Source organism: Schistocerca serialis, chromosome 5 (genome assembly GCF_023864345.2).
Source record: "Schistocerca serialis cubense isolate TAMUIC-IGC-003099 chromosome 5, iqSchSeri2.2, whole genome shotgun sequence".
Classification (NCBI taxonomy): domain Eukaryota; kingdom Metazoa; phylum Arthropoda; class Insecta; order Orthoptera; family Acrididae; genus Schistocerca; species Schistocerca serialis.
This window is the reverse complement of record NC_064642.1, coordinates 657,621,811-657,693,899: the sequence shown is the minus strand read 5'-3', so window position 1 is coordinate 657,693,899 and position 72,089 is coordinate 657,621,811.

The following is a 72,089-nucleotide window of genomic DNA, read 5'->3' as shown; positions in this document are numbered from 1 at the left end:
AGACAGAATTGCTGGACTCTGTCATTTCTTGGTGGCGATGATAGATACAAATTCCAGAATAGTTCCTGTTATTTATCCATCCACCCGAGGCATTGGAAAGTAGCAGGAAAAGCCTCTCTCGGAACCAGCACAATATGCATCTTTTACATGGCAGTGCACGGACTCGTAGTAGCTCGTCTCCGACTCGTAGCTCGTCTCCGACTCGTAGCTCGTCCCCGACTGACTATCAGTTCCACCTTTCCTACCTAGGCCAACCACAATTTGCGCGCGCTACACAGTTCCGTTCCCGAGGGGAACCACTACACCATTTACGTGCAAACTAACTAAGAACCCTAAGTGAGGATCAGCAATTTACATAACAGCAACCAAATGCATCAAATAAATCGAAACATCTACACATATTGACATCTCTACAAAAAATTATCCATACAAAATTACAAATATATATAGTAAGTTTTGTTCCCTCCAAATGGGACAAAGCATTTAAACGACTGCATAGGACCAAACCATGACATCAAAGTTTGTGCAAAGAAAGAAGTATACAATCTTGTGTTATCGATTCAATCACACACATTTACAGAAGCACAGCAATGTAACATTAAATGAAACAAAAGCAAAATAAATCAATACAGCATTAGAGCTATGGTGTTACAACTCGACCCGTCAGTTCACCGACACTTAAGCTTTTGCCAACTGGTAAGTCCCTCTGCGCCTCCAGGCCGCCCGTGGCAACCATATTTAGATTCCTCCCCATTCCTACTTCGTAGGTAGGGATGCTACTGGATTTTACATTAACAAACTCCAATTCCGGTATCAACAGCATTCAGCTGAAGGCGAAACTTCGCTGGCACTCCCGTTATGGCCAGCAACGACAGTGTTTTACGTCACTTGGCTCTGCTCTTCGTCTTTCTGTGGGTCTGGGATACTATAGTATCACTAACTCGTGTAAACCCACTGACGTTGCAGTTCTGAGGAGCAAATATCAAGCTTGCTGTCTCTGCTAAGACATGTCTTTTCGTGTCATCTTCTATTGTGACGCCTTATAACAGCGTCTAGGCGCCAGGTGGAGTTAGCAGTTAATTCCTTGAAGTGAATTCCCCTCCCCCCCTCCACCACGCCGCCAGGACATATACCATTTTTGCCTGCCCTCTGCATTGTGTCTCTGATTTCGTGAGTTGGAGTGCCCTTGATGGCTCCCAGTAGCCTTAAGTGCAACATACACGTCATTATGTCGTCGATATATGACTGCTTCAATGCTACCTACTTCATATGTCAAGAGAAGAAATTTTGTAATTCTATTACAAAGGGTGAAGATTACTGGGGTAGTACAAGAGAAAATCGTAAAGAGTCATTGGCAGACTGATTTTTCGAGCCCATCGAGTATACTGACTGCAGGTTTTCTCACAACGCTAATGCTTACTGTAGAAGAGACTCTAGGGATAAACTTTCTAAATCAGTTTCTGCGTGGTGCTGAGCTGAAGAAAATATCAGTGTCATTCAGTGTGAATGATCATACGATTGGGATTCATCTTTAAAGACTGTTTAGAAGGAGTTTGTTCAAGTAGTGTGCCTGAAGAGTGATTTTAGGGAGCGGGAGGGAAGTGTGCGTGAATCACAATATTAGTGAATTAAACCGATGTAAGAGCATGTCAGAGAAGAGAAACGTGTGTGAAGAAATTAGTGAAGGTACTTGTGACATACAGACAGTAGATGAGACGGAGAAATTAGAAGCTTCATTAGAATACTTTCGGTGGAGGACGGGGGCTGTCAAATCATTTGTGAGGATGTTCCGTTTTAAAGAAAACAAGGCATTGTTTGTTAAACAATAAAGGATACTATGAACCTGACCAGAGGAGATACAGGCTAAAATTCACAGTATGTTGTAACAAGGTGTTACTAAGGTGACGATGAGATACTACAGGAATTTCATGACGTCGCAGTGTTAACATCTATAGACTTCAGAAATGGCACCGGATTTAAATTTTCTTAAACTCTGTTGCGCGCGCGAGCGCGCGTGAAAGAGATAGAGAGCGTGTGTGTGTGTTATTGTGTGTATGTGTATGTGCATGCAAAAGGCAACAGCAGAAGTAAAAGAGGGCCTCTGCAGAGGCACACTATTTAACCTATTAAAGAAACTTTGCAGAAAAGACAACATGTGCAGAAAAGAAGCACACACATACACACACACACACACACACACACACACACACACACACAAACACACACACACACACAAGCACACAGAAGGGGAGAGAGAGACAGAAACCAGAAGAAATTCAAATTCGGCACAAAACCCACCGGAGAATAAGAAAACTCCGACGGAGATGGGGCACACAATAACAGAATTGACACTGTGTTTTGGCTAAGTGGGGAGTTTTCATTACAAACAAAACTCTGAAAAATATGTGTACTATTTATGTACGGTTTTGCATAACTCATGAGAAGGATCTATCAAAGCAAAACGTCATAGCGAAAATACAGAATAAAATTAAGTTGAAACACAGTGAAGTGTTAACTCACCACCGAAACTCACATTAATATCGTTTGGTTGCACATGACACGCTTTTAGTACATGGTATTGTACAAATAGTCACGTATAAACCTAAAATGTAAAATTAAGGCAATGGCAAAAGCAAACGGGATTTAATCTTATTTTGATACATTATTCATCACTTAAGATTGTTCAAATTTCACAGATTCTGAAGAAATAATACCCACTGATGATGGCGCAGAGTTGCTGAAATATTTTTGGGTCACATGAGAAAACAGTATTTTGCGTAACTGTTTGACCTTATATCCGATGATTTTAACTACAAACACCGCAAATTCAAGAGCAACGTATCCAAATGATGTCTATTCAGATGTTAACGTTATGAATTACGCACAAGTTATGAATATCTGTCAGTCCGTAACATAACTAATGACAAATGTTCAAATGCGTGTGAAATCTTATGGGACTGAACTGTTAAGGTCATCAGTCCCTAAACTTACACACTACTTAACCTAAATTATCCTAATGACAAACACACACACCCATGCCCAAGGGAGGACTCGAACTAAAGACATAGTAACTATCATGTATCACTGGTGTAGCCTATCATTATACTGTATTTATTGACTGGATTATACTACAGGCAGAGACATCTGCTGGTAATCAGAAGCTCGTAGCCAGACCAAACGCTGAACGTTATCATTATGTGCTATTCATTGTAATACCTACCTTCTCCAGGTAGTGTTAATATCACAGAAAACCTCGTACTCAGTATTGACCAACAGATGCCTAAAAAAAAATTGACACAAAGAATTTATATACCTTTGATTTCATGTTTAAATGTATGTGTAACTGAAGCTGTTTCGAGACGTATTTTGTAAGCACCTAGCGACGAGTGCTGTGTTATGCCTATCTTGTTGTCGACTGGGCTGAAAATAGAGGGAGTGAAATCTGATGACTCTACTGTACTCGTCTCCGGTATCGTCAAGGCGGTCGTCTTGTTTAACTGTTTGTACCCTAGATAAGTTAGCGTAAACAACAGCTCCCGTTAACACTGCATAACTAACTGCACAAGAGCTCGTATATCACCCAAAAAATATGAATCATAAAGTTGAATTTATTACTTGTTTAGCATCATCGATATTCCACTTCCACATTTTGTATCGTATACATATTAAAATTTCTGAAGATTTATATCAGAGGTACTTCATGTGAGCGAAGCATAAACTGAACATTTATGAATGACTATCCAAGCAACATTACGCGTGTACTGTTAAAACCGGCTGGGAAATGAATACTAAAATCGTTTTGGTGAATGTATGTTATTCTCTACGATGCTCGAACCACTACTCATTTTTCGTGTGGTTTTCGTTTGTAAATGATGATCGTGGTGAGCTATTCCAAAAGTTCGCATTTGGATCAATATATTTACAATGCTCTTTCTAATCTGTTATTAACAAAACGCATAAAAAAATAATAACCCCTAGGAGTCACTGCGCAAATGCCTCTAGCCTTAAAAATGGCGTCAGTTCGGTGAGGCAGAGTCAATTTTTTTTCCGGTACGCCCTAATCTGCCGAAGACACTCAATCATAAATAAATGTTGTAAAGTTACGTTTCACCACTTCTTCCAGACAGTCCCAAAAATTTTGTGTGAGCGCAAGATAGGATGATTTGGGTGTCAGTCGAAGTGAGATAAGGAACCCACCTGTTTGTGAAAAACGAATGTGCTTTGTAAGACAAAAGAAAGGTACATCACGAAAGGATTATCCGAATGGGACGGATATTGATAGATGTGATTTACACGTACAGACAAACAAATCACTACAATTTCTGAAAAACTGGATGATTTATTGAAGGCAACGAGCTTCTTCAAACAGAGCAAGTCAGTAACGTGTGGGTCCACCTCCGGCCCTTTTCAAGCAATTAGTCGTCTTGTCAGTGATTGATAGAGTTATTGGGTGTCCTCCCTGAACCATCGTGCCAATATTATCCAGTTGTCGCCTTAGATCGTCAAAATCCTCCATTGGTTGGAGTGCCCTGCCCATAGTGCTACAAACTTTCTTAACTGGGGAGGGATACGACAACCTTTCTGGCCAAGAGTGAATTTGGCAAGCATGAAGACAAGGAGCAGAGACTCTCGCCATGAGCGGTCGAGCATTATCTTGCTGAAATGTAAGCCCAGGATAGACTGCCATGAAGGGAAACAAATCTGGGCGTAGAATACCGTCGAAATACTGCTGTGCTGGAAGGGTGCCGCAGATGACAAGCAAAGGGATCCTGCTATGAAATGGCACCGCAAGTAGTTGATTGATATCAGGCATTAGTTTGTATCCTACTGCTGTCCAGGTTGTCTCCAGACATGTCTTCTCTTGTCGTCGGGGCTCAGTTCGAAGTAGGACTCATGACTGCAGACAGTCCTACTCTAGTCAGGAGGATTCCGAAGACGTGTCTGGAGACGCTTTGGACAGCTTTGGGATACCAACTTTACTGTCATCCGTCATAATATAATGATTATGTTAACAGGGGGTATTCAAAGAGTGATACCTACGTTTACGCAATGTTTCGCAATATGTTGCCACTGGATTGTAAGAGAGCGAGAGAGCTTAAACAATCTGTGGGACAGAGAATGTCCTTCACAGTGTCCCTGGTGATGTGGCATTACATCAGCTACATAAAAAGATGGCCATTGGTCGACCCAAGAAAGCAACATATATACAGACAACAAAAGAGAGGGCTCTGATTGCTCCAAAACAAAGGTATCACTTTCCTGCAGTCATGTGTCAGGTATAGATCCCGCCGATAGCGGTACAGTATGCGTTACCTGTTAAAATGTGGCACTGTTCAGAGTTTGCTAAATGTAAATGTCATTGTTTCGGTGCGATATGCGAGTATGAGATCATTGAAATATGCATACAGCGTAGATGGATGGTAAGTGATTGTATACACATGTTTTGTAAACCACTACAAAGCAAATTATCTGAATCAAAAACTGCATCCCTTCAAAAACAATGCTCATTATTATTCAACAGGAGTAACCCGTCCAAATCCAGCAACTTTCACATGCTACGTCAAGTAGCATGTCAAGGTTGCTGGATTTGGACGGGTTACTCCTGTAACTGAAATATCAGATCTGAAGATGGTTCTGAATGAACCGAAACCGGTCATATGAATAATAAAAAAATTTACAATCAAGACGGGTTTTAAGTAACATCATTCTACACTGTTGCAGCGATTCCCCTAGATCCTGAGTCCAACGAATCCAAGACCAGCGCTTCTGCTCTGCAGAGGGGACATCATCATCTCAACGACGAAGGTCAGTATATTTCAGATACCTACAGCGAGAACGACGGACATGCGTGTCTCCACCAACAACCTCTCTGACGATCTGTCACCAACAGGTTTGGTGACTTGTCTTGCTATCGCAAGAGTAGTGTTGAAATACGGCCCGAAAACCAGGATTGATGGTCTGGGGCTCCATTTCATTTCTTAGGAGGGCCCTTTTGGTTGTCATATGCGACACCCTTGCAGCACAACACCATGACGACGATATTCCACGCCCCGTTCGGTTGGCCTAATGGTGAGCCATCCTGGGGTTATGTTTCAGCAACACAACGCCCGAACGCACATGGCGAGAGTTTAACTGCTTTTGTTCGTGCTTGTCAAACCCTGCCTTTGCGAGCAAGGACGCTGGATCTATTCCCAATTGAAGACGTTTGAAGCATTACATACAAGGCCCTCCAACCAACTTGGGATTTTGACGATCTAACGCGCCTGTCGGACAGAATCTGCCATGATTTCCCTTGAGAGGACATCCAAAAAATCTGTCACCCAAAGCCAAACCGAATAACTGCTTGCATAACAGCCAGAGATGGACTAATGCGTTATTATCTTGTTTGTGCAGTAATCATTTGTTTGTCTGCGCATGTACATCACATCTACCAATTTCCGTCCTATTCGGATAATACTTCATTGTGCGTCCTTTTTTTTCTTAGAGTGTATATGAGCAAACTTGTGAACACACCTGCTCTCAACATATAAACGATATCATGAAGATATACAAAAAGGTCAATATTTGGTCACTGGGAATGCTGAAATAAATGCCTTTACTCGTTTCAACAGATACTTGAATGAGTAGATTCATGTCAGGGTACGAAAAACATTGTAAAAACATCATAGAACGACCTCTGGCCTGAACTGCACCTTATGCTGACGGGGAACGGGGGGTGGGGGGGAGGATTAACTCATTGGGAGGTCGGTACGCTTGACACCTTGGATCATTGAGTCAAAATCACCAAAATAACAATACGTCGGTCAACATTACATGTCTCCAGTCTACAACTGTTTAGTGTCCCTGTTGTTGGGCTCGCTGAAGTGCAGTTTGCTGAGCAATGACCGACCTCAAATATCCATTGTATGTCTCCCCTTAGCTATGAACGCTCGGGAATTAGTGGAGATGGACCTTGAATCACCAGTGGCAGTAATTTCTGTTGGGCTTGAAACCGTCATTGACAGACCAAGACGTCTCGGGTCCGTGTCGTTTACGACGTTTTGCTACCAATTACACCATGTTACTTGGCTATGTTACTCCACTGACTGCAGGCATGTTGGATAGCAGATGTTGGAGAGCATATGTTGATACACCAGCGAAGAGGTCAACTTAATACACTGTGTGGGTATGGGCAGGTCCAATACTGATAGCTCGTTTGCGCCATTCCATCACTTCTTCAAGTGAACTCATCTTACTGTACTGATTCCATAGCGAGTGGCACGTATTCACCACATCAGTCGTGGAATTTTGTAAAATTATCAACTGTAGCTTTTTTATATGATACTTCAAGCCATGGTGCTCAAAATTATCTTAGGCTTTTTCCTGGTCCAGTTAATAATTTCACAGATGATATTTCAATGGCACCCTGACAAACGGTGGTTCAAAATAACCATGAAATCACAAATTATTTACCTCATGCATTTGATTATCGATTGCTGAATTGTTAGCATGAATTACACTGTAACTCAGGTAAAGGACGCGGCATTGCTACATTTTCGTTCTGCAAAAATAGTCACTTTTGCTCTATTGCCTTTCAGCTGTTGTTTTGATCATTATTACTCTCTTCATCAGTATCACTGTCTTACTCTTCTTCATATATAAGAAAAGAATGCCAATCATTGGGATCCCAACTTTTACCTCTTCACTTTTTTTCCTTTACAACACCTATTCTTCACTTTAGCTGCAGACCTATTCTGATTTTATTCCTCATCTTCTAAGATACTATGAAACGATTCATTTTCTTGCTCTTTCTATTCATCCAGAATCTTCAGCTCTTTCTTACTTCACTAATATCTGGATACCTTCCTCAGCCTATGGCTCTGAGTCCGTTTCTCCCTCTCATGCAATTATAATGCCAATGATCCCTCTAACTTAGCATTCTATTTTTGCAGTTAAATCCTTTTCCTACTTCATTATCTGTTCAGTCAGTCCAGATTAAGAGATTCGTCACAGTTTTCAGAACTTCATATTTTATAGACCTGTTTGATGATAATTAGTAATTTTCTGTATAACATTTCAGCTATCTCCTCATCATCATTTGGGTTGTTCAGGTACTCTAATTTTTTTCAACAAGCTCTCGAAATGTTCTCTCACTGACTTTCCACCTGTTCTTTAACTGGGTGCCTTCTTGAGATCAGTCTTGATCTTTATTTGTTTCAATTTGGACCAATATTCTTCTAAAAGCATTTTTACAAAACTCCTTAAAAGTTTTGCACCTTTCTCTAACTTCACACCACCATGATATACTGTCTCTACTTTAGATGTTTTCTACAAATTAATTTTATTCCTTCCTGGCCATCTTTATGGGCTATCATCCTGCACATATCTCAAAACAACAGGTGGTGTAGCTCTCTATTGGGTGCAAATTTATTTTTAACAGATGGTTTAAAATACAAGTACCATTGCTGTACACAGCTAAGAAGCTTCCAGGACATATACTCCGAATACCTCTCTTTACTGCATTCACTACTACATTCCGTTCAATCATATTGAACTCCTTCTCGCTAGTCAATTTCTTCTTCCCTCACGCACTAGTCTGCTCCACCAGTCCATCAGTCAGCCGCACGGAGTGGCCGCACGGTTTAAGGCGCCATGTTCCCTGGCTTTAGCTTTTCCTCTGCCTCCATCTTCACATTCTCTGTTAATCATCTTTTCTTCCAAATTCTGTTCTGTATCTTTTGTAAATGCTCTACTCCCTCGATAATTACATTCTCAGTCTTCTTTATACTCACTGTGTCTTGTATTTTGTCCAGTAATTCATTGTGATCATACCTTGTACCATTTCCCTTCATCTGGCATTTCACTGGATTCTCACTGTCTCAGAAATCTTTCTGCATAATAAATTACTTTCCCGTAACTAAATATCAAAAATAGTAGGTCCAGACCGTGGACTAAGGTCAGTAAACACCTAGTCCTACGGAACAGCCACGATATAATCGAATACTTTGTCTTTGTTGGTGACAAGGCAATATGAATTAGGTTCAAATGCTGTTTTATGTCCATTGGTTGATACTACTTTTTTGAAATACTTAACTTTTTCATGATTTCAGTGTTGTCTGAGAGGCACTTCATTGCTCTGTTAATAAGCGAACAAAAGCAATACTGCTTGTCCTGCTACAGCTAAGATGATTTCTGACTTTTGGTAATATCTCCACACTGAGGTTTTCGGTAGATTAGAAAGAAGCGTAATATCTTGCATTTGTTACGGTTAGATTCAGAAATATATTCAGTTTTTATCGTCGTGTTTCGCCTTTGATGTTGTATTAGGATTGTAGAATGAAGTGCGCTCTTTTTACATGGAATTTTCTCGATGAATTCTCAATCAATACTGTCTTGTTCGATATTCCTTCTTTATGTAATCATTGTTTTAAACACTTACTACAGGATTTCTTTGATCGAATTTTGTGGCTAACGTATTGTTGGTACCTAATTTGCCATTCAGGCACACTTCAAACGATTGTATTCATTTAAACATATATGTAGCTTGATTAATTCTGCATATTGGAATTTTTATCTTGATTCAAAGATGGCCCGCAATGGATGGAAAGGGTAATCGCCTATACGATATTGCAACCATCACTGAAATGAGTCGACAATTCTAACAGTCAGTTGCTGGATTCCTCTACAGACATTAGGTCAGCCATTAAAAGTGCATTTATTTGTATATCACGAAGGCTTGCCATTTGTTGTTGGTGCCTTTTCGCCTTGTCCTCATTGTTCTCCAATGCTTGGAAACTCATAAAAACTAATCATCCATACAGGAGTAGCTTCATCTACAACAATACATGGAAGTACATCCTGACTTCTTCTTGTGTAGTGTATCTGTATTACAACAGTTTTCAATGGGAGGCTGTCTATTGGGTCCTGTTTTCAGTATCTTTCTTCATACATTTGTATGCTCGTCCTCCTCTAATGTCTTCCAACAATCCAATTCTCTTTCCGTCTCCTCCTTTCAATTCTTCTACTTATCACTCCATCATTGTTGGTTACAGACGATTCCTACGCAGTGTATGTTCAAGCAAAGACTTCTAACAATCTTCTTTCTCCCCTATTTTTTCATTACTTCTTCATTCTTATGTCTGTCATTCCATTTCGCCTTAAGAATTGTTCTCCATAGCCACATTTCAAAACTTTCTAGATGTCTTTCTTCATCCTTTTTAACTGTCCATGGTTCACTGCTATTGGTAACTGAATGTTATACTGTGGACATAACATTCATCACATCTTTTCACTAGCTACAATGGAAATCATTTAGTTTTTAGTATCTGCTTCAAATTTGAAATATTCTCTTCCCCACAGACATCCTCCTCCTTAACTCTTCTGTACGGCTTCTGTTCCACGTTATTAAACTTCCCTCGTACAAAAACTATTTTATTTGTTCTAGCTCTTTTCCGTCTAAAATTACGTTAACTGAAGTGACCGTCTCGCTTATTCCCATCACTTTTGTCTTTCTTACATTAATTTTCATTTCATACTCTTCACTCCTTCTTGCGACGCTCTTCAAAATCTGTAGCTCCTCTTCTGGTTCGAGCACTGCTTGATTATCGACGTATTTTATAGTCTTTGTCCATTCTCCTCCAATTACAGTGCTTCTTTCACCTGCTATCAGTTCTTCTTCATAATGTTGAATAACTTCGGTGACAGTGAGCATCGTTGCCTTACAATCCTTCCAACGCTCACCTCTTCCATCTCCTCATTCCCTATTTGTTACTTTCAGATTTACTAACGTTCTATCTCACCAATATGTTGAAAACCAATATATTTGAAAACTCGCGGCAATAAACTAAATTTTGATCCATCGTAAATCTTCTCCCAGCCGATAAAACAAATATACACTTCCGTGTTCATTTGTATCACTCTTTCTCCAATCATACTCAGACAACCTATAATAGCGTCTGCTGTTCCCTTAGCATTTCTGAAACCGAAATGGTAATCTTCAGCATTTTCTTAAATTTTGTTTTTAAATTTCCTTACTACTACTCTCGTTACTACCTTAATAACATGTCTAATGAAACTAATTGACGTACAGTGTTGACGTTCTTTCACGTTTAACCCTTAGGTAAATGTACTCGAATGCTATTTAGTAGCCAGCCGGTGCGGCCGAGCGGTTCTAGGCGCATCAGTCTGTAACCTCGCGACCAATAAGGTCGCAGGTTCGAATCCTGCCTCGGGCATGGATGTGTGTGATGTCCTTAGTTTAGTTAGGTTTAAGTAGTTCGAAGTTCTAGGGGAATGATGACCTCAGATGTTAAGTCCCATAGTGCTCAGAGCCATTTGAACCATTTTTGCTATTTAGTAGATCCTGAGGTCAAATTATTGTGCCATGAACTAGCTCAGTCAGCTTTCTTATTGAACTGGACCCAAATAATTTTAGTGTCATAGATGGTATTCCACCACAGCCCAATGCTTTCTTATCCCTGAACTGCTGACTAAGAACGACAAAAAATTTATAAATCAGGTTGAAACGATGTCTTTATGCAACATGTTATTATGTCAGGCTTGCTTAATGGTTAGTGTCTTCACATCACAAGTTTCGGCAATTTACTGCCGTCTCCTGATGTGATTAATCCACTAACAGCTACGTCGTGATACTTAACAGTTCCAGTTAAGCACTTCAAACATCATAAAGTTGCACGAAATTGGTCAATGAATTATGCACCATGTCGCCACACAGTAAAACGGATTGAAAATAAATATTGTCATATACTATTCCATTACGAATCAAGGAAGAAAGAGGTACAGGAAGTGGGGGAACGGGACCAAAAAATGGCTATGGACGAAGCGGGGTAGATAACAGCACACTCTGTATCCATTTATGGTTGCTAAATGCTTTTTTTAAAAGGAATACCTTAAAGGTGCAAAGAAAGTTTATAAGAGTTTAAAATTTTAAAACTTTTTGAAAATGCCCATGGCCTTTATTCATCCCCCTCCCGGCAACATTTTAACTTGTCTCTTGTAATGATTAACGACATGATATATAATTCATAGACATATTTCATATCACTTCATGACGTTCGAAGTTCCTAACTTGAATTTTTATATAACATGACGAAGCTGTCACTCCTGAAGACGAAAATCAGCTTCCGAAACTGGTACTGTGAACACTGTAATTATTATATAAATTATTATATAAGGATTTATAAGATTGCCATCTTCCATTCGGTAACGTGTCAATCCTTTTTTCACATGTGTAAAACAATACAACTTCCTAAATCAAAAACACAACAGTATTATACAATGATATAATTCCAATTCCAAAGAAAGCAGATGCTGGCAAATGTGAATATCACTGAATTCTCAATTTAATAAGTCATGGGTGCAAAATAGTAACACGAATTCTTTACAGAAGAACGGAAAAACTGGTGGATGCCCACCTCGGGGAACATCAGCTTGGATTCCGGAGAAAGAGGGGAACACGCGATTCAATACTGACCTTATGACTTATCTTAAAAAGATAGGTTAAGGAAAGGCAAAGCTACGTTTATAGCATTTGTAGACTTATAGAAAGGTTTTGACAATATTGACTGGAATATTCTCTTTGAAATTCTGAAGGTAGCGAGAGTAAAACACAGGGAGCGAAAGACTATTTACAACTTGTACAGAAGTCAGACTGCAGAGTCGAGGTGTATGAAGTGGAAGCAGTGCTGAGAAGGGAGTGAGACAGGGTTATAGCCTTTCCTCGATGTTATTCAATCTGTACATTGAACAAGCTGTAAAGGAAGCCAAATGGAAATTTAGAGCAGGAACTAAAGTTCACAGAGATGAAATGAAATGTCGTGTAACGAGGGCCTCCCGTCGGGTAGACCGTTCGCCTGGTGCAAGTCTTTCGATTGGACGCCACTTCGGCGACTTGCGCGTCGATGGGGATGAAATGATGATGATTAGGACAACACAACACCCAGAGATGAAATAAAAGTTCTGATGTCAGCCGAAGATACTGTAATTCCGTCAGAGACATCAAAGAACTTGGAAGAGCAGTTGAACGGAGAGGACAGTGTCTTGAATGGAGAATATAAGATGAACATCAACAAAAGAAAAACAAGGATAATGAGACACTTTAAGTAGTAGACGAGTTTTGCTATTTGGACAGCAAAATTACTGATGATGGCCGAAATAGGTAGGATATAACATGTAGACTGGGAACGGCAAGAAAGTATTTCTGAAGACGAGAAATTTGTTGAAAGTGTTAGGAAATCTTTTCTGAGAGTATTTGTCTGGAATGTAGCCATGTATGGAAGTGAACATTTGAGATAAATAGAGAACAGAAATTTAAAAATCTGGTGCTACAGAAGAATGCTGAAGATTAGATGTGTAGATCATGTAACTAATGAGGTACTGAACAGAATTGGGGAGATAAGAAATTTCTTAAACATCCTGACTAGAAGAAGGAATCGATTGATAGGACACAACATTCTTAGACATGAAGGGATCACCAGTTTAGTATTAGAGGGGTGTGTGTGTGTGGGGGGGGGGGGGGGGGGGAAGGGACGTAAAAATAGTAGAGGGAGGCCAAGAGATGAATACAGCAAGCAGATTCAGACAGACGTAAGTTGCAGAAGTTATTCTGAGATGGAGGGTTTTGCACAGTACGGAGTAGCATGAAGATCGGCATCAGATCAGACATCAGATTTAAGGCCAAAAAAACAACATTATAAGAGAAGATCTTAAACATGGAAATGTTAAACAGTTCCAAATCAAATAGGAATATGGCTGGCTAAGAAACGGATGATCTCAGTGACGACGGAACAGACTCCATACAGCGAAGATGCGCAACGTCGATACGTTCTTCTGCTGCCTGTGTATCCACAATGCCTGAGCGCCAGGTAGGGATGTGGTGCAGCACCACACATTCCGACCGCACGGCTTGCGTGGCCAACAGCGTTGAGCCGGGATGCCACGGAGTGCGTCATAATTCACACAGCCGGAGGAGACTATGGCGGTGATCCGTTACGTCAGCGCCGCGCTATGGCTTGTCACATTCGGGCGTGATTGGTGGACCGGCTTAATGCGGCTGTCGATCTGATAATCTGCCGATCGGCGTTGATATAGTGAGCGGCGGTAATTGTTCACCCCAGTGGTGAAAGTGCTTCCGGCGGGAAAAAAAGAGAGAAAGAGTGAAACTGACAGATTCGTTTTTTGCTACTCGCGATAGAGTCACAGTAGAGAAGAGGCTGTTGGTTTTTGTATCCTCACTTGTCTTGTGAGACAAGAAGTTACATTCCGGCCATGTTTCGCACATGTAGTTCCACCAAAACATTACAGACTGGTATAAGATGCAATTAAGTGATTGTCAGACCAATAAAAGGAGTTCGGGAATTTACTGTGGAGTAACATGAGATGAAAATGAGACCCAGAGGGATATATACATGTCTGAACCCGCTTAATATTATCGGACAACCCCTTCTGCAGATCTGATCATGAGCTTCTTCTCACGTATACAATTATTTCAGTTTTAAGGCACAAAGTGTGCGTGGGCAATTGCGATACACTACAGATCGCAGATTACGCTCCGGTCCTGCTAACGAAATGGGACGGTAGGGAGGGGGAGAGTGCGTGAGCGGGACAAAGGCTTTTTTTTTGTTCAAAATGTTCAAATGTCTGTGAAATCTTATGGGACTTAACTGCTAAGGTCATCAGTCCCTAATATTACACACTACTCAACCTAAATTATCGTAAGGGCCAACACACACACCCATGCCCTAGGGAGGATTCGAACCTCCGCCGGGACCAGCCGCACAGTCCATGACTGCAGCGCCCTAGACCGCTCGGCTAATCCCGCACGGCAGGTTTTTTTTTTTTTCAGATGACTCGCTTCCCAAAGTGTTGTTAGCTATGTGCGCAGTAGTGCCATTTTATTGAAACAGCAAATAATTCATTTGTCTTCCTTAGCCAATGAAATCGCGCAGGATTAACAACAATGATCACTCTTCACGGGTTCTTAAAAAAAATAAAGATCCATTAATGTGCCGGCTAAATATTCCTATCCAGACTCCAATTTACCAATCAACAGTGTCGTTTCAAGGACAGCACGTGGGTTCTACGATGACCATAATCGACTGTGTTAACATGATCAGAGAGGTGGAACCAGGCATCGACTGTGTAGAAGGTGACACCAATAATGTCAATGGTATTCTTCTCAATCAAAGATGTAAATCGTTTGTGGAAACGGATTCGCTTTACATGATCCGCACCTTTCAGTTCTTCAGTTACGGTCACTTTGTACAGGAACCACAAACGATTTAGAAAATCTGAGCAACAGTCTCCGGTTGTTTGCATAAGATGCTGTGATTTATCGTCTAGTAAAGTCATCAGAAGATCAAAACAAATTGCAAAACGATTTATAAAAGATATCTGTACTGTGCGATAATTGGCAACTGAGCCCAAATAATGAAAAGTGTGAGGTCATCCATATGAGTGCTATAAACAATCCGTTAAACGTCGGTTACACGATAAATCTATCAAATCTAAAACCCGCAAATTCAACTAAATACCTCGGAATTACAGTAACGAACAACTTAAATTGGAAAGAACACGTAGATAATGTTGCGGTTAAGGCAAACCAAAGACGACTTTTATTGGCAGAACACTTAGAAAAAACAGATCTACTAAAGGGACTGCCTACACTACGCTTCACCGTCCTCTTTCGGAGTACTGTTGCGGTCTGGAAACGTTACCAGATAGGGTTGACAGAGTACATCGAGAAAGTTCGAAGAAGAACAGCACGTTTTGTGTTATCGCGAAATACGGGGGAGAGTTTCACTGTCATGATACAGAATATGAGGTGGACATAATTAAAACAAAGGTGTTCGTTGCGGCGGAATCTTCTCATTAAATTTCAATTATCAGCTTTCTGCTCCAAACGCAAAAATATTTTGTTGACACCGACATACATAGGGAGAAACTATCATCAACCCTTATTTTAATGAGGGAAATCAAAGCTCGCACGGAAAGATACAGGCATTCGCTTTTTCCGCACGCTGTTCGAGACTGGAATAACAGAGATTTATTGTGAAGGTGGTTCGGTGAACCCTCTACCAAGCACTTAAGTGTGATATGCAGAATATCCATTTAGATATAGATGTAGCCCATTTAAATGTTTGCCTAACCGTTTTATGTGCGGTTGCAAGCCCGATATCTTTCCTTACGCCAGCTTGCGCAATGATTCTGCCGGCATCGGCTGCATAGGACCAGAATTGTTCAATGATATCTGTTCGTTTACTCCATTCCGTTCAGCATCCGGCACTCAGCCTCTCGAAACGCCTCGGTAAGTCGACGAACATTTACGACGCGGTTCAACTGTTTCCGAAAATTAATCAACAAATGCCTTTGGCACTGAATCCGTGTCTTTACCTCCTTGTAAAAATACATGTTCAACAAGAAAATATATTCCTCAGTTGAAAGCACCGTAATTTAAAAGCAAATTCTACATGTAAACACTATACATCACATTTAATTACCTTCGTCAACTGAACTAAACAGTAATGCCTTCCACAACAGTAGAACAAACTTTTTAAAAAAAATTAAATACGCGTATGTTTGAATAAATAGTTCTGTCAACTTTCCTTGGCGCTTCCTACGCAATCTACATATTTGTCGCTAGTACAGTGCACAGTGACTTCCCGAGCGCATTTCAGTTAAGCTTAATAAGAAGCAGTTATTGTTGACACTTCCCAGAAGTATTCCCATTAGCTCTCTCAGGAAAGCAACAAACAGTCAAATCGCTTACGCAAAAGTTATTTGAATAGATTGTTTAGCACAACAGTAACTCGTAAATCAGGAGGAAAATACTCCCCGATTTGATTAGTCGGCTTCGCATCTTCTTCCATGCACCTCAACGCCTACCTTTAATCTCTCACGACGGTCTCTCCGCCTGACATTAAAAGTAGCGCACGTCTCAAGGACTATTTCCACCGACTGTGCATCTATGGCTAGGAGAAATAAATGAATAAAATATGATAGCTAGATTAATTTTACTCCACAATTCCTCTAAGAAAGTAACACGCCATATTAATGGAAATTAGATGCACAAAAATTATCTGAAACAAATGGTACAGATTCAATTCTTCTTGCCGGATTAGACACCTGTATTGAGTCCGCAGGTCGTTTCCACAGTTGCAGAATGGTTGGGGATAGCAACGCAGAGTCAGTTACGTGGACTTTCATGTTAAATAATTTATGAACAGAGGAATCCTGGTGGAAATTGCACATACATGGATGAGCCGAAAAGTAATTACCACGACGGATAAGCTTCAGGGTGTTTTGGCGAGTTGCTGTTTCCATTTTCTGCACAGTTTTTTGACAACAGACCCAGCCGCCTGCTTCGGGTGTTGCGAGTCTTTCTGTTATGTGTACTCCCTACCTGGACTTCTACCAGACTGTGAACTACTATTGGTCTCACGCCTCTATAGTTCGATCCCCAGTGCCCACTACATACTTTGATGCTCTTTTTTTTTTCACAGCTCGCATTGATATTCCGTGACATGCAAATTTTCTCTCAACATTTTCTACCTCTGGTGGATGCGACGGACGGCGAGATCTTAATTAATTGTGTTATTTAAGTTGCAACCACCGTCCCGTTTGATAAGTGTTCTGAGGTCTTCATTTAAACAGACTCCTTAATTACGCTGTCGTAGGGACTTCGCATTTGCACAAGATACTGGTCCCGTTCTATTTCCATTTCGTGACTACATTCGAGGTAGTGCTGCGCAATAGCTGATTTGCTTAGTTGTTTTCGTCGGGTATGCACCAGTTGTTCCCTGCATCTCTCCTCGACTGTTCTGAAAGTCTGTTCCTCGAAGAGAATTTGCGTTTCGGGGAATGTCAATGCGAGCTCTGAAAAACTAATGAGCATCAATAAGCGAAGTGGGTGTCTGGTATTAAACACGGCTATAAATAGTGTAAGGTGTCAGACAAATCCAACACCTTCCATGAAAACCCTGACATGATAAGCAAATCCAGTAGCATGTCACATAGCTCCGAATAAATCGTGACATTAAATTAACCAAAGTAATACGAGTAACGAGTGAGCAAATGGAAAACCACAGACTAACACAAGAATGCCTAAATGCATGTCATACCTTCCCACCGTGAGACAGACGCAGTTCCGAGGGCAGAAACGAGAACAGAAGAGGAGAGCAGAACCGTGTCAAGCTGGAAGGCCCTACGATAAGGGACGGACGGACACCCACGTCGCCAGCTAACTGCTAGGACTACACCACCCGCAAGTTTTAGCGTGAGACTTTTTCGCGTCTCTGTTACGTCAAGACCACCCCCCAGCCCATGTAAAAAGATAGAGCCCTCCAGAAGAACAGTATAGATCTTATGATAACACAAAAAGGGCTACACCACCAACTAGTTTTTAGTGTGAGATTTTTTCGCGTCTCTGTTACGTTAGGACCACCCCACAGCCCATGTTAAAAGTTAGAGCCCTCCAGAAGAACAGTACAGATCTTACGATAACGCTAAAAGGACCACACCAGCTGCAAGTTTTAGCGTGAGACTTTTTCGCGTCTCTGTTACGTTGCAAACTTTAAAAACATTGCCCCGCCACGAAAAGTATAACGTTTCTCATTGGATAGACAGAATTTTTGTAGTAGGCGAAGCTTAAGGTTAACATTGACACCCTGATTGGTCAGATGAAAATACAGCCGGAAAGTTTTTTTTAAACCAACTTCAGTAAATTGTAGTAATGAGAAGTTAGGAAATAGTTGCTTCAGAGTTGCTTCCGAGAGGGCGAGCTGGACGGAGCTGCGCCGACCGCCGCCCCCTGACGAACACCGACCAGGTAATGAACGCACGCGATGCCGCATAACAGCGCATAAAGCTTCTCTCAGAACTGCAGAAGTCTCATCTGTTACATCCCCTTTTTGCGTAATACTAGTGTCGATCGTCAATTAAAGCTCATGGTGTTCAAAAAAATGGTTCAAATGGCTCTGAGCACTATGGTACTCAACTGCTGAGGTCATTAGTCCCCTAGAACTTAGAACTAGTTAAACCTAACTAACCTAAGGACATCACACACACCCATGCCCGAGGCAGGATTCGAACCTGCGACCGTAGCGGTCTCGCGGTTCCAGACTGCAGCGCCAGAACCGCGCGGCCACTTCGGCTGGCCATGGTGTTCACATTTGCCACTTGAAGTAAAGATCTGAAACGCGATGATTTGTCTGTTATATAATTTTTGAGAAGCCACATCAGCCACTGTAATTTACGACAAGTTAGATAAGTAATTAAAGATAATTGAGGGTCACTGTAGACCATTTTGATAGTTTTCTCTCTTCTGAAACTTAATTTAATCCTAGATTATAGATGTGATATGGCATAGTTCATCCTTCGATCCATTGTAGAACTTGGAAACCCATTCAGGGAATATTCGTTCACATTTTTGTTGAACGCAGTCGGTTTTTACCATCCTGTATTAAAACATTTCCTTTTATCAATGGTGCAATTTATAAACAATGTTTTGTGAGTAGAATAAAATTTCCAATGGTAAACTTAACTGCTTTTCTGACGTTATTTTACCAGCTAACTAAAAATAGGAAAGCCTTGAACCCCTTCCACTAAGTTTAGTTAGTATTAAGATTCTTTTACAGGGAGTGCAGTGGAGCTGACGCTGAAATCATTAAGTATTTGGTTATATCATCGCTAGTCTCACTGACCTCTTCTGAATTCTACATGTCATGTGTGGTCTGGTGCCTCCTTACCAGCAACAGGTCCCAGGTTCAAACTAGTCAATTCCCTAAAAAACACGCTCGGAGCGTCGTTGCGCGAAGGTGGTAGGGAGACACGATATAGAACAAACAGACACCACGCAGAATGTTTAGAATAGTAGCGTGAGACCAACAGTAATACACTGAAACACCAAAGAAACTCGTATAGGCATTCCTAATCAAATACCGAGATATGTAACCAGGCACAATACGGCCCTGCGTTCGGCAACGCCTATGTAAGGCAACAAGTGTCTGGCGCAGTTGTTAGATCGGTTCCTGTGGAAAATGGCCGGTTATCAAGATTTAAGTAAGTTTAAACGTGGTGTTACCGTCGGTGCTCGAGCGATGGGAGCCAACATCTCCGAGGCAGCGATGAAGTGGGGATTTTCTCGTACGATCATTTCACGAGTGTTCCGTGAGTATCAGGAATCCGATAAAACATCAAATCTCCTTCATCGGTGCGGCTGGAAAGAGATCCTGCAAGAACGGGACCAATGATGACCGAAGAGAATCGTTCATTGTGAGAGAAGTGCTACCCTTCCGCAGTCTGCTGCAGATTTCAGTGCTGGGCCATCAACAAGTGTCAGCGTGCGAATCACTCAACGAAACATCATCGATATGGGCTTTCGCAGCCGAAGGCCCAGTCGCCTGTCCTTGACGAGTGGACGACATAAAACTTTCGCCTCGCCTGGGCCCGTCAACACCGACATTAGACTGTTGGTGACTGGAAACATGTTGCCTGGTCGGACGAGTCATTTCAAATTGTATCGATCGGACGGACGTGTACGGATATGGAGACAACCTTACGAATCCTTGGACCCTGTATGTCTGCAGGTGGAGCATGCCAGCATGGTGGAGGCTCTGTGATGGTGTGGGGCGTGTGCGGTTGGAGTGATACGGGATGCCTGATAGTTCTAGATACGACTCTGACAGGAGGCACGCACGAAAGCCTCATGTCTCATCACCTGCATCCATTCGTGTCCATTGAGCATTCTGACGGACTTGGGATATTCCAGGAGGACAATGCGACACTTCACACGTTCAGAATTGCTACAGAGTGGCTCCAGGAACACTCTTTTGAGTATACACTCTTCCGCTCGCCTCCAGATTCCCCAGATTTGAAGGTTATTGAGCGTATCTGGGACGCTTCGCAACGTGCTGTTCAAAAGAAGTCTCCACCCCCTTACGTATTTATGGACAGCCCTGCAGGATTGATGGTGTTAGTCTCCTCCAGCACTACTTCAGACATTACTCAAGTCCATGTCACATCGTGTTGAGGCACTTCTGCATGCTCATGGGGGCCCTACACGATATTAGGCAGGTGTACCAGTTTCTCTCCAGTGTAGTTCACAATCTGAAGTCCACGCGGCGTATAGACGTTACAGCAAAACTCGCAGAACCCGAAGAAGATTGCTGGATCTGTTGTCGAAGTATGCTGTTCTTTGCAAACTGGAAACTAACCGAGCGTGTGAGCGCTGTGGTAAGCAGAATGGATTCGCATTCGGGAGGACGACAGTTCTATCCAGCATTCCTGATTAAGTTTATTTAGAGCTTTTGCGAAAACATTGTAATAAAAGGAGTGCAACCTAACTCTATTGGGCTTTCCCCTACCGCACTCTTTGCAAAATTGCTGAAAACTACAATAAATTGGTATGTGATCATGCTCATCAAACATCTCGATCATTTTCACGTGGCACCTACCTCTACCTTGTTTCTCCAGTAAGTTTATAATAGCCAATTTCTTTTACCTTGTTATCCTTCTTTACTTCCAAAAATGAATAATTTACGTTATAGACATTAATCCCGTTTAAATCCTAGTATTTTTAGGATGATAAGATATGATTAGTTAAAATTAATAATTACGCTTATATTCAAATTTATTTATCATTACTTACAGGAGAAAAATCCAATTACAAAAAATTAATTTGTATCTGTCAACAAGAGCCTTGTCATCCCAACGAATGAAACAAAGTGATATTGTTGGAATTTCGGCATTCTTGTAACTCGGCTATTTTTCAACCGATTGCAACACGAGTACGATCTTTAGCAGCAAAAGTGAGATAGAACATTGACATTGCAACAACTCATTTTCTTCGATTATCTGAGGTGGAACATTTCATTCCACATCGTCACTTTTACCATCCTGTGAATATGTCTCGATTTTTCTTCGACTTCGTCAGTTGGAAACTTGTTACACCAAAGGGTCGCTTTCTCCGTCCTATGAATACGTCTTGACTTTTCTTCAGTCATGCTTCCATTATCAAGCGGAACGTCAGGACTCCATCTCTGGTGCCTCTACCGTTGCAAAAGAGAAACTGATCGTCATATAATAGACACTCAATTTTCTTTTTCATTCATCTGCATATTATTCGTGTCAGCAGCTTGGATACATGAGCTGTTAAGCTGACTGTGTGATGGATCCCACACTTGCTGTGTTTGGAATTGTGTGGATGGTGTTTTTTCCGAAAGTCTAATGTTATGGTTGAAGTCTCATAGACACCGTGTTACGAGGCTGTGTGTGGCACACAATTCCTTGCACACACTTCGGAGGGTTCGCGTTGATACACCAACAAGTAGGGTAATTCACTGACAAAGAGGCATCGGGTATGTCTAAACACGATACCTCCTCTTTTGCATTCTCTCGTCTCTCAAAGTGCACCTATTTTACTGCGCTGACTCCATCCAGTTGAAATCTACAATACACATCATTTCACTGTCGTGACCTACGTCAAAGTTGGAGGGTCTCATCACCGCCTGGTGCCATTTCTACCCCCTTATAACATTCCAGAGAGACGACTGTGCTGTTTTGTCTAATGAACCTACATGTCGATTGCAAACTTTTTTCTGCTGTGTCGTTCGCTTGGTTTCGCAAACACTATTTACTGAAAGAGCGCCAGGCCGCTGTTACAAATCTGTTTGCTTCTTTTAATCCAGCCACTGTGTTTAGTTGACCTAAATATGTCATCCAGCTGGTCATATGACCACATTGTTAAATTGTGGTCATGGTGCAGCAATATGGGCTTGTTTTAGTTTGCACCTCCGATTCCAAAGTGGTGGAAGTCTTTCAGTTTTCTAAGCTAAAATCACCTCTGGAAGTGAACAATAAACGACTAATTGAATTACTGCGGCCCGCCAGGAGAGTTTCCGCCGCAGCTCGTGACTGCCAACAGTTCCCACGAGTCCGCTGAGAAAGTGCGCAGCTGCAACTGTGACTCACGGCTATCTCCGTGATTCATGGCTGCAGTTCGCTTCACTTGCTCTGTCGCACCCAACCAATCTCTCCCCGCTTGTTGTGGCCAACATCTGCATACGCCACATCAGCGTTCCATTCCATTAGCCTACTTGCCTTAAAGGGTCATTGTGATTCATGCCGGTGTCATTGTGTACCCACTTAACTTAACCAGTTGTTTAAGATTACTATTGGATTTTATGTAAAGCGTAATATTTATTTCTTTTCGTTTAACTTAATAATTTAAAGGTGTGCAGCCTGTATACTAATTTCTCTTGCTCTGATTAGCCTACAACTTGCGTTGACCGTTGTATGTACTGCCACCTTCAGCTATACTGAACAACGTTAAAGACACTTCATTCACAAACAAATTTTCACTTTTGTTCGGCTACAATAACACAGGCCTGCATGCACGACCTACATCAAAAGGGTATGAACCGATATCTAAATCAATTTCTTCAAAATTGGTTACTTTGTTTCAACTATAACTGAATATTTGTTTATACGAATATCATGATTATGTGCGCTTATGACATCTCATATAGTTCCAAAGACGACATGTCGCCATGTCTCCGTAACATTTCACTATCATTTTGTTTACATACTTTAATTCCCTCCAAATTTTAATATGCATCTACATATATTTCTACATTATAATCGGCAAGCCACGTCCTAGTGTGTAGCTGAGAGTGGTTCTGATACAACTAACTGATACCACCCACCCTGTTTCACTGCTGAATGGACTGTGCGGCTGGTCCCGGCGGACGTTCGAGTCTTCCCTCGGGCACGGGTGTGTGTGTGTGTGTTTGTCCTTAGGATAATTTAGGTTAAGTAGTGTGTAAGCTTAGAGACTGATGACTTTAGCAGTTAAGTACCATAAGATTTCACACACATTTGAACATTGCTGAATGGCACGTTGGAAGACACATTGGCGGTAAGCCTTTGTACTGGCTCTAATTTACCGAATTTACGCTCCGTGGTCATTACGCGTGATGTATGTGGAAGGAAGTTGTAAGTTCCCGTCTCATCTTGGAAAGTGGTTTCTCGAAATTTGTGTAGTAAATCTCTCTGTGGTGCACAACGCCTCTCTTGTAACGTCCGTCAATAGAGTTTGTTGAGCATTTCGAGAACGCTCTCGCATCAATCAAACAATACCGTGACGAAACGCGCCGCTCTTCGTTGGATCTTCTATATTTCTTCTATCAAAAAATGGCTCAAATGGCTCTGAGCACTACGGGACTTAACATCTTAGGTCATCAGTCCGCTAGAACTTAGAACTACTTAAACCTAACTAACCTAAGGACATCACAGACACCCATGCCCGAGGCAGGATTCGACCTGCGACCGTAGCGGTCGCGCGGTTCCAGACTGAAGCGCCTAGAACCGCTCGGCCACACCGGCCGGCTTCTATCAGTCGTACCTGGTAAGGATCCCATATTGATGAAGAATACTGAAGAATAGGTTGAACAGACACATTACAAGCCACTTATTTCGTGGACGAGTTAAATTTCATTACAGTTCTTCCCAAGAATCTCAGTCTCCTGTTTGTTTTATGTGGTCGTTTCACTTAAGGTCGTTCTGGATAGCTACTCCTAGATATTTCAAGGAAGATACCGTTGCCAGCAATTTCTCATCAATAGAGTAGCCATACAGCAGTGGCTCTCTTTTCCTGTGTGTGCGAAATATGTTACATTTACTTACTTTCAGAGGCTGCAATATTTGTCAGTGCTCGGCAGGTCATTCAGTAAATCGACACTGTCTTCTGCAGGTGCTGCTCTGTTATAGAGAACTACATTATCTGTGAACTGTGTTAAAGAGCATCCAACGCTTTCTACTAGATAATTCACATACACTATAAACAATAACGGTCCTATCTCACTTCCTTCGTTTACTCCGGAAATTATCTTTACATCTATCGGATTTGTTCAGGTAAGAACATTAAGGAATTCTGGTAACAAAGCAGCAAAGACATCCATAACGGCTAATTTAAAAGTGGTCAATCACAGGTGTTGGCGGAAACCATCTTTGTTAAAGAATGCAAAATGACATTTCTAACAAGCAGGTATAAATAACTGTTAAAACTATATTCGACGAGAACTCGTTGTCACTTAGTGTGAGCGCTCTTGCGCAAGAATGCTGCCTTGTTTATTTATGAACAAACAATTACTTTCATTCTAGAATGAAGGCTTTCACGTCAGGTATTGTCATCACTTAACACTTCCTGGCTGAGATATCGTGCGGAAGGCGAAACGTCAGGGGAGAGTTTTATGTATGGACCACGGCATCTCAGCCCGGAAGCGTTATGTGATAATTACTTTCATATATTGTAAATGGTCCGAATCCAACAGAATGTTTATAACACTTATTTTATTTAAATATTGTATTAATACATTAATTTAGTGCGGGAAAGTTGACAAGTGATTCAAGTCATGTCTGAAGAGATTGAGAACGATGTAATTTTGGTGACGATCGCCTTCAGCCAATCAGAGATGGACAGTGGCGGAACACTGCAGGAGTCAAATGGAGACTGGAACTTTTTGAGCGAAGAGCTCAAGGCAGCGAGTTTGGACACTTTATTATCGAGTGCTGGGAGAAGGCATATCTTCAGTGCAGTGGTATGTGCCCTTGTCAGCAATAGCCCTTTGCGACCTACCCAACTCTAAATGTCAATTGTATGCAGCTTTCTTCGCAACGGTCGCTTGGAAGCCGGTTGAGATGGACTTTTTTTTTCAAACTTCTTTCCTGTACCATGCCTTTTCATCTCAGATTAGCACTTGGGCCAAACAACACGAAAACTGAACAGTTACAATTTACTGTCACGTAGTGTGGTCCGACGAGTCGCTCTTTTCCGCCTTTTTAGATCATGTAAGACATCGAGAATACCTGTATGTCACTGTGTGTGGAAGGTATAATGTTAAAAACAACCACCAAAATTATATTAAAGTACACTGATTATATAGAGGGTGTAGATGAGGCTGTAGGTTCCATGATGCTTTACTGTTGTTCCTCGTACCATGCACTGGATGCACTCATGCGAGCTACCGTGAATCAGGATGTTAATTGCAACATTCTCGGTGAGAAATCATTGATCGTTCTTCTACATCTTCTTGATAAGTATGTTTTAGAGACGCCCGTCTTCCACAGGGCAGAGGCCGAGATCACAGGCCTACACTATATCGCACCTCGATTGTCCCGAGAAATCGTCTCCTGCTTACCTTGAGAAGTTATCGTACCTGGAAGAAATGAAGTTTAAAACCAGAGCACACTCCTCCGCACAGAGAAAACTGCACATATTTCTCATTTTAGTCCACCCCTTAACGGTTCCATCACAAAGTTCCGAATAGGGAACTTATCGGAAATCTTTCGCAGATGGTCAAATTATTATTTTTTTTGACAGTTATGAACCAAATGTCCATTGGATACATAATATGTGCCATTATTGTAAGAGGTTTCCATAGTCTTCTGCATCCTACGCCGTTGTTCTTTGTAGATACTTCAGGCGTTAGTAACGCCTCTCAATTTTGCTCATTATCTATGTAAAAAATGTTTATCCATTTGTAGCAAAAGATGCATAATTTTTATAAATTTTTTATGTACACACTATGTAGGAAACTTAAAGTAAATTAGTTACAACAAATGGAATATTCTTTTCACAGAACTTCTCTGTATACAGTGTACTTTGCGCGTGTTATTTGTTTTTTGACCTGTTGAGTATTTGAGATCAGTGCTCCAGACAATGAGTTTTTCGGCTCTGCTCCATCGGAGGGGCCGTTATCGCATGTTGTCTAGTGTGGACAACACTCCTCTGTCAACCCGACCTGGTACGGATCCCACACTGATGCGCAATACTCATGTGTAGGTCGAACGAGAGTTTTGTAAGCCACCTCCTTTGTTGATGGACTACATTTTCTAAGGACTCTCCCAATGAATCTCAACCTGGCACCCGCTTTACCAACAATTAATTTTATGCGATTATTCCACTTCAAATCGTTCCGTACGCATACTCCCAGATATTTTACAGAAGTAACTGCTACCAGTGTTTGTTCCGCTATCATATAATCATACAATAAAGGATCTGTCTTTCTATGTATTCGCAATACATTACATTTGTCTATGTTAAGGGCCAGTTGCCACTCCCTGCACCAAGTGTCTATCCGCTGCTGATCTTCCTACATATCGCTGCAATTTTCTAATGCTGCAACTTCTCTGTATGCTAGAGCATCATCCGCGAAAAACCGCATGGGACTTCCGACACTATCTACTAGGTCATTCATATATATTGTGAAAAGCAATGGTCCCATAACGGTCCCCTGTGGCACGCCAGAGGTTACTTTAACGTCTGTAGACGTCTCTCCATTGAGAACAACATGCTGCGTTCTGTTTGCTTCAGTCCAGCCACACAGCTGGTCTGATATTCCGTAGGCTTTTACTTTGTTTATCAGGTGAGGGTCTTTCGGATTATCGTAGTTTTATAAGGTTCATGTCTTGTTCTGAGCAAGTAGAAAGAGGACCGACGATGAACACTAGGCGACGTGTTTCTTAAAACGACAGTGACTGAATTTTATTAGTGCAGCGGTTGTAAGAAAGATTGACAGTGGAAGGTAAAAATCGTAATGAATTCAATTGGTGAACATTGGTTAACTAGGTATATGGCTTAGGAAGATTACGCCTTTCAAAATGTAAAAGAACTGCAGGATGTCGTCAGTCGGAGACAACTGTTGCGACTGTAATAATTATTTTTTTTTACTTTGTACCTAATCCCTCATCGTTCACCACTTACGGGTCTCGTTGCAAATTAGATCTTTAAGCTGCTCTTCCCACCTATATAACTACGTATGAATTCGTCGCTCCAGTCTAACAATTCAGCTTCCCCCCCCCCTCCCGTACCCCCCTTCCCCCACGTCCACGTAATACGGTTTGTCAAAATCACCGCACGCGTTGTTGATTCAATATTTTAATACGTGTGCAATAAATGCTTCATTTACTTCGCATTGCAGAGCGGTATATGTAATCTGGCTGCTCCTGCATAAACAGCGCCCGCGATTTCAAAGAGCCAGCATATCAATAAACACTGACAGTGTGTATTTGTTATGATAACACGTTGTTGCCAATGTAAATAGCCAGAGAAGAGATTAAAAACGGAATTTGTCCGTGTGACGCGGGGATATTCATTCACGTATCGACATTTTGCCGCGGTCGGCTTCGAAAATACGACTCAGGCGCAGCGAAATGCGGTTTCCGTTTATACTGCGATGAGCTACTGTAGCTCTCCCACAGGGGTGATTTCAGTGCATGGTTTTGTGCAGCAAAATGTCGAGCTGACTAAATGCCCTATTTATCTGTTAAGGCATATTCTCTGAATTGGTCTTTCATTAACGACTTATTGGAGAACACCTGACGTAAGGAAAAGCTGTAATCACTCTATGATAAAACGGATAATTTTTGAGAATATAACTTTTGAAGACCACACAATCTTTTTCGTTATAATTAAAGTGCAGCTGCTCATGGAGGTCCACTGTGGGCTACAATTGTCTTATGGCTGCGAAACTTGGTGGATATGCTAATGTGTTAGTCGGGAACTGATCTACACTTGTACAAAATTAGTTCCAATTTTGCCCTCTAGCTGCAAATTTGTAGCTGTACGGCAACTTGTCGAAGTTTCTGGTGCTCGTACTGAACAAACAGTATAAGTAGCTGCTAATGATGAAACCATAATTATGTGTTTCTCACTTGTTTGACATTTTCTGCTCACTTTCTGTTCCTAATCCATTATACTGTATGTGAAATCATTTCTATACGTCTTTCTTGAATTAATAGCGCCAGATTTGCTCCTGGTGGCCACAACTGGAAGTAATTTTTTTTCCCCAGCGTAAATTTATTCTGTCTTAACACATTAGAATGTCTACCACGTTCCCTGCCATACTATAATTACAGCGCACTCTGGACTTCTGTGAGTAGCTACAATTTAATTATAACCACTCTGAATGTCTATATCATTCCCATGTAAATGAATCTGCTACGACGTACAATGATACTGAGATTAGCATTTTCTCCTGAAAAAATTTTCGCTGTGCAACGGAGTGTGTGGCGATCTGAAACTTCCTAGCAGATTACGACTTTGTGCCGGACTCTAACTAAGTGCCTTGGCCTTCTATGTTAGCGACTTAGCTACCCAAGCAGGGCTCAGGACGCACCCTTACTGCATCACCTTCGCCAGGTATTCGTCTCTTAACTTTCGAACATCACGGTTGTTCTTCCACATACCTTGCGAGACTAGTGCTCGTGGAAGAAACAACATTGCGGAAAAATGGCTTAGCCACTGTTTAGGTGATTGTTTCCGGAATGAGTTTACTCTCCGCAGCACTGTGTGCCCCGATTATAAATTTCCTGGAGGATCAAAATTGTGTGCCAGAACAGGACATGAAACAGAGATCTTGGTCTCACAAGCTGCCTCAAGTTCACAAATGAAACAGTGACCCGAATATAGAACAAATTTCCTTTACTTTACGTCTGTGATCACAAATTTTTTCTCATTAGACTATCGGTTTCGGTCTATAATAACCACCTTCATATCTGCATCAAAATATGGGAAAACATAAATACACTAGCAGATTGTCTACAGCTTAAACCAATAAATTAGAACATAATGAAAAGTACCCTGCCATACACGTACATTTGTGCGTCTTAAGTATGAAGAGGCATACCAATTCTCACATACTTATAGCGCACAAATGTACATGTATTGCAGTGTACTTTTCATTATGGTCTATTTTATTGTTTTAAGCTGTAGACAACCTGCTAGTGTATTCATGTTTTCCCATATTTTGCTGCAGATCTGAATATGGTCATTATAGACCGAAACCGGTAGTCTAATGACAAAAAAATTGTGACCACAGATGTACAGTAAAGGAAATTAGGAGATCTTTGTCTTTCGCCTGCCAGAGCTGTACCGACTGAACAGTGCAAACACAATTCACGACCCCTTGGAGTAACGCAACAAAATAAAAAAAAAATTTGAAATGCCTAAAGTTGGCTCCTCTTTTTTCTCAGACTAGATTCTGAAGTACATTTTTCCCCTCACTGTAGTTTCATTACATTCTAATCGTTTCTCGCAAAAATGCACCTAACATTTGCTGTTGCACTGTCCTATATGGAGTTTTCATTTTCCATAATACTGGCTTCTGGTATGTGATATGAACACGTATATGCCATTTAAATATTTTTCGCAAAGTAATCGGCTGGGTTCTTGGATTGTTACTAGATGGCGAGACCAGTTTCGTCTTCACATTGTGGGAACTTCAGAATGTGAGTTTCGTAGTCTGATGCCACCTCCAGCGAATGTTATCTTTCACAGGCCTTAGCGGCGTGTACTGTGCTACGCCATGTAGCTATACTTGCAGTTTCACAGGCAGTTACCAGCTTAGGTCAGTTATAGTGCTTCCAACATTTCGTGGTTTTAATGTGAATTTCAAAATGAAGTATTTTATGTGACGAGAGCGTTATTGCTCTTACATTTGCTCGTCAGTTATTCCTTGTGGATACAAGCCACGGATAAAGCTGTTTGGAAAAAAACTGTTTATTTCTTAGTTTATCTCTATGTTAATGTATATTTATAATCTTTTTAGATAACTGTGGAATTTCTGATGAAGACAGCCATAGTTGGTGTCGAGACCTGGTAAAACTAAAATTTTGTAAACGTGGGCTTCCGCAGCCGTTATAACTGTAAATAAAGTTCTCCTGGGCTATTGACCGCATTGTAAATATATAAAATTGTCTGACTTTTAAGACTATATTACAAGTGGCCTTCCTCGGGGCTTTGTGCTGAGCTGACAACCTAAAGTGTTGTTAACTTCTTTTTAGTGCTGCAGTTCTGCTACTGCTGAGTCGTAGCAGCTGAGGAGAGCTCCGCCTACCATCCTAAGGGAGCCATGGGTCTGATGATGGTTATGTAAAAATAACCGAAACCGGTTACCTATGTCATTGAAACATAAATGGTGTGATCAAGACTGAACTTTAGTCAAAATATAATAACCTGTTCCAAAAATGTTTACCAAAATAGGTTCACTGCATTTATACTTCCATGATTCACCGAGGTGTTACTTTCCCGTGATGTCACTGTGATGTGTCCGTGTCCAGTTTCGACAACTGGTGATATCTATCGCCTTTCACGGTCGTATCCTAAATAGCACCTGGTGCTTCTACTGTGCGGAGACATAATTGTTTTATCAAACATGTTAGCTTGCGTCGGTTACGGGTTTACTAATCGATCCAATCGTAATCTGAAGTTTAACAGAATCATATTTCATTCATATGTGGAGCCATTCAAGCAATATGTTCTTTGAGGTACGTGTATTATGAATGCCCTGGTTACTTTCATTTTTTCCTGTGTTTCTCATTGTCTTCCAGGCAGCAAATGCCCCGCCATCCGAGCCACACTGAATGAACGGTCTCGTCCCCGCACTACGCACGGCTACGTGATCGCGTAATTGTTGATGCAGCGTGTTACGCCCTCCCGCTCATAATTGTTGATTTTTCCTTTAAATAAAAAATATCCTGATTAGAACAGCCGGAGGCAGCTACCTTGGGTGTGAGAGTTCTGTGTGTATGATTGTATCAATGTGTGTGTATGCTTTGCTACCTTTGCTGCTCAGTGTGTGAATAGCAATCTATCCGCTTCACAGTACAGTTATTCCCTCACGAAGTTTGTTGTAAATAATCAACTGCATTTCAACAGGAACAATGACGTAAAGAATTACAAGACCAGAAAGAAAAAGAAACATTATCACATTAAGATAGTGGGTGGCACAAACAGGGGTTCGGAAAGCTGCAGTCAAAAGCTTTGCTCACTTAGCCAGTGATCTGAAATGTGATCTAAAATGCCTGAAAGACAGCAAAGTAAAATTTGAGCCTAAATTGAAAAGGTTTCTCTTTGACCACTCGTCCGATTACGCAAAAGCCTGTCTACGACTGTAATGTGTAAATGGTGATGAGTGGGAATTACTAATATCTGTCTCTCTTTAATTAAGAAAACAAAAACCTAATAATGATCAATATGGAGGCATATTTAAAATAATTGATGCTAATATAAATTGACTCATTCCACATTTTTATGATCTATCTTGCAAATGATACACAGAGCATAAACTAACTACCTATTGGTACATGATAAAGCATGGTATAGACCTACATTATTTGGAAACCTCAAAACGAAAATCAAATGTAAAGGGAAACAGATGATCAAAGTAGACGTACATTCCAAGTGTTGTGATTTTAGTTATTTCTGACAGATTGACAGTTACTGGCGAGGAATATTCTGGGAAAAGAAGAAAACAGGATATTGTTGGAAATCATATGTTTTCAAGTTTGAGCGTGCCGTATTTGCGATGCTTTCTACAAATAAATGTTAATAGCGAGGATAATGACCTCCTTTTTTCTCCACCTGTGCCTCTGAAAGGCACACACTAATGCCCTTTTTCCAGGTGACTGTCGCTCATATGGGCCTCCACAGCACATTACGTCAAGATCATCTACCTTCTTTACCGAAATATTTATGGCAGCAGTTTCCACTACAGTGATGGTCTCATAAAAAATAAAAAAAATCAAAGGTTAGTAATTTTCATTAGAAGTGTGTAGAAACAAAATCTCATATATAACAGTGTCCACAAAGTTTTATCAGCATTGTGGTAACTAACATTCACGTATATACACACATTTCATAACTCTTAAAGTACGATTCTTGGTTTCCAACATTCTTTTCATAAATCAGAGATCCTAACCACTACTCCTTATTCCTTACTTTATTACACATGTACATATTCATATTCATCAACATGTCTTCAATATTTCATCATAATAAATACATAGCATAATCAGATTCCTCATATAGCATCATCTCATTGATCATAAACATACCTCAAAAGCATAATACACATCGTCATTGTAATAATGACACCGTAACACCTCAGCCACATCTCAAAAACTTCGTAGCTTTCTGTAATAATTTCAAAACCTAAAAAAAATTCTCTGCTCTTTCCAATAGTGTCATCTACCTCAAACGTACTTTAAAAATCATGACTCCATACCATATGCGACATTCAAAGCTCTCATAGTATCACAAAGGTTCCAAAAAAAAATATGAACAGTTCACAAAGTACAGACAAAATACAATTTCATAAATGTGAGTTATCAACTGTGTAATTACGTAAACATCTGTCACTGATGTAGTAAAATAAATGTTTGTCTCTCTCAGTTAAATGATCAGTTAGCTGTGTAATTTATGTGTTAGAGAAATATGGTACCGTTGTGTAAAGTTGTATAAACAAATACCATATTAGCTAGGGCTCCTAGCGCTCGCTACACGCGTAGCACACAAAGTAGGCGTGTACCCCCTGAGTTTGCAGTTCTTTTGTGGCTGCTTCGTGATTCAATAATGCATTTTCGTGGCGCAAAAAAAAGGTTGAAAATGCTAACAAATTTGTGTTTTTACGTCATTACAGACTTTTTGACATTTCGATTCAGTGTTATGTAACTCAGTAGATAAACCTTCACGTGTTTGTTCAAGCGTGGTGTCTAACTTTTGAAGTTGTTGCTGTGTTTGTCTCTGATTTTGTTTCATTTGTTGCATTAAGTGCAATAATAATGTATTAGTGTCTGGAATCTGTTCCTCTATGCTTTTCGACAGTGCATTTGCACCAGCAACATTCACATTTTGACGAGCAGAAAATGTGTCTTGACTTATTTGAGAAAACGGTGAGGACGCAAAACCTGAATCTACAGTATTTGCAAGATTGTGTCCTGTCATTTCGGATTCCTGAGGCGAACTGTTGCCGACCGATCGATCGATAATGCTTCCCTGTTCACTAATTGTTTCACTGTTTACATCATTATTTGTAGCCCGCTCCATTTCCCTATGCACAATTACCAAATTACTACTTTGAACATCAGTTAATTCATTACTTGGTGGCGCTAACACACTGCTTTCGTCTTCACTGTCATTTCTCAGTTTACTTTGGAGCGTAGTATTTCGTTTTTCACACGCCATAATTGTCACAATGTTTCACAAGATAACACAGAAAAGCACAATTGGAAGAGTAAAATAGGAAAACACATTAACATAGCACTGAAAATAATATCTAGTTAATTGCAAGCGCAGCTGCAAAATACTTGGTGCAAATCTACATGCATACCACAACTGTTTTACTGTACAACAATGAAAGACTGCAACTAAAAAGGAGATTCTCTCTACAATTACGAGCTAGCAAGAAACAAAAGCTACACTAATTACACAAATTGCCAGAAAAGATCAGAAGATTCCAGTAAAGTATCCTCGGCTAAGGGTCGACATATGAAACCTCCCCTTAGAAAAATTAATGAATTACTGTGCTGATAAACCTCTTACTTTATTTGATTTTCAAAAAGCTGAGCAGAACTGAACGTACTGACATTTCGCTCTTTCCCTATTCTAATCAACACTAAACTGACACACAATATTTTTAGCCCAATGCAATCTGACTTTAATAATCCCTACAAAAGAATGGCACTGACTAACAATTACCTATAGCTTTCACAAATCACTTACCTCAGAAAAATCTTCGTTACTCAAACTACTGCAATACAGCGAGCGCCAACACTGCCAGCTAAATAAAAGATTCAAACTACTGAAGGCACTAACTACTGATAGGCATAGTTAGCAAATGAAAGATTTTGATAGAGAACAAACAATGTATTTACCTTAATAGTGTTCAAAAGTTATAATATCTATATCAGTCCATGATATCCAATATTACAAATTTACTGTCTCTGTCCAGATTATCCGCTCTCAAAACTCCGCCATCTCACTCCCCACATTCCCCACTGCTGGCGGCTCACCTCCAACTGCGCAACGCTACGCGCTGTTAACAGCCAACTGCCGAACACTACAATAGCAAACTCCAACAATGCCACCCAGAAACAGACTGCACACAGCACAGTCAGTGATTTTCATACAGAGCGCTAGGCGGTGGTGGCGTTACCAATATAAGAACCTAAACAGCCTACTTGCACATCAATGTGAAAGCAATATATACATTTTACGGAAGGTAACCGTCTGAGGCAATCTTTCAATGACGTGTATAGTACTACTCAGTGATGGGACATATTTAAAAAATTAGAATTTTTTAACCAGTAAATTTCTTTTATGGGTCACACACTGAATGACTCATCATAGGTAAGATTTCAAAGACAGAAGATGCATAACCGACAGTGAAGCTGACGCACTGACAATCTAATAAAACATGAACTCTGTTCTGCACGGTACACCTCCATGCGGTTCTGTTTCTTCAATATTTCAATAATCGCTCACTTTGTTGACATGCACAAGTCACGATAGCATGCCTTGCTTCTTTCCTCACTGCACACGTGTATGGGCTAGCAAAGAAAAAATTGATAAGTTATCCGCAAATGTAAACAGTAAAAATATTGTGAATATGAGTTGAAAGCTGAAAACGTAAATAATAATAAACAGTATCAGTAAGCACACAAGCACTGGTTTCGAAGCGCCAGCTTGATTTGCTATCGATACAAACACTGAAAAAGTAGAATTTAATGCATTACGAAACCATGATTTTCACATAACTTCCTTCTCTTCTTGGCTAAGCCAATTCGTAACATATCAACAGAAAACTAGATACATTTACGGGGCCACATGTGTCGTTTACTAGAGCAAATGCGCATTAAAAACATGAAAACGTTCAAAAATTGTCATTGTGACATTATGTTATCCATACAAGTACTATAATTTTAACTATTTAAAACAGTTGTTGCGTGCACACGACAGAGAGAATGAACAAGAAGGAATCGTTAAACAGCAGTCTGCTGATGTTTCGGGCTATTTAAGATGGCGGCAGGCCCCGCCCACTGTGGCTTCAGAACAATGTACAGCGTAAGCCTATAGCGCCATCTCCCTTCTTTTTCTACCTCCGTGGTGGAACTTCGACTTTAGCCCCAATGATCAGTGAAGACGTTTCTGGAGGCATCCTGGACTGTACTCAGTTACCATCCGGACTGTCGCCCAACATCTGACAGAGTAGTGGTCTGGGGTGCGGTTTCATTTCGTATCAGGAGCCCTCTGGTTGTCATCCGCAGCGCAACCGTATGTCGACGACATTACGTGCCCCGTTTTGTAGTCCTTCATCGCAAACCCTCCTGGTTTACATTTCTACAAGATAATGCCAGCCCATCCCCGACCCATTTCTACTACTCGTGTTCGTGCTTTCCAAACCAAACCTTGGCCATTAAGATTGCCGGATCTCTCCGTAACTGAGAACGTGTGGAGTTTTATGGAGAGGGGTTTTCAACCAGCTCGGGATTTTGGGGATTTAACGCGCCAATTGCATGGAACTGGCATGATACCCCTCAGGAGGACATACTACAACTCCGTCAATAAGTGCCAATCCGAATTACTGCTTGCATAAGGGCCAGAGATGGGTTAACGCGTTATTGACTTCCACAGTTTGAGAAGTTCTTTCTCTTGAGTAAAACATCCAGTTTTTCTGAAATTGTACTTATTCGTCTGTCTGTACATGTACGTCACGTCTACCGACTTCCGTTCCATTCAGATAAAATACCTTCGTGGTGCGTCGCTTTTTCTTTCTCTTTTTTGTCTTAGAGTGTATTTGTGTGATAATTCATCCTTAAATCACCCGGAACAGCCTTTTTTAATAAAAGTACCGGGTGATCAGAAAGTCAGTATAAATTTGAAAACTGAATAATGTAGATAGAGAGGTACAAATTGACGCACATGCTTGGAATGACATGGGGTTTTATTAGAACAAAAAAAAATACAAAAGTTCAAAAAATGTCAGACAGATGGCGCTTCATCTGATCAGAATAGCAATAATTAGCATAAGAAAGTAAGACAAAGCAAAGATGATGTTCTTTACAGGAAATGCTCAATATGTCCATCATCATTTCTCAACAACAGCTGTAGTCGAGGAATAATGTTGTGAACAGCACTGTAAGCATGTCCGGAGTTATGGAGACACATTGGCGTCGGATGTTGTCTTCCAGCATCCCTAGAGATGTCGGTCGATCACGATATACTTGCGACTTCAGGTAACCCCAAAGCCAATAATCGCACGGACTGAGGTCTGGGGACCTGGGGGGCCAAGCATGACGGAAGTGGCGGCTGAGCACACGATCATCACCAAACGACGCACATCTGTCAGACATTTTGTGAACTTTTTTTTGTTCTAATAAAACCCCATGTCATTCCAAGCATGTGTGTCAATTTTTACCTCTCTATCTACATTATTCAGTGTTTTATTAAGTTTTCAAATTTATACTGACATTTTGATCACCTGGTGCGTTACAGTGGCATCGTGGTTACCTCTACCAACCATTTTACTCAAGACGAAAATGAGAAATCGTTTAGTACATCTAAAGACGGAACGTGTTTTGTTACAACCACTATCATTTTGTGTAATGTAATATTTGGTAGTAGTATTCGAAAGACCATACCTAAGCCAACAACCGATATTTTGTTTGAAGAGATGAAATGGAATTTATTTATTGGAAATGTAGATGGAAGCACCCATCCCACAAATGTGAGAGTAACATTGTTTTCCAAATCAGTGAAGCACGACTTCTGTCGGTGTGGAAACAACGTGCGCAGTGAGTTTGATACAGGAGTGGAAGCATGCAGTTCCCTGCCATGTACGCAATATTGCACACGTCCTGATGAGAGTGTCTTTGACAGCCACTAAACTCTCTGCGCGAAATGCTACCCTCTAGTTAACTCCGTCAAGCATCACACGAGTACACAGGAACAAAGTTTCTCGCAAACTTTACCCGCGTTTAGTCTCACCGTAATAGAGTTCTCTCGACTATAGCTGGTAACGTTACGCTGTGGTGCCAAAAAAATGATGTTAGGTCTACGCAAATTTCCTCCTCACGTAATCTAGGCACAACCTGGAAGTCGACGGTTCTAGGTATTGTGTCTGTGGATGACGCCCCAGTCGGAATCATGATTCTATTGCGTATTGCCTCTACCTATCACTTCCATCACCCATTTATATTTCTAGGTAAAGAATAGGCCTACATATTAATTCCTTTTTTAATTGATTAAAACAGTGCTGTCCATTAAGCATGTGCCGTATGTCGGGTTCATGAGCTTACAGAAGTTTTTACACATGAGCTGTACCTTTAGTCAGCCTGGAGGACAGATGGTCGCTAATGTTATTATGTGTAGATATGTTTCCAGCACGCATACTTAGCGCACTGGCAGACACGTTTAGCGTTGAGAATAGTTCAGAAGATATGATTTGCGTCTTATCTATAAGCAACAGTTTTCGAAGTGTAAATAAATTGCGCAAAAGAGTTAAAGGGTCACGTTTAGAAATCCCATAATTGTCCTCCGTTGCGACGGAGAACTGTGAAATTTTGTTCAAGGGTGTCTATAATATTCCTCTATAATGGTACAAAATCGATATCTTGCAGCTGGGCGACGCTTCAAACAGCAACGTTTCGACACATACGAAAAATAGGCCAAAACTCTGGAATTGATGAGAAATGTAAGGCGGGTTAACCCTCGCAATACCAACCGGTGAAGGGGGGAGGGGGGGGGGGGGAGGGTGGAGGGCGTTTCTTTACGCCAACTTTTGATAATTTTTAATGCACTCAGATGATTCATTTTTCTTTTTGAAAAGATATTTACTGTTTTTAATGTATTATTCTACCTGATTTCTTAAATGTTTTAGGTTTATTAGTTTAGGTTAAACCAAAAATTTAAATCTTAATAGTAGATTCCACTTTCCTAAATGAATGTCATATTCAACATTTTCAGCTTGTAAACCTTATTCACACATCAGTAGCTCTTTAAATATTGTGTTGTGAGTGTAAGTCAACAACAGTTAATGAAATTCGTATTCTTCAATTTTTTGTGGTGCTCGTAGGGTACGCCGCCCCCCACCACCCACGCATTCAGCGGTACCCATTATTGAAAGTTGGTATCGCTGGGAGTGTGCAAAAAATATTTTCAACTTCTGGACTCTAATTTAAATACTATGTTGTTTTTAAGGTGAACAAGAAGTACTCTTCCCCCCCCCCCCCCCCCCGCCCCCCTTGTTAACGCGCGTTAAGGAGAATGCGTTGCTATTGCTAGGGGGGTTTATGATATCACATTCGCACCAAATTTCACAACAGTTTTCCCCAATGCCACCATGAACGTGTCACACGATAGGAATGTCGTCACATTCTCCTTACCCACATCTCACCTCTTCTCTCGATACCTCTGCAGTGCAGGTCATAATCGTGACGCCCAACATTAAAATCACGCGGTAATCTTATGCGTGGCCGAGGGAAACATTTTAGACATACCGCCGCACAGAATCGACATGGGAAGTCCTCGTGACGTGGCATAAAGAGACCCCTTCACTTGGATCGTCAGTTACACAGATTTCGGGCCGAAAACGACAATTCGCAGGGCGACGTGCAACCGAACGACGTTCTTGGCGGCCTTTGATACTGCTGACAACTTCCGGACGATTCAGCCCTTCTCTATGGATATTGAACGTGATTTATCGCCCTTGGAGTGTAGCCTGACAGCAATTTTTGCTCTGATATACAACATGGATCCTCTAGAGGCCTTTAGGAACTACTAGTCGAAATTCGAACGTGATCTGAAGCAGCAAAGGGCGTTTATACACCCGTGCACCATCGCTGGCCACTTTAGAAATGTTGCAGTGCAGAGACTGGCATTCAGTGGACAGCGATGTGACAGGCATCCTTTTCGAATCTCCTTGGACCTCGATGGCTGCCAGCAGCCAGTAGTTCAGCGACGTAGCAGCTCTTTGAGATGTGTCGAAATGGTTGGTTGGCACACCACAGCCTATGAATCCGTTAATAGCTGTCTTTTGACAGGGTCATCTTTAAAGTGCCCAACAAAGGGACGTAGGTGGCCGCGAGGTTGTTGCAGAACTTCACACTTCTGCGTCGCACTGGGAGAAAGTGACAGGCTTTCTTCCTTTCTTTTTTTATTTTAGAAAAGCGATCCTTTTTTATTTTTGTAGTGTATTTTGTCCACAGCCCTTCGGTTACAACATTTATTCCATAAACATAGGCAGAGCGGTTAGTTCTGTAACCTCCCCACAAAAATTTTAAATGACAGAACTAATAAATGAATGGTAGCCAAGCGTAACCTCCCTAGCAATTAAATTTAATGACAATAAAAATGAGAATCACAATCTGACTCAAGGTGTAAGCTCTCACGAAAATAATAAAAAACAATTCAATGCTTATGAAACTTCAGTGACAATGAAAACTAAATTAGACCGAAATATCAATCTTTGGCCCTGTGCAAAAAATCAGAATTAATTTCTTACCTCATTCAAACTGCATGTCAAATTTCTGCTCTTATTGTTGGCCGCGGCTTGGAGGAAATGCATTGCAAGTATTAATTTTTTTTTTATTTTGAAATTTAACTGAAACTTTCCTTTAAAGGAAATGGAAGGAAATCGTTGGTTCAATTAAATGGTTCTTTTGTAAGAAATTGCTTTGAAATCAAAATTATTATTGGGGCAGTTGTTGAAAATTAATTACAATGAATAAACTTTACATTATCTAATGTGCGCAATGCAGCTTAGTTACCTTAATTAACAATATACCTCATTCAGCATCTTGACCAGAGACCCATGTCGACGCCTGCGACTGCATCCCGCTCGCGACCGTACTCGACTACTAGTGCTAACAGACTGCCATTCGCAACTGAACTCGACTACTGCTACCGACAGAGTGCAACAGACAACTGCACTGCCGACAGACTACCCACAGACTACTGCTCGCAACTCTCGCGCGGTCAAGCGCAGACTAGGAACGAGAAATAGCTCTCTGGTCAGAGACACTGCAATGCCTCGCCATCGCCGCCACACAACATACGTGTTTCATAACCCTCCACTGGGGGGGGGGGGGCAAAAATTTGGCAGCGATGGTGAATCATTTGGACTTGCCATCGCAAGAAATTTTTTTTTTTAACTAATTAACTTTACAGTTACAGCATATATACAGATATAGTACATGAATTAAATGTGGTGCACATGCACCGAGTACAAAACATATTAGACAATGACAAAATGTGAGTCCAAAACATATTAGTAAATCAGAAATATGTATATACAAATTATTTGATAGATAACAAAAGTGCACATGCACTGAATAACTCTTTAGCATTTTCAGAACAAATAAACAGAATGGCAAAAAATCATGTTGACAAGTGACATGAGTGCACATGCACTGCAGTTCAGAACATATTAGCAAATGACGAAATGTATATACAATGAGTAACAAATGACAGAAATGCAAACGCACTGAAGTGTTGAACATATCAGGAAATCATAAAAGGTATACAGAATGAGTACAAATCATATTGAAAAATGAGAAAAGTGCACAGGCACTGCAGTTCAGTAGAAAACATATTAACACATAAGTTCACATGCACTGAAAAACTTTTGAACATTTTCATAACAAATAAACGCAAAGGTAAAAAAAATCATTTTGACAACTGACATGAGTGTACATGAAGTGAAGTTGAGAATATATCAGCAAATCACAAAATGTATTAATAAACGGCAAAAAAAAATACACACGCACTGTATATGACTTTTTCATTTTACAAGAATTAGGGAAGGAATAGAAAGGATTGCATCATGGTTGTAGCACTTAGGTTGCACGAAGCTGCACTAAAAGTCCATATCTTTCCACAGAAGTACAACACCAAGTGAGACAATTTGCAGTTCTTTTCCCAGAAGTATTTATCAGCGTATCCAAGACACTGAAATGTCGTACTAATATTTCCTGTTATCATTTTGGCAGTACATCAGGTACACCAAACAGTGGGACCATAATAACGTCTTCATCTCTCACGGTGGTGGACAGCATGTCGTGTCAACACCACGCTCTTACAAGGCACACCAACGTAGAATTAGTGCAAAAACGAAATATAGTGCTCCATGATCAGGAGGATGTACAGGACAAATGAATATTGCAGTAATTCAGGGTAGTGAGGTCAGAAGGTGAAGGACATTACGTCACATACTAGTCTTCATTAGGAATTACATTAGAAGTTTGCGGCATTCATAGCGTAGTTATTGAACATTTCTGTACCATGTATTTAGTATTACAGAATAATGTTCATAAAATTAAATTATTGGCATCATGTGTAATCGTATTACAATAAACAGCGGTAGTCTTTGGCCAGTTACAAAGCATATTTAGTATGACAGAATAATGTTCATCAGAAGTCTTCATTGAGAAAAAAAAGTCAATTATTGGCCTAGCATTAACATAATACATTGAGTTATACAAATTATTGGCACTCATTGGCCAGGTACCAAAACATGAAAAGGCATCATTGAAAACAGGAGCCAATTAATGGCGTAATAACATAATTCATTTAGTGACATTAATTATTGGCACTCAGTGGCCAGTTATAGAACATGAAAAATCATTATTGAAAACAGGAGCTAATTAATGGCATAATTAATAACATAATTCATTTAGTGACATTAATTATTGGCACTCAGTGGCCAGCAAGTATTGAATAGTATAAAACATTGTTCATCATTCAGTGTTATTCAGATCATTAAGAAGTCATTATTAAAAATCAGTTAATTACAGTCATAGCATTAATAATCATGGGCATTATAAGTAGTCTCATTACAATAAACAGTGGCAGTTATTAGCCAGTTACAAAGCATTATTTTATATATTTTTTTTGTATCATTAAGAAGTCATTACCGAAGTGACATACTATTCAGAGCTGATCAGCATTACTCAGAACTCTCTTAAACTGGTATCATTATTTGGGACTGGTAATACATTTTTTGTTAGCAATGCATTGCTTAGGGTAATTATAGGGGAAAGCAAGAAGAAAAAATTTGTATCTGGTTTGTTGGTATAAATGAAAATGTGTAACGTCATCTGTCATAAGTCAGCTGTGGCAAGATTATGAAACAAGTAGAGTATATGTAATCACCTTCATATATTTAATGAACAACTGCTTATAGCACATTAATCTCATAAATAATTTCTCCTGCAAAAAATGTATAAAAATGGATTATTAAGCTGAAAGGAGAAATGCATTTTATGCTGAAAAGTAGTGAACTTCGAATTAACAGGTAGTGAAATGTGTATAAAAAATGTGTTCCATAGCTGTCCTTTCCAAAACCTTCAGTCATTATACTATGCAATATAGCACCTGCTGTCAAAACGAACTGCAACAGATACTTAAATAACTACATAGCATAAATATAACTTCAACATTATCCTCATCTGCAAAGAAAACTTCATTATCCATATCATCATAACTCCATTATCATCATCACCTGTAAAGAAAAACTTCACTATTCATAGTAGCATATCCTTCATCAATACTCTTCATCAGCATTCATTATCATCTGCAAAAATCACTTCATTATTCATTACACAACTATTCCTTATCTCTAGCATATTTCATCACTTAAAACTAAGATGTGTAGTTCTGTCTGACAGCTTGCATCAATCACCTTGTATTCTGAAAGAAAAAATTAGTTAAGACTGCTATTCTACGATGTGTATAGTATATTCTTGTTAATGCTTGTTAATCCTGATCCATTTACTCTTCCTCATAAAGTTATTGCATCTTCTTTCGATCATTCCGTAGGTGAAGTTCCCATTTCTGTGTAATTTATTTCCTTTACACGTTATTTTTTTCTGAAAATGATGAACAGAGATTAATATCGTGCATTTACACCATATACTCACTAAATAATGACTGGTTTAAGGTATCATAATTAAGCATACTGCATAACATGACAGAAAACATAATATGTCAAAGACATTGACAGTGTTCAAATGCAAAAATGTGCACAGAATATCACAATGCAGCAGCAAAAAATGTAAAACAGTCACGATCTTGAGATGTCATAAGGCAAAAAATGTCAAAGTCGACTGGTGTTTGCTATGTCTTCACCATTTCATAATGCATACGAACAAAACATGAAATAATCCTATATATATATAAGAAAGAAAAAATGTGATGTTCGTTGTGTTCAGCTTGTATGTAGTGTAGTTAATAGAGGCGATAATTAAAGCCTTTAATGGAGAAAAAATGTAATGAAATTAACATGTCATTAGATAACATTGCATAATTAGTCATAAAATACGTAAGTGTCTGAAAAAAATGTACACAGTCTGATATATAACAAGAAAAGCGACCTGCTAACCTTACCTTGCCGGGCACTTGCCAAGAAAAAAATGCGATAATCATCAGTAATTAGTCATGTGAATATAATTGCATAAGTGGTCATAAAGATTAGTAAATGGCATCATAGCATGTTACATCATAAAGTGGTTTCATTCAATAAACGGTTTAATGTTTGAGATATGGTGATTGCCTTTGGATTTTCTGGTTCTCAAAGTTTCGACGTGTACAACATTGGGGTGAGGAATGCTGCGAATCCGATATGGACCTGCGTATAGAAGTTCAAATTTACTGCACTTACCTTTTAATTTGCTGGATAAATAGTGTGTACGTACTAATATCTTCTGTCCAGTGTGAAAGTCTCGGCGTCTACAAACCTGTTTTTGCTGTCTTCTCCGGCGCTCGGCAGCACGTTTGATGTTGTTCAGCGCAATGTCAATTATTTCGTGGTGTCTTAGTCGACCTGATCTAGGAAAGTTTACTAATTCTTTAATTTTGTTTGGTGGTTCAACGTTTTTCAGTATAACAGACGGAGATAGCATAGTGGATTCATTTGGTATGGAGTTAATTACATCTTGGAATGAGAGTATGTGTGTATCCCAGTCAATATGTCTTTTGTGGCAGTATATTCTACACAGTTTACCAATTTCTTTCATTAGTCGTTCACAAGGGTTCGAAGAAGCATGGTACTTGGATATATAGATCGGAGAAATGTTTCTAGCTCGTAACATGCGTGTCCATATAGCGGAACGAAATTGTAATCCATTATCGGAAATTACTCTCATCACATGCCCTACATGAAATAGAAAATGTCTTACAAATGCTTTCGAAACAGTTTTAGCAGTAGCTTTGCGTAACGGAGTGAAAGTAACAAATTTTGAAGTGAGTTCAACAGCGGCAAAGATGTAGCAAAAACCTCTGTTAGTTCTCGGAATCGGACCAAAACTGTCTACAGCTGCCATGTGTCTTAATTTAACAGGTACAATGGGATATAAAGGAGGAATATGTGAAGTGGTGTCTGACTTAGCTTTCTGGCAAATTTTACATGACGCTAAAACTCGTCGTATACGTTTCTCCATGTTGGTAAAATAACAGTTCTGTCTCAGTATAAGAAAACATTTTCTTGCTCCGTAATGTGCGTAACTTAAATGAGTGTACCAAATAAATTTGTTAATCAGTTCGTCAGGAATGCATGATAACCAGTTGTTGCTGTCTGGATGAGAGCGGCGAAACAGAATGTCATTGCGTACAGTGTAGTGGCTCCTAATCGTAACATTATTCTTATCTTGCCAGAGGTGTTTAATTTCTTTCCACACGTTGTCTTTATTTTGCTCTTTTGCTATGTCCTGTAATGACGACGAAATAAAATTTTCAAATGCAACTTGCTGAATGTACATGACACTGAAATTTGCTTTGCAGAAGTTAGTTGCTACGTCTTGCTGATTGTTGCTGAGAGAACGCGATAGTGCGTCTGCTATAACATTTTGTGTGGCGGGAATGTGAACTATTGTAAAATTAAATTCCTGTAAATAAAGTTTCCATCTACTTAACCTGTCGTGCGTAAATTTAGCTGAAAGTAAGAATTGTATCGCTCTGTGGTCTGTGTAAACGGTGGTATGTCTGCCATAAAGAAAATGCCTAAATCTCGTAAAAGCCCATACAACGTACAATGTTTTTAAGTTCTGTAACAGAATAGTTTCGCTCAGCAGGTGACAGAATGCGGCTTGCAAATGCGATGTTTTTAATTACTGTTGAACCATCTTCTTCAATTTCCTGAAAAATGTGTACGCCTAAAGCGGTGTTAGAACTGTCGGTGGCAACGGAAAAATTTCTGGTAAGGTCTGGGTGCGATTAAAGTGGTGCATTCAACAGAGCATGTTTCAGCTTCATGAATTCAGAATGTGTTTGCTTATCCCAAGACCAAATACTGTTTTTACCTGATAATTGGCATAATCTAGGCGTATCTAAAGCGGAGTGATGAATAAATTTACGAAAAAAGTTAATTAAGCCCAAAAAACTGCGTAGCTGTTTTTTCGTTGTAGGAACAGTAATATCACATAGAGCTTGAAGTTTTTCCGGATCAGGCGCAATGCCTTCTGCTGAAATTACGTGTCCAAGAAATTTTATAGAAGTTTTGCCAAAGTGCGATTTACTGAGGTTAACTGTGAGTCCTTGCGCATGAAAAGTTTGTAACAGTTGTTCAAGAATCAGATTGTGTTCAGACCAGTTAGCTTCTGCGATAAGAATGTCGTCTACGTACGTCGTAATTCTGTCCTTAAGTTCTGTCAGAAGTATAGTGTTCAAACCGCGAATAAAAGCAGCAGAAGAAATAGTTAAGCCGAATGGTAATTTGCAAAACTGATAACAGTCGCCAAAACAGAGAAAAGCTGTGTACTTTCTGCAATTCAGATGAAGTTGAATTTGCCAAAATCCCGATTCCAAATCAGGTGTAGAATAAATAGCCGTACCGTGAAATTTCTGTAGAAGTTCCTCTAGTGTCTGTGGTCGATCTGTTTCATTAATAATAATGTCATTAATGTGACGTGAATCAAGTACAAGGCGAAGTGAGCCATCTTTTTTCTTAACAATATGTAGCGGGTTTATGTACGGACTAACTGCCGGTTCTATAATTCCTTGGTCAAGCATATCCTGCAATTCTTTTTTAACTTGTTCTCTATGAATATATGGAATAGGGTAACGCTTAGCTTTAAATGTGTCGTGTTGTTTGACTTGAAATTCATACATAAAGCCGGTCATAGTACCAGGAACATTGTCAAAAACTGGAGCTTGTTCTAAAAGAATTTTGTGGCGTTGCGTGCGTTCGTCGTCTGTATTTGCGCTGCTTTCTTTAACCTTATCAGAAATCATTTGCATTACGTCGTACTCAGCTTCGTCTGGAGTATTATGGTTATGTATGTACGTATCCGTGAACAATGTGGGATTACAGTCTATGTTACGAGATGCGGAAATGACCTCTGTGCGGTTAATTGTTTGCTCTTCCGCAGATAGTAAGTGCTGAAATTCTAAAGCCAATTGTACATTTTCATCCTTTAACATTAAACAAGAATTCTTAAAATCAATGACTGCGTCGTGTTGTACCAGAAAATTCGTACCTAAAATAACGTCCGTTGTCAATAAAGGAACAATCCAAAAATTTGAGTGGAAAGTATGACCTCCAATACAAAATGATAAATGCGTCTGTAATTTAACGTCTACTACTTTACTCGATACTGCTCCTTTCACTTTTGTTTTGCCTAAAGGTAATGTGGGATAGGTATTCTCTTTGTCACACTCGTTAAAAGTTTCTTCATTTATTACTGACATAGGTGATCCAGAATCGATTACTGCTGAAAATTTCGATGAACCAATTTTAATTTCGATGACAGGATGTGAAATAGTTTTCTGAACAAATGGTCTTTCCTGCAAGAGAGTGTCTCTGATATCGTCAAAAGTAATTACATTTTCGTGAACAACATTTTGCGTGTCTAAGGTAGTGCTTGTGTTACTGGAAGATGCGTCCTGTACAGTATCTAGTCAGATTCTATCTGACGTGTTATTATTATCAGGAGGATGATGTGGCATTTCTACTATTTGAACTGTTCTATTACTTCTTCCAGACGTATTACGCTCTGGATGATACCTACTGTCGGGTTCATTTACTAGAATATGTTGTTGTGGATAATTTTGCTGTTGGTATGACCGACTGTTGTTAGATGTACGCTGAAAATTGTCCTCATTAATTTTACGTCTGTCGTAATGGTCATTCCTATACGGTGCATTGCGATAGGAATTGAAATACTGTGTTTTCTGCACATAGTTGTTCCTTTGCTGCCGTGCGTTACTATTTGTTGTAGCAGGGACTATACATTCACGCGGCGAAACATTAAAGCTTGGTTGACCTTGTGCATTACATTGTTGGTTAGGTATTCTAACCGCTTGACTTTCATGCTGTTGTGGTGGAAAACGTCTATTGTTACTAAAAGGTGATTCCTGTTGCTAAAAATTTCGACGATATTGATAATCAGAATTTTGTCTGTGATTTAAGTTCTGGTAGTTGTCGTTCCTAAAGCGTCTGTTACTTTTCCTATTGAAATTACGTCCCTGATCATAATTACTGTAAGTTTGTTGACCTTGGTTATTATACGAAAGGTTTTTGTTTACAAAAGAATAATCAGATTGTTGTACTTCCAACAGCTGTAACAGATCTCTGAATGCTGAAATATTTTCTTTTTGCTGACCCGTTAGAAGTGACACTCTTAATGATCGTGGTAATTTAGAGATTCATAATTGAATGAGTGCAGATTCACTATAGGGTTCACTTAAATACTGATTTTGCTGGACCATGTGCTCAAAAAATTGCGTGACACTAGGAAAATTTGAGTTCTCATAATTTGGTAAGCTAATTAACTGATCTTTAATTCCGCACTGTGTCGTTTTCGACCAATACGCTGACAGAAAAGCATTCTGAAATTCCTCTACTGAATAACATTGTCTCGCGATCGGCCTCATACGAGTTGCCGGTTCGCCTTCCAAAAAGCTGCAAATAAATTCCAGTTTTGTGCGTTACGGGCCAAGTTGGTGAAAAAGCAAAACTAAATTGTTGTATCCAATCTAGCGGGTGAATCTGTGTTCTGTCGTTTTTAAACACTTTAAACTTTCTCACTGACAGAAAATGTTTGTAATCAAAATTATCGTCTCTCTGTGATGGAACAGGTTCAGGATTGTAAGAGAATCTGTTGAACTGTGGTTGTTCGGGATCTAAGTCCCGTACTCTATGTAGATTACCGAAATTATACGCGTTGCGCGAGTCTGACAAATGTTCGCAAAGTGGCGTCTGCTGTGATGTGTTATTAACTGAAATACTTTTCATCTCTGTTACTTCTTGTTGTAAACTTGACAACTTTCTACGCAACGTGTTATTAGACGAATCGATCTCATTAATTGTCTGCTGTAAATTTTGAAAGTCAGGTGTTTGATTAAATGAAACCGGTGAAGTATCGTCTGATTTGTTGTCATTATTACTTTCAATAACGTCAATACGACTGGCCAATTCATCACATTTTTCAGTCAGTATTTTTACCTGATCATTAGTTTTAGTCTCTGAGGCATTAATCTGTTTTTGCAATTTACGTGTAGTTTCGTTCAGTTTCTCAACGTCAGCTTGAATTACATCGGAATCCTATGTTAGTTCTAATTGTTCGAATCTGTCTGTCACTATCTGAATATCTGCTGTGTGTGTATCTGTTTTTGATTTAAGGTCAGATATCTCATCACGTAATTCCGCGTTCAACTGTTCGATGGTATTAATTTTGTCCGATACCGTAGCAATATTGTTGTCTACATATGTTTTTGCCTTCGCAAACATTTTACGTTTGTCTTCTTGTCTCTGAGCAGTGATTGTTTCCATGGCTTGACGTTTGACTTTATATTGATCCAGAATAAATTTGCGGAAACTGTTTTGTATGTGAAGACTAAGACGTTCGTTAATTTGAGTGTTCTGTTGCTCGAATTTCGCGTCAATCTTTTCATCCATTGTGCGCGAAAGTTCTGCTGTCATTGCTTTAAACTCGTCGCGTAATTGTGTAGCTTTTTCAGAGCATTGTTTAGCGACTCCGCTAATTTCGTCTCTGAGTGTTTCTGTTGCAGCTGTTTGCAATTCCCTTAATTCCTGAGCAACAGACTTAATTTCTTCGCTACTTTTTCTTGAACAAGCCTCTATTTCTTCGCGCAACTGTTCCTTGGTATCATGACGCTGCGCGGCAACGTCTCTAATTTGTTCACTAAGCTGTCTGGAATTGTTGTCTAATTTTTCATTTAAGTGTTGTTTGAGATTTTCGTTATCTTGTTTGTTCTGTTCTCTAAGTTGTTTGAAATTTACATCATTGTTATCTAATTTTTCATTAAGGCTGTCATATTTTTTATTCTGTTGTATGTTCTGATCACTAAGTTGTTGTTTGAAATCTTCTTTAAGGTTGTCTTGTTTTTCAAGAACTTGTAGCAATAAGGCCATCAATTGATCCGAGGTAACATTACCTACTCCCTTCTCTGTACTGTTTGACGGTGTATTTGCAATTGTCGTGTTTTGTGTGACCATTTGGTCATTCTGTAATTTACAAAAAGGTTTATCAGTCGGATGTACACTGTCAGACACTATTTCGGAACTAAACAGATCCGTCGTACTTTCAGTACACTGCCCATTTTCATTAGAAAAATTTCTCTGAACGTTACTTGAATTTTCCAAATCGGGTGTGTTAAGTTGGGCAGCGTTCATTACAATAGAGCGTCCCGCGTCATCAATTGTCGTCAAATTAAGAGAAGAGACAATTGAGTTCGTTTGTTCATCATTAATATAAAAGTCATCACCATTGGTTGGAATGCACTGATTGTCAGTGAACGCAGGATTGTCATCATTACACTGCGTGTCACAAGACCTATCGGTAAAGTTGTTTGAGTCGGTAATTTCATTCATAATACCTCGCGATACACTATTCACAGTCTTTCGCGGCATTTTTACAATAGTCACAGTTATTCACAAAACAAATAAGCACAATGCAAAAGCAACACACAAATACAACAGAGCAACGAATTGCCGTTGACCTGTAGAAAGATAGTCACAAGATTAGTAAAAGCGTTGCGCCAAATCCTAATTATATCTAAGAAAATAAGAGCAGATATCTGACTGTTTTTCAAAAGATTCTCAACGAAATACGATCCTGGACTGGGTGTCGCCAAGTGTAACCTCCCCACAAAAATTTTAAACGACAGAAATAATAAAGGAATGGTAGCCAAGCGTAACCTCCCTAGCAATTAAATTTAATGACAATAAAAATGAGAATCGCAATCTGACTCAAGGTGTAAGCTCTCACGAAAATAATGAAAAACAATTCAATGCTAATGAAACTTCAGTGACAATGAAAACTAAATTAGACCGAAATATCAGTCTTTGGCCCTGTGCAAAAAATCAGAATTAATTCCTTACCTCATTCAAACTGCATGTCAAATTTCTGCTCTTATTGTTGGCCGCGGCTTGGAGGAAATGCATTGCAAGTATTAATTTTTTTTTATTTTGAAATTTAACTGAAACTTTTCTTTAAAGGAAATGGAAGGAAATCGTTGGTTCAATTAAATGGTTCTTTTGTAAAAAATTGCTTTGAAATCAAAATTATTATTGGGGCAGTTGTTGAAAATTAATTACAATGAATAAACTTTACATTATCTAATGTGCGCAATGCAGCTTAGTTACCTTAATTAACAATATACCTCATTCAGCATCTTGACCAGAGACCCATGTCGACGCCTGCGACTGCATCCCGCTCGCGACCGTACTCGACTACTAGTGCTAACAGACTGCCATTCGCAACTGAACTCGACTACTGCTACTGACAGAGTGCAACAGACAACTGCACTGCCGACAGACTACCCACAGACTACTGCTCGCAACTCTCGCGCGGTCAAGCGCAGACTAGGAACGAGAAATAGCTCTCTGGTCAGAGACTCTGCAATGCCTCGCCATCGCCGCCACACAACATACGTGTTTCAGTTCTTAGCTAGATCACTTTTGTCACATTGGGCGATACAGGCCACGTTTCGGCCGGTTTCTATCTAAAGAAGTTCTACAAAGTCTTCTCGTATTTATGGGCTGAATCAAACACGATCAGTTCTACACGAAAATAACATGTAGGCATGCGTCACGAAAGATGTTATTACTCCCTCCCTGTGAAGAGCCATCAGCAGCGTTTCCTGTACTATGGCTCTGAGCACTATGGGACCCAACTGCTGAGGTCATTAGTCCCCTAGAACTTAGAACTAGTTAAACCTAACTAACCTAAGGACATCAAAAACATCCATGCCCGAGGCAGGATTCGAACCTGCGACCGTAGCGGTCTTGCGGTTCCAGACTGCAGCGCCTTTAACCGTACGGCCACTTCGGCCGGCCCTCCTGTACTATGGCAGCATATACTTGCAAATTGGTTTTTGCATTGTTTAGCTGGAGCTAGGGCGATAAATACTGCTCATAATCTGTTTGACGACGGAAAACGTTGGTTTGTTTCTCGAAACAAGCAAAGCTTTGATAGGATTGGAAACTAACAGCCAATTAGTAACCGAATTGAAGGTTAATTAACTCCTTACCATGATTTCGACAAATACGAATGTGTCCTCTTAAGAAGGGAAATAGACTGCCGGAATCACTTGTTGACACAAATGGATGAGAGAGCCAAAAGGCCATTGTCTAGTACAATGCGCTTATCAGTCTCAAATGTGAACAGTTAAAATGCGTATCTGAAGGTGTAGCCCAGTGCTGTAGGGCTTTGTCGTAAAACTTTAAAAAAAGTGACATTGTGTCCAGCTGACATTTAGTATGGCACATACGTGGCTAGTGACGTGAGCAAACTAAGACGTGAATGCATTGGGCTACTACCCTCAGATGTGCATTTTAACTGTTGATTTTTGTGGTTGACACGCACACTGTACTAGACAACAGCATTTCGCCTCCAGTAGTTGTTTCTGTCAATATGTGATTCTACGAGTCTATTTCCATTCTGGTAATAAGTGTTGATTCTGCAAATTGTTGGCTGTTATTTTCCAGTGCGGTCAAGTTCCTACGAGCACCGTTGCCGAACTACAGCCATGTTCAACATTCTAAAAAGCAAACTTTTCTTTTGAATTGACATTTTATTTGTAACTTCGGCAGAAGGGTGCCAATGAGCTCTTGTAAAATGTTCGTTTTAATACGGATACTGAAACACAAAGAATACCCTTTTCTTCACTACGATTGTGTAGTTCTACCACTTCCGTCGAAAGACAGCGCTGCGTATATCAGCGCACGAGATGGTGTAGCGTCACAAAATTGTTGACGCTGACGTTCTTACTCCCACAGCAGGCTTAATCAGCGGTAACGCAAGTTCGTTGACAACTACGAGTAGGTCGAACCTATTAAAACGAACTGCAAGGCGACACTTGGTTGCGTTCTTTGTTTTTCATGCATTAATTGTTGTAACTGCTTGTTTGTTTCACTTGCAAAAAAAGGAATATACGCTTGTAGTTAGAAAGAAATAGAAAATAGTGCTACAGAGGGATATTGTAAACAAGCGGCAATGAGGAGGTTACGTATGAGGAGACATACTGCAGAATCGAAGAGACAAGAATATGTGGGAAACACTGACAAGAAGAAAGGATGGAGTGTTAGAACATGTGTTACTACATCAAGGAATAACTTCCGTGGTACTAGAGGGAGCTGTAGAAGGTAAAAACTGTAGGGGCAGACAGAGACTTACCCTGAGATGAATGTGTTGGCACAGGAGACCAATTCGTGGCGGCCAGAAGATTGATGACCCAAAAAAGTTAGTTGAGTAGAATGGAATACATGTTAATAAATATATAGAAGTTTCTCGCGGTGGCCCATTTTGCGGCAGCTGTATGTGGATTAAAGCAGTTCGAAAGAACCCCGCCTTTTGGATGTCACACATTAAGTTTCTTTTTTTTTTTTTTTGTCTTGTGCACCCACACGCGTTTCACCTCATATACCAGGCATCTTTACGCATGTTGATATTGCTATATGAAACCGTTAAAATAGTAGAAAACATAGCTATAAGCAACACCTCACAGTTAATACAACTCATAAAAGATATAAATATCCCTGACAGAACTACCCATCTCTCTTATGACATACTCTTACACACCAGTAGCAGAAACAAAAAAAAAAAAAAGTAGAATAAAACCTTAAGGATAACAACCAACTACCAGAAGATCACATCACAGAAATAGACAAATTGTTTGAACTGATAACCGAACAGAACTACTTTTAGTTTAATAATTAGTAGTATTTAAAAGAATATGGGCAAACAATGGGATCCCTAGTGTCGGGTGTCCAAGCCAACATTTTCATAAATCAATAGAAAACCTGTGTCTTAGAAGCATTATCACTACGAATAACAACATACTTTATTGGATCAGCTATATTGATGATATCCTTAGTTTAACAGCAAAAATTGATTAGTAGCATGCAGATATTAACACAATATACAAAATCGTAAGATGCACAACGGAAATTAGAACCAGACAACCACATAAACTTCTAGATACAACTAATAAAACAGAAAACAATCAGCATAACTTTGAAATATACCGTAAACTTACAACAGTGGACACCCTCATACATCAAACTTCAGATCACTCACACTGACAGAAGCAATCAGCACACAGGTGCATGCTATGTTGATTCAACACAGTACCACTCAGCACAGAAAACTACCAGAACGATCTAGTCACAAAGTCAAACAAAAAATTTAAACAACAGCTACAGTCAATAAACATGACACATGTTCAGCAAAGAACAACAGCACGCAAACAAGCACACACTGCAACAGAAAAACAATGACAAAACCATACATGAAAACAAGAAATGAGATTCAAGATGGTGCACAATGACCTACAAGCACAAACTCACACATAAAGTAACAAACAATTTCAAAAGACAAGGCATCAACATAGCATTCAAAATAAACAGTTCAATCGAAAAGTACAATAATTCCAAAAATACCAAAAAGCAGAAATATTCCAACAGCAATGCAAAATAAGTGATGGGGAGTATGCAAGAGAAAACAGCAGACCATTCGACACCTGGTACAAAGAACATGTCAGAGCATGGAAATATCGAACAAGCCACCCAACGTTTGGAGAACGTTTAAGAGAAAGTAAGCACAAACCTACTACAAGAGAGAAAGACATCAAAATAGTTAGAATCCAAATAAATAATCAAATGCACCTCCTAAACTTACGAGAAAGTTACCACATATACAAAACAACGGCTGCAGGGAAGATACAACTAAATGACCAAAGAGATATGGGTAATACAATAAAAAGTATTCCCAACATACGATAACTAATTCCACTTCTCTCTCAAAATATAAATTTATGCGAAAAAATATTATAAAAATAGAAAAAATAAATAAAGAATAAAAAAGAAACAAGTAAAAAAGCGCGCAAACACACACATAATGACAACAGAACTTACGTCAGTACACATATATTCACAGAGAAAACAACTGAAAGCAAAACCTGTGAAAATTGGGATAAGCTACAGAAACAAATGACACTATACACACAGAAAATGACATTAAAATTACTATACGTTGAAAACAGTGACCAAAAGGAAATGTGCAAACTTTCAGCTAGTTTGCCAACTGAGAGAAAGTTGTTGGCTTAAAAATAATGAATCAGACACTGATCGGTAAGGGTTTTCCTATGTGTTATAAAAACCTCAACCAAGTGTTGCAAATCTGTAAAATACAAATGTAAACATTAACCTGTACATGAAAACGAAATAAATCATGTAATATTTCACGAAAACCCTAAAGATGCCATGTAACTAAAGTGTATCACGTCTGGATACATAAGGTAAATAAAATAACTTAATGTGCAGCATGCAAAAGATTATTATTCTTTTGAACTACTGTAATTTATTGAAAAAACTATATGTCTGTCAAAGAAAATGGGTTGCATTATACGTCATAGCGATAGAAAAAGTCGTTATAAATTTTTCCTTGTTAGCAGCGACCTAGAAGTACGGTCACTGATACCTCTGTTTCTTTAAAAAATGAATGTATAAAGGGAGAAGGACACTATAAAGGAGCAAAGATTCCCTCATGGCTTAGGTCATTAGTGTTCGTTCGAAACATCGGAATGGACCTGTATGAGGAACGATTTTTCCCAGGTTGCCCTCCACTGTTTTCATAAAGAATTTTACTATGTATTCTATCAAAACACTAGCTAGTTTCGACAATTTATGTTATCTTACAGACTTAACAGAGTAAGGAAGTGTATACTACGTGGCCTTTATATGAAAATACGTGCATATATAGTCAGCTTTGTAGAAGAAATCAGGATTCGTTTATGGCGCGAGGTACCTCAGCTCATAACACGTGTTGTGGTCTGAATGATAAACATTTTATCAAATTATGAATGGTGTAAATAAAAATGTCTGCGATGGTGGAAATTGGGTATGATCATTATAAAAGAAATATCGACGTACACGAAGGGCAGGAAACTGGAGACAGAATGGGGGTTTGTTCTACGCTTATTATGATTTCATGGAGATTTGCGGTACACAGAAAGATCTGGAACGTCGTCAAGCGGAGGGAAAGGCCTCATACACAGTTTCCCAGTAACCAAGAACCATTGTACGACCATTCACAGGGAATATGTGTACGATATCATTTTAGACTTACTAAGACGGTTTAGAGGACGCTGAGTTATACTGCATGATGTTGTAGATGATTAGTATTTGCATGTCATGTAATTGATGACGTATTAGTGAAAATAGCAAGAGGCGCGCAGTGTGAGGAGATATGAGCCATAGTCCGGACAATGAAATTGCTCTTATCAGATAACGATGTATAAGGAATGATATACATAAAAAGGAAACGCATGCAACTTCGTAAAATAATGTAATAATGGTACAAGAAAAGCTGAATCTTACCTAGATAAATCTTTACAGTTATTGTTGTAGGGAGTTTATTATGTCATACAATATATCAGATAAAAGAGATATGAATTATACGCTACAGTTGGCAAAATATGTCAATATCAGAATCTGACTGAGGAAGCCGTACCGTTTACAATCAACAGACCTGAAGAACTTCGCAAAAAATACATGCGACTCTGGAGAAAAAATATTACCTCTGTTTTCAAATGAACTGTTTACACAGGACCATCGCAATTAATAAAGTTAAGTGTAAGACTGAGCAGTTATTTTTTGTAATTTTCTTTAGCTGAGTAGAAGAAGCGCTTCGCTATTGCGAGAGTAAAATTCCCTGGGGAGCAGTTCTGAGACTTTTACGGCCGCAACGTGACAAGATTATAACCTCATTCGCACCGTGTAATGAATAACTAGCCACTTCCATAGAAAGCTTTCGAGTTATGAGAGACTATGTTTCTCAGAACGACGATAAAACCAATGTAACACATCTTGATATCTACTTTGTCGTTTCACTTTGCGTGAACGTAGGAATTAAAAATACACTCGTAAACTAATTCCACTAAATTTGTGAAGGAATGTGTCTCAAAATTATTTTGCTGGAAGTAATATCCTTCACCCATTATAAAACAATAAACTTAAATCCACTTCTTTCTCTTTTCATTGGTGAAGTACTGTAAAGATCATCGCACCTATGCAAGGTACCGGATGTCTGAAGATGTCTCTCTGGAAACGGTGCGAAGGACATGAGGCAAAAATAGGCTCACTTATAGAATTTCACTATAGCATTCAGTTGAAAGGTATGGAGGAAACTTCCAAGCAGTGAATTGAAATGCTCCTGAAATCTAATTTGTAGCTGAATAAATATGGAGTACTAACCTGGGCTTCTTGTGGATACAATGGACACACGGACGTGGTCTTGAAATAGGCACGCGAGATTGAAAGTGAATGTTTGATTGAAATGAAGCAAATGTATAGCTTAAATCGATTTTCCAGTCACGGCTGTCAAAAAGCACTAACTCATCAACAAAATGAGACCCATACTGTTAAATTAAGTAGACGCTGTTCCTCACTGCAAATAAAGAAAAAAAGTAATCAGTTGCACTGAGACACATAACCTGAAAATCGACAAGTGGCAGTGTGTAATGGAAAACAGCAGATCAAGTGGGCTTGACATCAGGTTCCACAAGTCACGTGCAGAGACTTCGAGCGTGCAAGGCAAAGTTTTGAGGGTTCGGGTCAGTGTATTTCCTTGGAATACATTTGTGGATATCAGGAACCATTGTAGAGAAACCCGAACTACGGCTCATCTGATCACGAAGATTCGTCTCTATACCCTCCGATTGAAGAGCCGTAGTACAAGAATCCACTAGCAGTATCGTGTAGTGACAGTTGGAGAATGTTGATTCTGCTGTGAATGAAGCAAAAGCAAAACCCTCTGACGACTAGAAGGCCCAGAAAGAGATTGGCAATTTAATTTATAATAATGCAATTATATTTACTTCTGATACCAATGATCACACTTAGAGGTGCGTAGAGATTTTTTTGTATACTGGATAAAAAAAAATTTAATTGTGATAGGAACAAAATCAACCAATCATAAAATTCAATTTGCATAATTTTTTCCATTAACGCTCATGGCTGTGTTCTCTTATAAAAAAACAACTATTTAATTTCAATCTACTACACGAACAAAACAGAATTTTACAGAATTTACGGTCTCATCTGAAACCTATTTTTCACACAACACGGTCTTCTTGCTATGTTTCCAACACACTTGTTTGCGGCACTGAGGGCAGGTAAAAGTTGGTTTTCCCAAACTGTAGTACTTGATATTTTTAGATGTAGCTTTTTGGCAGTATAGGTGGTACCGTCCACATGTTCCTGCCTCTGCTGTTGAAGGTGAAGTTCCATAGTGAAGATGCGCATCTGTTGTGCGCTGTTCTCCAGTACCATTACTACTGGCTTCTGAAGTCCATGCACATTTCGGGCCCGTTTATATACTTGAGGCCTTATTAGTTCAAGACCTAAGTTAGTGAGAAGAACTCTTCTGTGATTTAGCAAATTCTTTTTCCAGTCTGTAAAGTTAAGAAGCAAAACTGAGTATACCCTTCTGGCCATTAAAATTGCTACACCAAGAAGAAATGCGGATGATAAAGGGGTATTCATTGGACAAATATATCATACTAGAACTGACATATAATTACATTTTCACGCAATTTGGGTACATAGATCCAGAGAAATCAGTACCCAGAACAACCACTTCTGGCCGTAATAACGGCCGTGATACGCCTGGGCTTTGAGTCAAACAGAGCTTGGATGGCGTGTACAGGTGCAGCTGCCGTTGCAGCTTCAACACGATACCACAGTTCATCAACAGTAGTGACTGGCGTATTGTGACGAGCCAGTTGCTAGGCCACCATTGACCAGACGTTTACAACTGGTGAGAGATCTGGATAATGTGCTGCCCAGGGCAGCAGTCGAACATTTTCTGTATCCAGAAAGGCCCGTACAGGACCTGCAACATGCGGTATTGCATTATCCTGCTGAAATGTAAGGTTTTGCAGAGATCGAATGAAGGGTAGAGCCACGGTTCATAACACATCTGAAATGTAACGTCCACTGTTCAAAGTGCCGTCAATACGAACAAGAGGTGACCGAGACGTGTAACCAAAGGCACCCCATACCATCACGCCGGGTGATACGCCAGTATGGTGATGACGAATACACGCTTCCAATGTGTGTTCACCGCGATGTTGCCAAACACGGATGCGGCCATCATGATGCTGTAAACAGAACCTGGATTCTTCCGAAAAAATGACGTTTGGCCATTCGTGCACCCAGGTTCGTCGTTGAGTACACCATAGCAGGCGCTCTTTGTCTGTGATGCACCGTCAAGGGTAACCGCAGCCATGGTCTCCGAGCTAATAGTCCATGCTGCTGCAAACGTCGTCGAACTGTTCGTGCAGATGGTTGTTGCCTTGCAAACGTCCCCATCTGCTGACTCAGGGATCGAGACGTGGCTGCACGATCCGTTACAGCCATGCTGATAAGATGGCTGTCATCTCGACTGCTAGTGATACGAGGCCGTTGGGATCCAGCACGGCGTTCCGTATTATCCTCCTGAACCCACCGATTCCATATTCTGTTAACAGTCATTGGATTTCGACCCTACGCGAGCAGCACTGTCGCGGTACGATAAATCGCAATCGCGATAGGCTACAATCCGACCTTTATCAAAGTCGGAAACGTGATGGTACGCATTTCTCCTCCTTACGCGAGGCATCACAACAACTTTTCACCAGGCAACGCCGGTCAACTGCTGTTTGTGTATGAGAAATCGGTTGGAAACTATCCTCATGTCAGCACGTTGTAGGTGTCGCCACCGGCGCCAACCTTGTGTGAATGATCTGAAAATCTAATCGTTTGTCACAGCATCTTCTTTCTGTCGGTTAAATTTCGCGTCTGTACCACGTCATCTTCGTGGTGTAGCAATTTTAATGGCCAGTAGTGTACATTTGTTGCTGCTATATCAATGAGAGTGTAGAAGATGGACATAGGCAATCTTCTTGTTCCTCTCTTAGTGTGGTAATGTCTTGCCATCTGGTCTGTGGTGTCCACGCCTCATGCTGTAGAATTATAGAAAGATTTACGTTAGTCTTTTTTGAGTCTTCACTAATCACCCCTTCTGAGTGTTAAGTCGAAAGCATTAACAGCAGTCGCTTTGGTTTCTCACGAACGAGAATTGATGCGAGAGTAACTGGTGGTCACTGTGTCTGAGAACCAGTATAGGCGAAGATGGGTGCGCGTACACTGCGGCCGGTTGTAGTCTTAAGCGCTTCAGGTATGTACCGCCTGTTCGACCGCAGGGTGCCAGCAAGCGTGAGGTGAAAATCATTCCACAGAGTCTCAACAGGCTCCACTGAAGTTTAGTACCGAACCGTAATAACACTGCGGCCTGGTTTCTCAATAGGTTTTATTAGTCTCTTTATAACATTCATTGGTCCATTTACATACTGTACATTTTCGGACTTTCCTGTACAGACGTCCGTGCTGATCATAAATGTAGTCTCAGAAGCAGACAAATCCTAATAAGAATAACCAGGCTTTTCTTTTAGAAACACCTTGATTGGGGAGCGCCTATGGAACAAAGCCAATATAACATCCATTGTGCTGTGTACACTAAGAATGAAATACAATGGAAATGAAGAATTCAAGCTTCCAAAAATTTTCTTCATTGGAGCGAACTTCTCGGTCTGCCAATGAATTTCGCTTGTATTCTTATCATTAAACATCAATATTTTAGTTAATTCAAAAAATCGGGTCCGACTAATTGATCCATTCTACACTCGTCGGCCCTGAAGCATACACCATAAATCTTGGACAGGTACCTTACTGTCGTGCTTTGAACCTATGATTAGAAAGAACCCTCATAACAAAGTAAGTAATTTTCATAGGTGTGTTGAATACCTAATCAACAAGCCTCTTCATTTGACTGCAGTTTTATTAGATTCATAACATGAGATGTATGAATGAACTCTATGGTCTCTTTTTGAGACTCAGTTTTTGCTTGTTGTCCTACCCCTGTTCCTCCTCGCACTATATTTAGTACAGAACGTCCGTATTATCGAAATGTTTCCGTATCACACTCGCGTCCGCTTTTGACAGTGAATTTATCATTAGCGTCTGGTGAGTTGGGCTGAGCCTCATCTTCATTCTCAGACGCTGAATCAGTTCCAGTTTCATCCGGTTTATGATACACTTCACTTTCATCTGAATCTGATTCGTTCAAGGTTTCTTCAAGAACTTTTTCAATAGAACTATCACGTAAACATCGTTCATCAGCAGCAGAAACGTAAAAATAAAACGATCGACTTCATAAAAATATATTTGAAGCCTCAATGCAAAAGTTCGTTTCATTTTAAATATTGATACTGTCCCAACCACCTGAAATCATTCGCTGGTATTACCAACCGCTGGAGGGGGGAGGGGGCGGGGGGTTATTGGACGTCTAAGGCAAAAGGAGAATAAAATCAAATAAGTGAGTTTTAACTAACAAATTCTGTAATTACTCAGTTATAAATGCAGCAATGAACAGATAACTTTGCTTTCAATTTCATATACGACAAACGCGTATAAATACCGAATCAGTGGGCCTAGAAAGCGCCCCCCCCCCCTCCCCCGCTATTCCTGCCGTCGTTGGTAAAGCCATGGTTAACAGACAGACTGATTTACTAGGAAAGTTTGTGTATAGAATTTATAAATATTATGTGGAAAATTGGCGGACCTATGAAGAAATAGTCAACTGCCACTGTGAAAATGATGTCATTGTTATTTAGCGGTGAATGACAGATCTCCTTGGATCCACAGCTCTGCACAGCGCGATACTGTCATACATTTGTCGATTATAGACGGCGGCCTTTTATAGATCATAAAGGAATGGGCACGGTCTTATTCAGTGGGATTTAGAAATTCCTTTCGGATGAATACACAAGGTTCCGAAACACAACTACTTCTACAGATGATTAAGGGACGCATTTAGAAATATGAGGACAATTTAGGCTGCTAATTTTTGCAATTTTAGCAGTGACATTTTGCACTCTTAATCCACTACGATTTCTCCGAATAGCGGGAAATTAGTTACTCAGGTTTGAATTATTGTAACATATAGTGACCAACTGCGTAGCGGAAAAACATGGGAATCCAAAATATGTGGTGATTTATTTTTCATGCCGCAAGTAAAATATTTTTCGAACAGCTTAAACAACTTTGCTTGGTTTACACACGGTAGGATCTTTCAGCAGCGTAACAGATTGCTAGTTTTCAGCTTCCTGCTTCCCTGTAATCAAACCTAGATGTGTACACAGTTTTTTGCGTGCCACGGCCAATAATTCTGCCATAAATAGCCCACGGCGAAGAACTGCGGAAAAAAGAATCATCAGTGCACCAAAGTGTGTACTAATCACAAGAGGAGTGCTGTAACACGTCGTTATGCGTATTTTTTACATATTCTTTACCTCAGCAAGCCTCCGGTACATATTGAATCACTCACACACACATACTTCCTTGATTTGCTTATAACATTTAAACTGGTTGTAAACATTTAAACATATCACTTGCGTTACGATGTGCCGCGCGACGTTGCCATTCGTGTCTTGAGACAACTTTCCTGGTGTGCACTGCTTACAACTCTATTTTATTCGTAGTTCAACACAGTGGATTGCAAAATTTATTTTTGGAATTGTGTGCTAGAATAAACACGTCACTTCCAATAAAACACTCTAGGTTTCAATAACTGCCTACTCCATCGTCATCTCGAGTTCAAATCACTGTCTGCCGAGGTAGGTACAGTAATCTGCGTATATATTTCCAACGGAAGCGTCTGGGATCTTCCAGAGAGGATCGGAGTGACGCTCTCACGGAAGCAGCTCATAGCAGCTGCGTTCCACCGTGAGAGTGACACCAGATGGGGCGAGGGACTTGCGCAACGTTTGGAACTGTGCACTCGAAGTGGAAACACACAACAGATATTACATTGAAGAATTTTGCTTCGTGTTGTAGTAGTCACAGATAGAAAAAAGAACACGCTTTACAGGTGTGAGGCAATCAATTGCATGCAATCCGTTGACGCGCGTAGTACAGTTATGTTTCTTTTTTTTCCTAGCTGACGAACATTATACCTCAGTTCAGGGCAGGCCGGGCTTCTGAAGACCTCACGTTAGCAGAAAGACGGACAATACCGCAACGCATTAGCTCCAATCTAGTTTTACAGGGACACTTTCTATGACGCGTCTGGGAGCCGTGCTCACTGATGTGCGATTGACGTTCACGGCAGAAACATGAACGAGTGGTTCCCACGAAACGGGTGCGGCCTATAGGTGATAGCAATACGCGAGGAAAAAAGAGTATTTTCTTGCTGTAGAAAGTCAAGATTTTAAACATGGCTGAAACAGCAACTGCTGAAATTCTTCACGGTAAATGATGACGGCCAAAACAGTTGCAGGACAAAGATTTATTAAAATTCTTGTCCAACGTTTCGGTATATATATACCTTCATCAGAAGTAAAAAATCTAAAATTACATCCTGCAATGGAGATTAATAAAACAACTGTGCCAAAGGCGTCGTCAATAGTTAAGACATCATCTCCATTTGTACAACTGGTGCTAAACTATGTTCGTATTGACCCTGAGTCCATAATCATGTTGTACAAATGGAGATGATGTCTTAACTATTGACGACGCGTTTGGCACAATTGTTTTATTAATCTCCATTGCAGGATGCAATTTTAGATCTTTTACTTCTGATGAAGGTATATTTATATATACCGAAACCTTGGTCAAGAATTTTAATAAATCTTTATCCTGCAACTGTTTTGGCTGTCATCATTTACCGTGAAGGCTGTGGAATGTACTTTATGTAAATGACGCAAAGCTACAGCGGCTACTGGAGTGCCCTTTTTCGATAGAGGTCCTCCTTTCTCTTTAATTAACTGGAAAACACTTGTTTCAGGTTTGCGTGTTTTCTTCAGCATGTAATGCATGTCAATCTATCAATCGATTATGAGGAAATAAATTGGTACACGAAGTTGATTTTTTTGTATCTTATAGTTTATCATCACATTTTGATGTTGAAGTGCCTTTTTTTCGATTTTCGTCATAGTTGTTGTGATAATTGACATTTAGCAACCCATCACATAGCATTCGGAGGGTTAGCATCGAAAATGTGGACGCTGGATACTTTACATTTGTTTGACTTCAGGTCACGCACTGCGACGAACGAAATCTAGCTAACATATAAAAATTGTGTATAAATCTGGAACGAAAGACATATCTCACAGTGGTATGCAAGAAATGAAATAGTTCCGCGAGTTCTTTACCTTAAATATTTCCCAGTTGTACTTAAGTCCTCGATCCAGTCAAAGAACATCTAAGGAAGGATTCGTCAAATAGACGTTTGTATCCAATAACACCTGACAAAAGAGTATCTAAAAGATTAAGGTAAGAATAGTCAAAACACTAGGTAGTCTACAGGGATTTACTTAACATTCGTTTCTTTGTGGGACTATGGAAACCACTAAGATGGAACTGAACTTTTTTACCATATCAAGTTGTGTGTCATCATTTATGTTCAATCATATGGTTGTTAGTAAAATTCACATTTCTTGGAGCAAGATGTGTCAATATTAATACTTGGCGATGTTAAACATGCTGACTAAAAAGTTACGATTTTCCAGATCGTAAACTGTCTGAAATGATATCAAGTCTATTCTCAGTTTTTTTAGCTGTCACTGCTACATCTTGCAAAAGTACCCCTTTGTCATCATAAAGTGATACCTCACAACAAGGGTTGGGATAATTTTAATGAGAAACACATGGAAGGTGGCTGTTGACCCGTGGCTGGCTCGTCATGCCTGTCTTGGGTTAAACCTCGGTTGCAGTACTGTGGTTTTATTTCTCCTACGGTTATCGTGATCATGTTGGTGTCCTCTCTGTGAGTGGCAGCAGTAGCGTGTATTAATACTAGTACTGCTGTACTGTCTTTGGTGTGGCGCATATAGTTTCCAGCTGGGAGGTGTGTTATCAGTCGATCGGTTGGCGTGGAGCAGCGAGGAAGTCTCTGTCGCGCGTTATCTTGCTGGGGCCGCTGGCGGTGTGCACGCGAGGTTCGCGTATGAGGTGCTGCTTGCGAGTGCTAAGAAGTTCGTCGCCCACCGATCTTGGACATGAAAGTTGAGTCCTCACTTAACCTAATATCGAGCCCCAACTGTTTACATTTCTTCGTTTGATCCTCGTTGTAGGTTTTGGGACATTCCTGCGAGCAACAACGTTTGGGTATTCAAGTCGACTAAGATTCCAGCCGTTTTCCTGTGGAGTTTAACTTAATTTATTCCCTATTTTTGAAGTTGACCAGCGGTATCTTCTGCCTTGTGGCCGTTGTCGTTCCAGTTACCTGCCCTGGCCGTTGACGTAATTTTCGGCAGTGTATTATCCTTGTCATGTTGTTGCTGTCCAACGCGGCGTGTAGTCCTACAGCTGAGGTCTTGTTGGCCGTTGTGGGTGGCAATATTCTGTGTGTCGTATTGAAATCTTGTGATCGTTTTTCTGGTTGCGTGGAGCGGAACTGATTTTGTTAATTGGTCGGTCGGCTGTCTGCCGGTTGGGTTGCATTCAGATAAAAAGTCGTTGGACAGGCTGCCTGTCTCACCTAAACGGGCGTTAGTGATACGATCTCAGACCGACCCTTGGAAACTTCTGAGCGCCCTTCCTTGTGTGTTACACAGTAATTTCCATGTTTGGTTTTTAGTTATTTGGTTGATGTGTGGCCTTCAGCTGAGTATTAATTTCTCTTAAATTAAAGTTCTTGTTTTGCCCTTAAGGCATGAGATTGTTATTCTTTATAGAGGCCTTCAGCCGAATTTTGTATGAAATGTTTTAAGATACAGCCTTCTGCCTTTTAAAATTGAAACTCTTCTTTCTAGGACTTAGCCGTTAAAGTATTTGCTGATGTGCGGCCTTCAGCTGAGTTTTAATATCTCTGAAATTAATGTTCTTGTCTTGCCCTTAAGGCATAAGATTATTATTATTTTGTATGGGGTCTTCAGCCGAATTTTGCATGAAATGTTTTAAAATAAGGCCTTCTGCCTTTTGATTCTAACTCTTCTTATTGCTTAATATGTGGACTCCAGCCAAGTTCCATTTAAATTAAATTGCCAAGGCCTTCAGCCTGTTTAGATTGAAGATTTAGAAAATATTGTTGAGTGAAACCTCCAGAAGAACCTTGTATTTCCATTTGTTGCTTAAGCCATGTGTCTTGGATTTTGGGTGTGGCCTTCAGCCGATCTAAAGTTAATTAAGGGAGGTCGATTAAGGTTTTGAATGTTTTTCATCCTTGTTGTAATATTGTGTGTTGATAAATAAAGTTTGTATGTTGAGTGCAACTGACAGCTACTTATTTTGGCCCCTTTCCACAACCTAATCCGCTCTGTCCTGCTAGCCCAGGCATTTCTGATGCCACTTGTCATTTCATGGAATACACTTTATTGTTTAACAGCAATTATTATGATAATAGATTAAAAACCTCGTCAAAAGAATATCAACACTTACAATAATTTAAGGAACACGAACAAGATCAATTCATTAATAACAAGCTAACAGATTATACCTTTAATAACAGGGGTTGAAACCACGAATTACTGTCCCCAAAGATAAGCAAGAAGTCACACCAATTAGGTATGACTGCAAGCTGCTTCAAAAAACTGTGTTTTACCAGTAAGATGAGTTACAAATGACTGCCACTAAAGGTACCTGCAGATCTCAAGCATGGATAACACCTTAAACAGACAACTCCCATCTAAAGTGCAGAAAGAATAACAAGTCACGCCACTGATTTTGGCTGTCGGAAAGCCCTTAACTATCTATACACAACCCCTTAAGAATAAAATACACAACCCCCAAAATACAAGATAAGCTGGAAATACATGGAATTTAAATTTGACTCGCAACTGGTACACACCAGCAGAAATATTAACAGTGAGCCTTAAATAAATATGCAATCCCCCAAAGTACAAGGTAAGGTGGCAAATTGCACCAGATGGCTGTCACAGCCAACAGTCAACAAGGAGGCAAGTTTTACATTGAATGGAGTTACCTAATGACTGTGGGTAACAAAGGCAAAACACAGCAGGTCATACTCATAAGCAAAGGACTTTAAACCTTAACACGCTCCAGAGCTAGCAGTAGGGGTGTAAGGTTTAAACAAATGGTGAAAGAACAAGTATAATGACAAAGAACGTTGGAGATGCTGAACGTGCATCGTAGCTTATGTTCTTACAATACTGAATGGATCAATAGCTCTGGAGTTAATTGGCGGCGCTCCGCCGTGGAACGTATCAAACGAATTTACTTAATTTGAGCCAATACGAGGTGAGTGGTAGGGACGCCAGATTGCGGACCAACCTAGACGATGAAAGTATCGTCACATCAGAATGAATACATGTCTCTGCTCTGGACCCAGGAAACAGGAACGCGTCGTCCGCTGCCAAAGCTATCCTTCCAGCACACATCAGAAGGGAAAGTAATCTGCCCAAATAAGGCTACAAACGACAATGTTTGGAATTTAGGCAATATTAACTTATTCCGGATGTGATTACGCATACAAGTCACAAGATTAACATTCCAAAATTACTTGGAAATTAAGAAGGTGAAATATCAGTGCTTGCAAATCCAATCGGTAGGGCATACTCATCTATAAAAAGCGCCTTGTCTTTGACGCAGACTATGTTACAACTTCAGTTTCGTTAACTCAGTTTACAACAGAGAATGCTCGTACACTTGCACTGAATTTGGCCTTGAACAACAAATTATTATTAGTTGCACTGACAGATGACTACCCCCACAATCACTCGGAGGCTTGTTAATATGACAGGTCTAATTCCACATTAACATAGACGTGGCCTTACGATAACAAGTACCAATAAAAAACCAACACTAACGTGTGAAGGAGTCTTGACTTCCAGGATTCCAAGCAGGGGTGTTATAGCTGGACAGTGGCGCCATTGAATTAGTAGACTTCTGTCTGGCACCACTAGCTAAGATGTAGTATCGACTACCCCTCTTGCGGCCCCATTGCCAATATATATAAGGAAACATTGGTATCTGTGGGTTGTGTCTATAGTAGGTCTTTGCTTACCGATGTATATTCGGGATTCGCTGGCCCGAGACCGGGACGAAGTTTGGGGATTGGCGGTAGCGTCGCGACAGGAGGTGGTCACGAGGTCCGAGCGGCCGAAGCCACGAGCTGCGCAAGGAGGGCCTGCGCAGAGCGAAGATACCGGAGTACTTTTCCGGGGGCAGCGTCGACTACAAGCAGCAGGCCAACATTCCGTCGGCTGGCTGACAACATTCGTGTCAGACGACCGCTCGTGACCTGGCTGCCCTCTTCTACCTGACTGTCATCGGCACCACTCAGTAACCGCGGCGACGCACCGTGGATCCATGGAACTGCTTGCTGATGAGAGGAGTAACATTCTGTAGTCCTCGTGGCGATTTGTGTCATTGTCTGCCAGCCCTCCTTATTATTTTCTGGTTTGTACCCGACACTCAGAGTCTTACTCTGTCGGCTCTTTGGTCGTAAATATAGACTGTGGTATTGAACTCAGACACTAGTTGTCGTTTGAAAATTTTTCCTGCTTTTATATTGCCTTTCCTTTCTGGTTTGTGCCCAATCATTAATGTTCTAACGAATCAACTCCTGGTCGTAAATATAGCCAGAACAATTGTACTAAGGCACAGGTTGCCGTTAAACAAAATATGGACCTTGTGGTTAGATTCAATTCGTTGATTTTTCAGTCGTTAGTTATGATCTGAACAGCCTGTTGTACTAAGCTGTGCGTAGCTGTGTTTGAAAGACCGATTCAATATTCATGTATTTTAGCTAAATCTTGTGGCTGCACCGAGTGAGTTCTCTTGTAAGTGCTAACAAGTAATGTTTTAAGACGTTCCTTCGGAACCGTCTTAATAACTGACTATCAGTTTATCTTTGAAAATATTAACAGCCAACCGTCACCAGGGCTTTAGTCTATATAACATTGTCAGAAGGGATGGGCTGAGATCCAATCGCACCTTGGTTGTCGATTGAAATTAAGAAGTTGGTTGCTTTGAAGTAAGTCTTATCATTGGCATATTGTTTCCTGACCTGCTTAGGTGCGCATCTTAATCCAGAACCTTTCGACACACAGCTTTCAAATTAAAAGTTGAGTCATCTATTTTGAGTAACTTACTCTTGTCATCAATGGTGCTTATGTAGTTTTCATGTGGTGCAGAAGGGCATTTAATAAGAGAGACTGTGTCCAGCGCGGTAGTAAACACTACTGTTTGACTCAATAAGGGGCGGGCTGCAGGTCTGGCCGCCTTGTAAATTTTGCCAAGTTGCTCATTTTGTAAAAAAAAGAAGTTATGGTTTTATATTAAATAAACAAGTTGTGTGAAAAGAAATTTATATTGGTGGGTCCTCCCTTCCATGTTTTCCTCAATTCCAGTAGAACCCTAAGTAGCACGTATCAGTAGCCTACAATCCTTAGAAGTGATCTACCAGGAGCCGTAGATTTTCAGATTGCGGAGTTGGCCAGGAACTTTCCAACCGGGTTGCACGCGGCGTCCGCTGCTCTTCCCGCATCTATCAATCCTTAATCGAGCCGGCTAGGCCTGTCTCCGACCGATTTAACCACTCGCGGCATCTCGAGCCCTGTACCGAATGCAGGAGTCCTCCAAAGCCAACAACATGCTAGCTACGTTCCCTCCAGCTAATTGTCAGTGGCAGGGCCCGCCAAAGACAAACAACACGCGCCTCGACCAAAGACCCTAGCTCCTGAAATATGATTGGGATCGATGTCGACAGACCAAGTAGTTAGTGGCGCCAGCTGAGCGCCGTTCCCGCCAAAATTAAAGCCGCCACGGCTCCTAAAGTATCTTCTTAAACTTTTTGGACGCAATTTCCAGTAGTTTTCCGTCTTCTACGATGGCTTGCTGAAAATTAATGTCACGGAATTTTTTTTTATCCGGTTCTCAATATCGGTTGAAGTATTACATGCCGTACATATTATACTGTTTAGGTGCTCACCTTAATCCCGAACCTTTCACAGCTTCACTGACGCAAGTTACAACCCTTTGCCAGCAGAGAGCTCTCAAATATATATCCTGTCACATCGTGGTGTGAAACGTACCTAAACGGTCCTATTACAGTAATGTGAACACCGCATATGTTTGATGTCAACGTGCAGATGATGACCCCTACGCTGGGTTGAAACCGGTTGGCGGTATAATAATAATAAATGCGATTAAGTCTGTTTTTGAATAATTGAATAATCATACTAACGTCTACTTCATCTCCACAACCATGTTGTCCAAAAATTTGTGTAATCTACCAAGTCAGGTATTCGGAGATTTAAATGTAAACGCCCAACAGATGAGCCCTACGTTGGGTTGAAACCGGTTGGCGGTATAATAATAATAAATGTGAGTAAGACTGTTTTTGATAATTGATTTAAAAACCCGCTACTCAGGCAAATTTTACAAACTGCTTGCTATATGAAACCACAAGCGAATTAATCTCTTTGCAAACATTTAAAAAAAAAACGCCACTCGGGCAAGTAAATCATTTAAAATAAACTTTACATCAAATAACCAGGCCCTCAATTATTATTGCCACTTAGATTGAAAAGCACGCCCCCCCCCCCCCCCCCGAGCGAAATATTACCAAACTACTTTACAAGGTTATAGGCAGTTTGATCAGTAATAACCCAATTATTTCCCCATCAAAACTGACATGGGCCACTAAGGCTGAATTGCACCGCAATTAAAAGAAACGGTTTTAATGAAGACACATTCTTCTAGAAATACCTCAAAATTCTTAAGACAAATATTTAAAACATTTAACCCGGGCAACCTTGCAGGGCCACCACAAGCTTAAAAAAACTGCAGCTTGTACAATAACTGAGGCCCGAGATTGTGAGGCCATAGCTTCGCCACGAACGGTGGAGGCGACTGAGTACTTATCTTCGAATTAAGATGTGGACTCCGTTTGTACTTCCCCCCCCGAAATCAGAACCAAACAGCACACGCGAGCTCAGACGAAGTCCACCGCCCGTACGCCCGCTAATAATTTAAAAGGGGAGGCTCTGCACTTCGGTTGCCCACTTCATCCGATCTCTGAAACATAAATCAGAAGCGACAACAGGGAACCAAACAAACCTCCCTTCACCTTAATACTCAAACTTATACAGAAAACTACTTCGATAAAATTGACAATAATAAAACTAATTTCATTCCTTTAAGCTGAACCACATACACTAATCACGCAAACGAAACTGGCTCAATAAAACCCAAGCATCACATGGAGCACCTTATGTTGGCCTGTAAGGTACCGCACGCCAATCTTTAGACACACAATATATATCGCTCGGTAAGGCTGCGTACACGTATCACCTTTATTTATTTTTTTTATTTTTTTTACACTTGCCAGCTGAAGTAAGAACAATACTATTAAGGAGCGAAGCACACACTTAAAAAGACGCATGAAATATCACATCACAGTCCTTGCAACACTTTGTTGCCGTAGGAGCAATCATCCTTACATTTCACTAATCGTTGGTAGGACTTGAATTACTTAACTTGTTGCCAGCTGCTGGATCGATGTGGCGAAGACGCCAGACGTTGCTTAGTCCGATAGTAACAGCGCGTTCCTTCAAGGAAGCGAGCACATGCATAGCTTCACGACGTTGCCAAGAAGCTACAGAGCAGGCCCGCTGTTACTGACCCCAGTACGATCAAGTGCTAACTGCCGCCCGTACTCAGGCACACCGTGCTCGCTGTCGCCTATCCAACGTCTCGCTAATCGCTAATACGCGCGCTTCCGTGTGCCGCGCCCAC